The following is a 71,537-nucleotide window of genomic DNA, read 5'->3' as shown; positions in this document are numbered from 1 at the left end:
TCCTTCCCTTGCGCGCCACCTGGGTTCGGGATTTAGGCCACCCAGCAGTTATCTATGGAGTGAGTTTCTCTCTCCAAGCACAGTTAAACGTTCTTTACCTCTTCCCCAGAGACAGTACTATGAGCATGTTCAGTCTCTCTGTCTCTTCCCTTTGTCTCTCGGGCTCCGCGCGCCTGCCCTGCGTTGGGCTGGGGCTCCCACCTCCCCTGCCCGTCCTGGGCTGGCCCATTTTCCAGTCTCCCCAGTTCGCACTCACTCACTCAGGTATCCTTCAGGTTCTCTTCCTTCTGGAGTCCGTATTTTCTCCTACCGCTCTTACAGATGAGAGCAATGTCCTTCTCAGTTCGATCGATGGGACAGACGAAGTTTACAGAGCTCCCTTCCTCTCTGCCATCTTGGCTCCTCCCCCTCCAGGAGTTATTTTAATTTTTAGTTTTTTGTAGCTTCTTTTAGCTTTTCTAGACAATCATGTCACCTGTGAATAAAGACAGTCTTATTTCTTCTCTCAATCTTTATACTTTTTAATTACTTTTTTTTGTATTATTGCCTTAGCTAGGACTTCCAGGATGATGTTGAAAAGAGTGGTGAGAGGAGCGCTTGGGTGTCTCAGTCGGTTAAGCGTCCAGCTTCAGCTCAGGTCATGATCTCAGAGTTCGTGGGTTTGAGCCCTGTGTCGGGCTCTGTGCTGACAGCTAGCTCAGAGCCTGGAGCCTGCTTCAGATTCTGTGTCTCCCTCTCTCTCTGACCCTCCCCTGCTCACACTCTGTCTCTCTGTCTCTCAAAAATAAATAAAAAGCATTTTTAAAAAAATTTTAAAAAGAAAAGAGTGGTGAGAGAAGACATCCTTGGCTTGTTCTTGATGTTAGCAGGAAAGCTAATTTCTCACCATTAAGTGTGATGTCAGCTGTAGGTTTTTTGTTGATCATCAAGTGGGGAAATTTCCCTTCCATTCTTAGTTAACTGAGTGTTTTTTTTTTAAAGTAAACTCCACACCACACATGAGACTCGAACTCACGAAGAGTCACATGCTCCTCTGACTGAGCCAGACACCCTTAATTTATTGTTTTTATCATGAATGGGTGCTGGATTTTGTCAAATGCTTTTTTTTGCATCTATTTAAATGATTATGTGATTTTTCTTCTATGCCCAATTGATGTGATAGATTACATTAATTGATGTTTGAATGTGGAGCCAGTCTTGCAACTGGGATAAATCTCACTTGATGATGGTATAAAATTCTTTGTAAACATTGTTGGATTTGATTTGCTATTATTTTTGTATGTATGTTCATGAGGTATTGGTCTGTAGTTTTCTTGTAATGTTTTTGTCGCGTTTTGGTTTTAGGGTAATATTGTCCTCCTAGAATGAGTTAGAAAGTACTCCCTCTGCTTCTATTAAGAGACTGAAGAGGATTAGCATAATTTCTTCATTAAATGTTTGATAGAGTTCACCCAATCTTTCTGAGTTCGGTGCAGTTTTGGATGGTTTTGGATGGCTTAATTTCCTTAATAGATATAGGGTCATTCAGATTGTCTTTCTTCTTGAATAGAGTTTTGGTAGATTGTGTCTTTCAAGAAATCGAGTCCACTTCATCTAGGCTATCAAATTTATGGGCATAGAATTTTTAATCACATTTCTTGATTGTCATTTAAATGTCCAAGGGATATGAGGCAGTTGATCCTTTTTTCATTTCTTATATTAGTAATTTGTGTCCTTTTTTCTTAGCCTCACTAGAGGTTTATCAATATTATTGATTTTTTTTCAATTGTGGGGAGAGCATGAGTAGGGGAGAGGGGCAGAAGGAAAGAGAGTCTTAAGCAGGCTCCATGCTATGCATGTGGGGCTTAATCCCATGACCCTGGGATTATGACTTGAGCCAAAATCAAGAGTTGGATGCTAAACTAACTGAGACACCCAGGCACCCGTTATTGATCTTTTCAAAGAATGACTTTGTTTTCAATTGTTTCTTTTGAATTCCATTTCATTGATTTTTGCTCTAATTTTTCTTTTCTGTTTATACTTTGCATTTAATTTGCTCTTCTTTTCCTAATTTCCTAAAGTGGAAGCTTAGATGATTGATTTTAGACCTTTCTTTTCTAATAGATATAGTCAATACTACAAAGTTCCCTTTATACACTGCTTTCACTGAATTACAAAAATTTTCATAAGTTGTGTTTTCATTTTCAATTACTTAAAAAATATTTTAAGATTTCTCTTGAAATTTCTTCTTTCACATTTGTTTAGAGATGTGTTTGTCTAATCTCCCAATTATTTGGGGATTTTCCAGCTGTCTTTCTGTTACTGATTTCTAGTTTAATTCTGTTGTATTCTGAGCAGGCATTGTATGACTTCTATTTTTTTAATTTGTTTAGGTTTGTTTTATGTCTCAGATGTCCATCTAGGTGAATATTCCATGTGAGCTTAAAAATATGTTTTCTGCTGTTGTTGGATGAATTAGTCTACAGATGTTCATTATGTCATCTATTGATAGTATTGAGTTCAACTTAGACCTTACTGATTTTCTGCCTACTTGATCTGTCCATTTCTGATAGAGGGGAATTGAAGTCTCCATTTCAAGTATTAGACCCATCAATTTCTCCTTGAAGTTCTATCACTTTTTGATTCATAGATTTTGATGCTCTTGTTAGTTGCATACATTTAAGATTGTTTTATCTTCTTGAAGAATTGGCCCCTTTATGATTATGTAATGCATTTTTACTCCTGATAATATTCCTTGCTCTGAAATCAGCTGTCTGAAAGTAATAAAACTACTCCTGCTTTCTTTTGACTAGTATTATCATGGTATATTTTTCTTAACCTACCAACTTTTAATGTAGATGTGTCTTTGTCTTTAAATTTTTTAAAAAACTTATTTTTTAGAGACAGATGTGAACAGGGCAGAGAGAGAGAGAGAAAAAGACGCAGAATCTGAAGCAGGTTCCAGGCTCCAAGGTGTCAGCAGAGAGCCTGACGTAGGGCATGAACCGATGAACCATGAGATCATGACCTGAGCTGAAGTCAAAGGCTGAGCCGACTGAGCCACCAGATGCCCCAATATCTTTATATGTCGAGTGGGTTTGTTGTAGTTGGTTTTTTTTTTTAATCTGCTCTGGCAATCCCTTTTGTGTATTTGTATCATCAATAGTCAAGGTGATTATTGATATAGTTGGATTAATCTCTAACATTTTTTTTAATATGCCCTGTTCTTTGTCCCTGTTTTTGTCTTCCATTATGTTTCTCTCTTGTGCTTTTGAGCACTTTATATTCCATTGTGTCCTTAATTAGAGTATCAGCTATACTTTAAAAAAAAAACCCTAAAATATTTTTAGTGGTTGTCCTGGAGCTTGCAGTATATACATTTACAACTAATCCAAATCCACTTTCAAATAACACTACACTGCTTCGCCAGTAGTGGGAGTACTTTTTAATAACAAAGTAATTCAAATTCCTCTCTTTCATCTCTTATATCATTGCTATCATTCATTTCGCTTATACAGAAGCATATGTGAAAAGCAGACATCCCCAAATAATCAAATAACGTTGGTATTATTATTTTCAACAAACTGTTAGATCAGTTGTCAGTTAATAAGAGAGGTGCCTGGGCGAACCAGTTTGTTGAGTGTTTCTGTATCTTGATTTCTGCTCAGGTCATGATCCCAGGCTCATGGAATTGAGACCTGTGTCGTGATCCATGCTGAGTGTGCAGCCTGTTTAAGATTCTCTCTCCCTTTGCCCCTTTCCCCCACTCACACACTGTCTCTCTCTAAAACAAAACAAAAATTAAAAAACTGTTTTTTATCTTCACTTAATCCTTCTTTGATACTCTTCCTTTATGTGTATATGAGTTTCTGATCTATATTACTTTCCTTTTTCCCACCTTCATTCTAAAGAACTTCTTTTAACATTTCTTGGAAGGCAGCAAGTACCCTCAAAAATTTTTTTAATCTGAGAAAGTATTTCGTTCACTATTGAAGGACATTTTCATGAGGTATAGAATTCGAAGTTGATGGGTTTTATCCTTTCAGTGTTTTAAATATTTCATATTCCTCTCATGGTTTCTGAGGAGTGAGATATAATCTTATCTTTGCTACTCTATAGGTAAGGTTTCTCCTGTGGTTTCTTTCAGGACTTATTTTTCTCTCTGATTATTTGTAGTTAGAAAATGATATGCCTAGGTATAGTTTTGTTTTTTGGGGGTTTGGCATTTATCCCATTTGGTGTAATCTGAGTTTCCTGTTTCTGTGGTTTGGTGTCATAGTCTGTTCAGGTGCCTAGAACGGAATACATAAACTAGGTGTCTTATTAACTACAGAAATCTGTTTCTCAGCTCTCAAGGCTGGGCAGTCTTAGGTCAAGACATTGGCAGATCCAGTGTCTGATGAGGATCCACTCCCTGATTCATTGTCATCTTGTTTTTCTGCTGTGCACTAACATGGCGCAAAGAGCAAGGGGAGCTTTCTAAGATCTGTTTTACATGGGAACCAATTTCATTCACCAGGGCCCCATCCTTATGACCTAATTATCTCTCAAAGGCCCAACCTTTAACATGAATTTGGGGGAAACAATGTACCGCAGTATGATATGAACTTGGGGGAAATTCTCAGTTACTTTTGTTTTAGAAGTATTTCTTCTGTTCCTTCCTTTCTTCTCTTTCTAGTATTACCATTAAGTTATACCTTTTGTACCTCTCATAGCACTTGGATATTTTGTTCTATTGGGGGTTTTGTTTTTCTCTTTGCATTTGTTTTGGCAGCTTCTATTTGAGCATTCTTAAGCTCAGAGACTCTTTCCTCAGCTATGTCCTATGAATAAGTTCATTAAAGATATTCATTTCTGTTGTTTTTGATCTCTAGCATCTTCTTTTATAATTTCTATTTTTATTTTTAAATTTATATCCAAGTTAATTAGCATATAGTACATTAATGATTTCAGGAGTAGAATCCAATGACTCTTCCCTTACACATAACACCCACTGCTCATTCCAAGTGTCTTCCTTAATGCCCTTTGCCCATTTAGCCCATCCCTCCACCTACAACTCTTCTAGCGACGTTTGTTCTCTATATTTAAGTCTTATGTTTTGTACCCCTCCCTGTTTTTATATTATTTTTGCTTCCCTTCCCTATGTTCATGTTTTTTTAATCTTAAATTCCACATGAGTGAAGTCGTGTGATGTCTTTTTCTGACTAATCTTGCTTAGCATAATAGTCTAGTTCCTTTCATGTTGTTGCAAATGGCAAGATTTCATTCCTTTTGATTGCTGAGTAATACTCCACTGTGCATATATATATATGTGTATATATATATATATATATATATATATATACACACACACACACACACACCATATTTTCTTTATCTACTCATCTGTCAATGGACATTTGAGTTCCTTCCATAATTTGGCTATTTATTGCCAATAGCGCTGCTATAAAATTGGGGTGCATGTGCCCCTTTGAAAACAGGACACCCATATCTTCAGTTAAATACCTAGTAGTGCAGTTGCTGGGTCATAGGGTAGTTCTGTCATTTGAGGAACCTCCATACTGTTTTCCAGAGTGGCTGCACTAATTTGCATTCCCACTGGCAGTGCAAAATGTTCCTCTTTCTTTACATCCTTGTCAACATCTGTTGATGCCTGAGTTGTTAGTATTAAGTCATTCTGACTGGTGTAAGGTGGTATCTCACTGTGGTTTTAATTTGTATTTCCCTGATGAGTGACGTTGAGCATATTTTCATGTGTCTGTTAGCCATTTAGAGGTCTTATTTGGAAAAGTGTTCATGTTCCTGCCCATTTCTTTACTAGATTGTTTTTTTTGGGTGTTGAATGTGCTAAGTTCTTTATTTTTTGGATACTATCCCTTTATCTGACATGTCATTTGCAAATATCTTCTCCCATTCTATCAGTTGCTGTTTAGTTTATCTTGCTGTTGTGCTTATCTTGATGAGGTCCCAATAGTTCATTTTTGCTTTTGTTTCCCCTTGCCTCCAGAGGCATGTTGAGTAAGAAGTTGCTGTGGCTGAGGCTAAAGAGGTTACCATCTGATTACTCCTGCAGGATTTTGATGGTTTCCTGTGTTATGTTTAGGCCTTTCATCCATTTTGGGGTGTGTGTGTGTGTGTGTGTGTGTGTGTGTGTGTGTGTGTATCGTGTTAAGAAAGTGGTCCAAGTTCAATCTGCATGTCACTGTCCAGTTTTCCCAACACCATTTGGTCAAGAGACTGTCTTTATTCCATTGGATATTCTTCCCTACTTTGTCAAAGATTAGTTGGCCATACATTTGTGGGTCCATTTCCAGGTTCTCTATTCTGTTCCGTTGATTTACGTGTCTGTTTTTGTGCCAGTACCATACTGTCTTTAAGATTAACGCTTTGTAATACATCTTGACGTCGGGAATTGTGATGTCTCCAGCTTTAGGTTTTTTCAGGCTTGCTTTGGCTATTTGGGGTCTTTTCTGGTTCTAAATTTTAGGATTTATTCTAGCTCTGTGAAGAATCTAACATTCCCCCCCCTCCCCCAGTTTGGCCCTCTGTACCGTTTTTTTTTTTAATAGTTTGTCAAATTGGTTTCCATACAACACCCAGTGCTCTTCCCCCTAAGTGCCCTCCTCCATCACCACCACCTTTCCCCCCAACTCTTTTTCCCTCCCTCTGGTCCTCCATTAGGTTTCTCCTGTTTTCCTGTTAGACCTGTGAGTGCTAACATATGGTATCTGTCCTTCTCTGCCTTATTTCACTTAGCATGACACCCTCAAGGTCCATCCACTTTCCTACAAATGGCCATATTTCATTTTCATTGCCATGTAGTACTCCATCGCATACATATACCACATCTTCTTGATCCACTCATCAGGTGATGGACATTTAGGCTCTTTCCATGTTTTGGCTATTGTTGACATTGCTGCTATGAACATTAGGGTACATGTGCTACTATGCATCAGCATTTCTGTATCTCTTGGGTAAAACCCTAGCAGTGCTATTGCTGGGTCATAAGGGAGTTCTATGGAGTTTTTTGAGGACCCTCCACAGTTTTCCAGAGTGGCTGCACCAGTTGACATTCCCAACAGTGTAGGAGGGTGCCCGTCCCTCCACACTCTCGCCACACTCTCGCCAGCATCTGTAGTCTCTTGATTTGTTCATTTTAGCCACTCTGACTGGCGTGAGGTGGTATCTGTGTGGTTTTTAGCGTTTCTTTTAATTCTAAAAAGTCCTGTCTCTCCTTACATTGCCTATATATGATCTACTTTGTCCATTATAGCCCTTAGCATATTAATCATAGGTGTATTAAATTCAATCTGTTAACTCTAACATACCTATTGTACCTTAATCTGGTTCTAATGCTTACTATCTCTTTAAACTGTTTGACCTAATTTTTTGATAGGTATGAGATACTGGGTATAAGAATTGCTGTCAGCCTTTAGCAAATGGTGGGAAGATGAGGGTGGAGGAAAGTGGTCTCTAGTCCTGTGACTAGGTTTCAGTCTTTTATTATTTTATTTTTTTATTTTTGATAGAGAGACAGAGAATGAGACGGGGAGGGTCAGAGAGGGAGACACAGAATCCCAAGCAGGCCCCAGGCTCTGAGCTAGCTGTCAGCACAGAGCCTGACACAGGGCTTGAACCCACGAACCGCGAGATCATAACCTGAGCTGAAGTCAGAGGCTTAACTGATTGAGCCACCCAGGCGCCCCGGTTTCAGTCTTTAAGTGTCTGTGCCTCTGCACCATAAAGTTCACAAATGCTTCTGAGTTCCCCTGTCCTCGTCCAGTTCCTCCCTGACTACCTGTGACCCTTTAGGGTGTGACAGGATGGCTAGAGGGGACTGGAGTTGGGTTATTCCCCTTACCCACATCATTAGGCTCTAATAAAACCCCAGCAGCTTAAGGTCTGGTTAAAGTTTTTCCTGGGGACAAACCTTGTTAGGTACAGAATGCTCTGGCAAACTTCGTGGTTCCTTTTCCCCTCCCCACTGACAGAAGCACAAAGGGACTTCTCTCCAACATTCACTGCTAGTTGAGCCTCTTAAGGTAAAACTCTGGGAAACTGCTGTTATTGAGTTACTTGATTGGGTCTTGAACCTCTAATAGTCTGATTCTGGCAGATGTTGGCATTGAGGGTAGAGAGCCACCTATAAACCAGGCTCAGGATGGGGAGGTACCTGTGGGCTAAAATTAATGATCAGCAAGGTTTTCTTAGAAGATCAGTTAATTATTTGCAAATTTTGTGGGTCATATGGTCTGTCACCACTACTTGATGCTGCCAGTAAAATATGAAGGCAGTCCTATAGAAGGAGTAAATGCTCAAGGCTGTAAAAACTAGAAATAGGAAACTAGCCAGATTCAGTCCAGAGGTAGTGGAGCTTGCCTACCTTCAGGAATTCAAATATTCTTAATATGGAAAAGCAAGCTGCTTTCCTCCCCACATAGATGCATATTGCTTCTATAATAGTAAAAACAAACCAACCTTTTTAAATTTCAGGTGCATACAAAACGCCTTAGTTGTCCCAGTAAGGAAAGTTCAGCTGAATTAGCATGCATGTTTAAAACCACCACTTAACATAATCCTATTCCTCACCTAGTTACAAGCCCCAGTTTTGACTTTTGATCATGATAGGGTCTAGCCTTGGTTCCCAAGCAGTAGTTTTAACTGCAAACCAGTAGCCACTATTTCTGGTTAAGTTTGGTTATTTCTTTTTCTAGTACTAAGGTTAAGTATGCAGGTGATTGTACAGCCCCTTGGCCAAACTGAGAAGGTTCATATGCACAGGTAATTCTTATTTCAGATTTCTGGTCTTTTCTTCAGAGTTCAGCATCTTACCTAAGACCTCAGTCTGTTGTCTGAAGCAAAACTGCTTGTGTGCATGCTCTTTGCAATAAATCTCTGTAAAATTTATCAAATTCTGATCCTGTAAAAATCCTTCAGGGGAAAACTTCTTTTCCTAGTCTAATTCATTTTCTCCCCCTGAGCCTTTACAGAGTTGAAATAATGATTAGCAGGAAATGAGGGCTGAAAATTGTTTTATCCTGAGACCTACTTTAAAGTTTTTTGATACATTTTTTAAAGAGAGGTGAACAGAGGAGGGGCAGAGAGGGGAAAGAGACACAAAATCCAAAACAGGCTCATAACTGTCAGCAGAGGCCAGTGCAGGGCTTGAACTCACACATGGTGAGATCCTGACCTGAGCCAAAGCTGGGAGGCTTAACCAAGACACCCAGGCACCCCGAGGCATACTTTCCTAATGCAAGGGAAGCAACTTAAGAGCACTTGGAGGGCTTCAACTGAACAAAACCCAAAAACTTATGCCAATTGTTGGGATCGGACTTATTTCTGAGTAATGTGTGCTTTCACAAGACCCTAGCAGGATTATGATTTTTAACTATTTTAATTCAGCAATCCTCCAAATTGACTTTACATTTGGTTTCAATCATCTCAGGCCTACAACTGTAAATAATATATTATTAGTAGTGGCATATAAAAACCTGGAGTATTTTGCCTTGAGACAAGAATTAATTTGAACTAGCCTATCCCTAAGTTACCCAATGTCTCCATGGTTTTGGGATTTGTGTCTTTAAATTGGTATACGGCAACAGCTAACCCAGGAGACTCACCAGATGACCACTATTCACAGCACATGATGAACAGACTACATGTTTCCTATCCCAGAATAGGAAAGGAGTCTCTACTCTTCAGCCCATCAAACCTGTTAAGTTCTAAATTTTATTCAAGGTCTGCTGCCTGCTGCTACTTCTGGTAGCAATTTATAGTGGTCGAAATGCTTCCAGATCCAAAGGTACAACTGATCACTAGCTTTAAACAACTTTACTGGAAGGATAATGAGTGGCTTACATGAATTAAGTCAACACCTTCTGGGATGCATCAATTAGGCCTGGTTGCTTTCCAAAGGTGCTCTAGAGCTGGGGCCAATTAGAGAGCTGCAAAATCTTTGGATTTCTTACCCCACATACTGGAACAAGAGTAAGAGTTTGAGTAGGGCAGCTCAGTCAGTGAGACCTGCACCAGTTACCCACTGTTCTGGTGATGGCCTACCTGCCCTTTCACTTAGCAAGACAGTGAGAAGTGGTACCATGCATATTCCTTCATATACATCTATCCCTATAAAACTATGTAATCCAACTTTTTGGGACCACATTGTAAAACTGAGGGGCCAATTCTTACTCTGAAACTAGTTAATAGATATGAAATACTGTAGGAGGTACAAAGTCAGTGCCAGATGCTTATTAGAAACATAAGCATGCAAGGTGTCTCGGTAGTGTCTGACTTCAGGTCAGGGTCATGAGCTTGTGGGGTTCCTGAGTTTAAGCCTGGCATTGGGCTCTGTCCCTTCCCTGCTCATACTCTGTCGTCCTCTCTCAAAAACAAACAAAACAACACACACAAAAAAAACCCCACAAACATGCAGAAGTAGTATTTTATGCATCCGACAGTTTCCAAAGTTATGAGAGGAATGTGAGACAGCACCCTATGTAACAAATTAAGGCCTGCAAATATTCCCTGCGTACTATTACATAGTTTTTAAGTAGGCTCCATGCCCAACACTGAGCTTGAATTCAGGACCCTGAGATCGAGTCCTATGTTTTACCAACTGAGGCAGCCAAGCACCCTTATCACCATTACCAGTAGTTTGTATCATCTGGTTACTGAAACTAGCAGCAAAATGGCATGATTGAGAGTAAAGACTGAGGACTCAGATCTGCCCACATTCAGATCTTGACATTTTCATTTTAATAGCTGTTTAAGTTATAGCTCAGGACTGCGACAGACTAAAGGAATGTGTGTAAAGTGCTTTACAAAGTACCTGGGACAGACTAAATAATTTTGATTACCAATTTCCCCTGAATTCACCACCCTCAGGGTAAGTGTGGAGACAAGATTTAATATTAACACCATCCATATGAATATGACCATTGGTGTACCTACTCCTCTCTTAAATAGGTTTTTCAGGAATGTACAACCATTATAACCAAAAACAAAACAAAAGCAAAAAACCACCCAGCGGAAATACATTTCAGCCCAAGGAATACTGTGTAACAAAAAACAAACTATTTTTTAAAAAACCCTCTAGTGGTTAAGTAATGTTAAAACAAAATCTTTTCTGTAAACTGAGTTTGTACCAGTCTTTTACTCTTTTCATTTGCATTTATTTAAACACAGTTCTCAAAACATTTGAGTGAAATTGGGCTTCCTTTGGTAAGCAAAGGACCTGAAAATAATATTTAAAAAATGAACAGGCAAGTCTTCAGTTCATCCACAACACAGGTGTAGTGTTCCCTTCTCTTTTCCAGAACTCTGAAGCACTCAAGTTTTTTCCATAGTCTAAAAGCTAGAAGAACAGGAGTACATTTGTGGTGGAATGTATTGTCACTTGCTGATAACTAGTTGAAATACCATTATCCCCTTGTAACAGCTTTAAGAAATAGCCTTTTAAAGGCATACATTGTGTACCTCTTTCTTATTCCCTGCTTTATATAATACAGATTACATAAAGGCTGACAAATCCACATTTATATAAGCATTAAGCATTTGCTGTATTGAAAGTTCTTTAGTTCTAATACTAGCAGTACAGGGTTACAGAGCATAATTTTTAACACTTAGTTGCAGGTATATTAAGTATAGTATGTTTCATGGATTGGAGGAAAATGGGTATTTTTGTCTTGAAATTTACTACTGACAACCTAATCTGAACAGTTCTGCTAAGCATTGATGTTAGAAAGAAAAGTAAAAACCAAAGTTTATTGTTGCTTTTTACCATATGGTAGCATTTTACACACAGGCTTCGATCTTCAGAATACCCTGGATTCAGTAGAAAAACCTTTTAAATGAACTTTTGTACAATAGAAACTTCTCAGCAGTCAAAATTTAGACTGTAAAAAAATACATGCAAAACATACTTTTCTGAAAACACTTAACTTTGAACAAAGCACCGAACTACACAAATGCAGAATGAAAACAGCATTTCAACTCCACCAAAAGTAGTCATCATAAAAGGTGTAAAAGTCACCTAACTTCACTAGGCACTGTTCACTTTTTAAACAGGAGACAATAAAAAATATTGTCCACAAACAAGATCCCAACTCTAGGGCAGACTTCGAAAGTCTTCAACTTCATGCTTTAATAGCGACCTAGGAAGAAAATAATCAGTGTCTCAGTAATGAAGTATACTTTTAATGTCACGACTTTTTTAGACTACTGTACCATTAGAAATTTCTATGTACCAGATTGTCTTCAGGGAAACTAGAGAAACACTCTTTCATACAAGAATTACATTAGAAATAAAAAAACCCAATGTTAACATTATAGCTGGGAAGTCAAACAACCCAACAGCTACTTAAAGTTACTCAAATGTTTCCTCATGATACAAAACTTGCAAGTATACCTAAAAAGAAAAACTACAAATGGTGACTATACATTTACTTTTTAAATTAGTAACAATAATGAGATTCCAAGGATTGTTTGCATATGCCTTTTTGAACCCTTCCACAAAAACTGAGGGGCAGAAGAGATTATAAACATAGATAAGACTACTTGAATTAACCCATTATCTGTGGTTTAAGAAATCAAGCCATACTAAAAATAAATAATCAAGTTAAGAACTTACGAGGTGAGTATGATCGAGACCTAGAACGTGATCTGTATCCTCCACGACTATAGTAAGGAGAAGGTGACCGCCTTCTGTAAACAAATGTCAAGACCATCTAAGACTCCACAGATTAAAGTTAGACTAGAGGAAATATACAAATTTCAAGTCATCATATTTCAAAGTCTGCTTTAGTCCTAAAAATAAAACCACTATTGGTAACCACACCTTCATGAACTAACACCCAAAACAAATTTTACTAGTGTTTCAAAGTGGTTTTGTTGTCTAAGACTGCCATGAACATTCATTACTTGCTTACCCTGAGATGGTCATTAAAACCTAACAAAAACGCAATAGTACAAGAAGATATAGGAATAAAGAGAAATGAAAAATACTATGAACCTTATCAGTGACCTTAATTTAACCTATCATCTCATTAAGGTACAAAAATGGTGCCACAGAGTCATTACCTAGGACAAGCCAAACTCACTTCTGTAAAAACACAAATGAAGCCATATAGATACCATCACTGGTTTAAACCAATATTTAAATTTGGGGCGCCTGGGTGGCTCAGTTGAGCAACCAGCTTCGGCTCAGGTCATGATCTCATGTTTTGTGGGTTCGAGCTCCGCATCAGGCTCTGTGCGGACAGCTCAGACCCTAAAGCCTGCTTCAGATTCTGTCTCTCCCTCTCTCTGACCCTCCCCCACTCATGCTGCCTGTCTCAAAAATAAAAACATCAGAAAAAAAATTTTTAATATTTAAATTCAAATATAAATATAATACTTCATGTAATCTATTTTGTGAGGCATCCTACTGTTGTGTAGATTTAAAACCCTCTACCATACCTGTAAATCTGGTCCCTGTCTTGAGCAGCTCTCCATCCTCCTCCTCCTCCACCTCCTCCTCTGTGAAGACAGAAGAAAAGCAACACACATTCATTTTTTAAGTTTTTAAAAACGGCATACTAATGTAGTAAAGTTAGAATTCCCATGGAGAAGTGAAAGCTAATTTTCTGAAAGTAAGGTTATTAACTACATTTGACATACAAATCTAGCTCTATTTGACATAGAGCTCTCTCTGGTGGCTAAACTGAGTATCAGAACAAATAACGTATTTAAAGTAAATGCTCATCTGACTTAAAAACAAAACAAAAAACAAACAAACCTAAAACCTTAAACTTCCCAGCCTCTGTAATCAACCCCTTAAAGTGTCACTGGGTCCCTAGGTGGCTCAGTCGGATAAGTGTCACGATCTTAGTGTGTGGGTTCAAGTGTGTCTGCCAATGCACTGGCAATGCGGAGCAAGCATGCTTGAAACTCTAAGACTCTCTCTGCCCCTCCCTGACTTGTGCACTCTCACAAACTAAAAATAAATAGAAGTGCCATTTAACATAAAAACGTTCTTTCAAAAAAAGTTTGTCAGGGATAAAATGCTGGACAATTGCACACTTAAGGACTCACTTCCACACTCAACTTCTTTAAACATGACAAAAAACAAAAACAAACCCAAAACACAACACCACACACCAAAATAAGGTTAAGGTGTCATTGCACAATTTCCATTTTCACAAGCAATACAGGGTCTATTACCTGCCAATAAATTGAATTTCATTTTTATCCTCAAAATAATTTTCAATATGACTATTTCCTTAACCACCCCCAAAGTCATCAATTTTTGATAATGAACTCCTGTGTGATTCAAGTCAACTAAACATCTCTTATCTTGGCTTGGGTTGTGATTTCATGGTTCCTGGAATCATGCCCTGCATTGGACTCTGGGCTGACAGTGCGGACGGACCCTGCTTGGGATTCTCTTTTTTGCCTCTCCCCTGCTCATGCTTGCTCACTCTCAAAATAAACTTTAAAACAACAACAAAAAAACAAAATATACCACCACCACTCCAGGGGTGCCTTGGTGGCTCAGTCAGTTTTAAGTGTCTGACTCTTGGTTTCAGCTAAGGTCATAATCTCAGTTTTTGAGCCTGAGCTCTGCATTAGGCTGCACATGATCAGAAAATCCGGAGATTCTCCCTTCTCTGCCTCTCCACAGTTTATGAAGGCTCTCTCAAATAAAACTTAGACACATACACACAACCCCAGCCACTGTTACACTAAATTATTGTCCTTCATTACTTGGATTCTTGTAAGACTTAGTTTTGCAACTCTCATATATTAGAGACCCCCCCCCAGCTTTCTAAAGCAAGGACTTTAAAACATTAAAAAATTAAAAAAAAATAAAAACAAGCACAAAAAAGTGAAGAGGAAACAAAGAATCTGAAGTATGATCCAGAATTCTGATTCTATTTGTCATGTTCAAACCAGGGGTTTCAGTTGGTTTACAACTTGATGTTTAAAAAGAAACACACATATTAAGTTAAATGAACAAGACAACCTTAAAATCTAGTTTAAACTCTAATACTAGATTTCTTAGTACAAAAAATGATTTTATCAAAGTAAAATTTAGGTATAGCACTGCCTTAAATTTTGTTACAACTGATTCAGAAGAGAGGTATTTCCTTCAAAACTTTAACCTCATATTATGGTGAACTTACCTGTATGATCTGCTGTAGTAGTCTCGGTCATCATAGCCCCGATCATATCCTCTGTCATAGTAATCCCGACGGCGTGAGCTGCCACTATGAATAAATGATACAGTGTCATAAAAACACATGGTCTTCCCCATCTTCCTACATAGGACTTTTATTGTTTTAAACTTCAGACAATAGCAGCAGCATGACTTATTTGGGTCTTGGGAGCCACAAGCTGAGCTCTAAGAATATAACTGGGCAATGCTTCAAGTATAACCTCTTTACGCTCTTCTATTGGGCAAAAATGAAGATAGTTACTAATTCCCTAATTATGAATTCACAGACCTTTTCTATTAAAAAAGTTAACTAGAATAATATTCCTATTTAAATTTTCAATGGTACTGGATAAACACTGTCCTTTCTCTGCCCTTATAACACTGTATATATTTTAAAAATCTTTTGGTTAAGGGACATTCTGCTAGCTTACTTTTAACTAAGTATCATTTGTTAATAAGCTCATATATTTCCCTAGAGGAAGGGAAAATAAAATCATTATTTGGAGAATATGGTTTCAGGAGGAGAAATTTAAAATAAATAATTTTTTTAAAGGGGGGGGAAAAGACTAAGAGATCTTATCAATTTAAACACTGATGAGAATGATTACAAAGGACAGAAGCAGCCTAGCATAGTCCAATGCAAAAACTGAAGTCTTGTTTTCCACTGTTTAACGAAACAAAAATAAATGCACTTGAATCGATTTGTTACAATCCTGACTTTACATAGAATAATTAAGATTTCCTTATGGGGAAAATGATCTAGTCAAGAACATTACCAAGCAAAGTCAGATATATGGCATTACTTTATTGAACATGCTCTATTGAATACAGTTTTAGCTAGTTAAAACACATAGGATGGGGTGCCAGTGACTCAGAGTATGACTCTTGATTTTGGCTCAGGTCATGATCTCACCATTTGTGAGGTAGGCTGTGCTGATAGCATGGAGCCTGTTTGGAATTCTCTCTCCTCCCACTCTCAAAAATCAATAAACAAACTTAAGAACACAGGAAAAATGATCACACTGTGGCAGGATTGGGTAAAATGCCAAAGATCTCCTCCAGTAAATGTAGTTGTTAAGAGAAAATGCACCCAGCCATCAATCTTAAACTTACTAGGTAGGTCTTCCCATGTAAATTCCTGGTGTTGGGGTATGTGGTCTTTTTGTTATTGAGAAATCAACTCTGATCCTACGTCCATCAAGCTCCATTCCATTGGCACGTTCCTTCGCCTTTGAAAGGTACACCGGAAGTTATTATATACATACTGGGCTAAGCCACAAACTATCCAACATAAGACATTTTTATAATTATTTACAATGTAAAAATCATCCAATTTCATTAGTAGTTGGCAGTTTAACTTGTACTTACTTCCTTGGCATCATCTACATTTTCAAAATATACAAAGGCAAATCCTCTTGATCGCCTAGACTGCTGGTCATATACAATAGACACATCTGCAATGGGGCCATATTTAGAGAACACTTCTCTTAGATCTCTTTCTGTAGTGTACAAGCTCAATCCAAACACTCCAAGACAACAGTTGGGATCAGGATTTGCCTAGAAATGGAAAAATGAATTTAAAAATTTTAAACATATCATAAACTGAAGCTAAAAATGTCAACAATGTAAGTTAGGGAATAACTACAATTTAAAAGTAGTATATTATAGCAATAGCCATAAACATTAAGAATGGGCAGAAAGACTACAAAAACAACTTTAACCTCAGAACTAAACAAGGTGGGGGAAATGGGGGGTGAGGGAGGGAAACAGGGACTTCTACTAGTGAATACCATACTGGCAATTTTTGTGAGGGGAGATAAAGGGCAATTTGCCCAAGGGATTCATCTCCTGAGATTTATGCTACACATAAGAATAATTAGAACAGCATTATATCTGTAAGCCAGAGGAAAAGAAGTCAGGGAAGATAAGCCTTAGTACCTGAATAAACTCACTTAAAATTAAATGGGTAAACCAGGAGAGTGTTTTAAAATTAAAAAGAGTATTAAAACTAAGCCAGAAAACTTCAGGAACATTAGTATGCTACACAGACATGTTATAAAACTCAATATATTTTAATAGTAATACACAATGGGGATTTTATATTTGATGAGCTGAGGTACACAATAATACCTTGCTTACATGTGACAGCCCAAACACAGAAAATACCTTTTAAAGAGACATCTCTCAGAACACTAACAGACCTCTAAAGAACTGCTAAAAGTCCAGTAACAAATACAATCAGTTCTAATTTCAAAACAAAAGAGACAAAGCCCATTGCTTTAACAATTTTTTCATCTTACCCGATTCCCAACATGACGCCTGCGAGTAGACATGGGAGAATGACTGTGGCTATGCCGTCTTCGATAATCTCGACTGTAAGACCTGCTACGGGATCGTCTATGAGAGCGGGACCGGGATCTTGATCTAGTATAATGCCTTCGGGAGCTTCTTCTGGATCTAGACCTGTTAAGACAAAGGTTTCAAGATTATAACTAATTAGCTGACAATAAGATAATAGCCTTCAATTCTTCTAAAATCTACTTTAGGGTTAAAGTCCAAAAGGCGGAACATAAACCAGACATGGAATCAAGACTTTCCTGCTGTGTCTACAGTCATCTCAACTCTACTAGGAAGAGCTTCAAAACCACTACTAGCTCTCTTCCACTTCTTAAAATAATTAAGGAGATCAAAATTACATTCTCAAGATCAATTAACATACTCAAAAAAACCTTGATGATGATAAAGCATGCAGCACTTCATACTAGCTTAATTTGTGCCCACCTTCCCCCTCAGAATACCACCCTGTATTTTTCACCTTCTCCCATTATGCCCACCATTCACTTAAGATAAAATCACCATCACCATAAGTTTTCTCCAGCAGTGTTTTAAAACCAATCAATTGCTCCTAACTGGAGTGATCATATGAACTGTCATCTAAACCAGACAGGACACATTGTAAGAGAGAAAAGAGGTGCAGTTAATTATGCCTGACAATAGGCATAAACTGGGGCCGTCCTGGGCACACAAGGACGTATAGCCTACTCTTGACCAACATTAAAAAAAAAAAAAAAAAAAAAGGTGCGCTGTGTTAAGTAAGGTATTATTTTCGTTTTATGCACATGTATATATTAGACTATACCTACTATTCAAGAATTGCAGTTATGAAAGCCAATGTCCTACAGTCTGTCCTACTTAAACTCCTAGTGAATCCTCACAATTCTCAAGAACTGGTACTATTACTAACTGGCCTTTTAAAGATAAGGAAGCTAAGGTAGAAAAAGGTTAAGTAATCTGCCCAAGCCAGAAAAAATAGAGGTAAGAGTTGAACCCTAACGCCAAAAGCCCAGGCTCTTAACCACTTAGTCTTCTATCCCAGAACTTATGATTATGTTCATTACTAATACCAATATTAAATAAGCCAACAAATGATCTAACCCTCTCTATCTTCCTAGTTTACAAAGCACACACCAATTTCAAAGCTAAGAGTAACAGAAGAAAATCCCAAGACAGTCTTTCTTACCTAGATTCAGATCTGGACCTGGACTTTGATCTGGAACGCCTGGAATCTTCCTTGGAGCGAGACCTTGCAGGGGTATGCCTTGCAGATTTCCCAGATCCATGAGCACTTCCACTTCTGGAAGCAGAACGGGATTCCTACACGTAGATGTCAAAAGTTTAATTTGTATACTTTCTGGGCAACTTTAAAAACAAATAAGCTGCTGTGAGATAAATGGCGAGGGAAAGCAATCCCCTTCCAAGATAAGAAAACATAGGTAAGGGCAGGAACTGAATACACCTGGTATATTTACATTGCTCCAACGGACATAAGCCAATTAACTTGAACTTCCACCTTTCCTGGAGCAGGGATAAGTAAGACTTAACTGACCCCACTCTCTTCAGAAAGGGGTACCAAAGCCAAGCAGTTAAGGGAACTGTCAAAGAATTGTGTTTTGGGATTGTTACTCCATAAAGACTGGGGTGAGAAAGAATCTTATTAACTATGACACCTATACCTTATACCTATTTCAATCCAGTTGTCATCAATAAAACAAAACTCTATGAAGTTCATAAAACTTACTTTTAAAATGCTTTTGGTATTTTTGTTAAGACCTCAACTTCTCAAGTTGTATTTACTGAGTGGGAAAAGAGACAAGGACGATCAATTTCAAGTCCTAGCAAAAAGTAGAAACCTAGTAGAAAGGACCAGCTTGAAGGACACTAGACCCTAATTCCACCTAATCATGGTGGGAGGCCCATAAGAATTTCAAATAAAGCAACCAGACAGATCCACAGTAGAAAAGGCAGTGAACTGTGCACAAGAGTAGAGAGTGCCACAGATCTAGAGCCTCCTTGGCTACATGGAGATGAACCAGGGCAAACTGATGGGGATCAGGGAGTAAGCAGCTAGCAAAGTTACACAAAAGACACAGTAAAACCAGAACAAATTACATCAGGGGCTCCTATCTAGGCCCAGGAAAGGAGAGTTCAGAATTATATGTGAAAACACCAAAGTCTAAGTATATACTATATAGCCATAGTGTTCCCAATCAAAACTAGACTAGCTGGTAGTTAAGTGGCACAGTAAGGAAGATCTATCTCTAAAGAAACCAGCAAAAGAATGGATAAACAAGGCAACTAGTTCATCCATGAGCAAAAGCATAGTCAACTCATCAGAGAAGGCAAACATTTAAAGTAATTGAACTAAGGAAATGTTCTGCCAAAGCACCAAAACAAAAAACAGTGGATTCAGAAGAGAGAGAACAAAGCCACTCACTCTAATAGCTAACTAAGGTTAGCAGCAGCAAGCAAGACAACCCTTACTTTATTTAGGTTATCCAACTTAATGCAAATTAAAAGGCATCAAGTCTGGTGAGGCTTTCCACCCAGGAGAGAGCAGAAATGGCCAGACAAGAGGAACCAACATTACTGTAGGGAGTAATAATCAATATCGAAGCTATGGATAAAATAGGATTATTTTAATTTACAGTCCAAAACTTTCTGGAATAAGTTGTAATCTACAGCATAATGAGAAAAAATTATATGCAATACAGAAGTAACTGAGTTTGAAGTTTAGAACAGGAAAGAAAGAATAACTCTGCCAGTAAAAGTTCTGGTCGTTAGTCCTGAAAAAACTCTAGTAAACATCCCAGTAGGATTTTGGCCATTATAAAACATGGAAGGCACACAGAATGTGACAGCCTCCTCTCCTTCCCCCTAGGGGTGACTGTAAAGAGAGTCAAGGAAAAAGATGATACTCTTATTAAATGAGAACACCCTTTAACAAGGAATAATTAAAGGGTGTACTGCAGCTTAGGGGACCCCTTAACAATCTCTTGGTGTTCTCTGGCAAATACTCTGCACACTGAAACATTTAAAAGCATGCTCCACATCCCTCCTCTCCTTGGACAAAGAAGTTCTCAAAAATTGTGGTGTGGTTTCTGTTATCTTTACCACATGCAAAAACTAAAAACTAATCTAGAAGAAAGAAATTGAGGCCCCTGAATAAACTTTTTGTTTATCCCAATGCTAGAAAAATTACTTCATGGAATTATATAGCTTTTAGTGGAAACCAAAAGAAAACAATTTACCCTGGAAAGGAGAGCAGAATATGCTCAAAAAATTCACAGTAAGAGTTAAAAGATTACTAATCAAGTAGTTAACAAATCCATCAGCCTAGGAATCAAAATATAAAGGAAGAAAGGATAGAAAGTCAAGATCCCTTCTTAAGCCTCTTGCTTCATTAAACAGAAAAGCCTTATTCTAACCTGCTTTACCAGTCTGTCCACTCAGAGAAGAGAGTACTTTTAGCCTAGGTCATAAGCCTTAATGAAGCTTCCCCATGAAATTCTAGCAGATCTAGGGTCAGATACGGTATCTACAAAATTATGAGTTTTCTCTCAGCCTCTAAAATTAACTGGCTATCTGCAGACATTTTGTAAGCAACCACTTCTTAGACCAGAATAGGGGAAACACTAGCCAGAATGCAAAGATTTTCACCCCTCTACACTGACATTTGATTAGGCTAACACCTAAAAATTGCCTCCTCCTCCTTTTCTGGTTAGGGATATTTCTTAAAGAATTCAAACCCCTTTAGTTATGTTAGCCATTAACTATTTTGGGAATACACATTCAAGGAAATTTAGCTTGTCGAGAGAAAAAAAAAAAGAGACCTAAAATTATTAGCCAAATCTAAAAAAAGTTAATTTTAAATCTCAATCCACAGGCAAATCTGCAAACCCAGCTGGGAAAGCCTCCACACAAGGAAAACTTGGAAGTCCACTCTTAGGGCTAAAAAACTTTAAATGTCAACACATTAAAATCCTACCAAAAACACTAGCCCGGACATCAATACCTTAAGAAAAAGGATCATGAACTTAAAATCAGAATAGCAATAAAGCCAAAAAACTCCCCTAATTTTTGCTCAGGGAATCCTTCCTACAGACTGGATCTTAGTTCTAGTCCAACAAAAAAAACTTAATGGAAACATGCCAGAAAAACTAACTGAGCCTTTCAACAAAGTACTTTAATCTACATCTTCCTATTCTGAGCATAGCAGTATCTTCAGGAAAAAAACAAAAAACAAAAACCTTTTGAAAGAGATGAAGGAAGTAGAAACCATCTGGAACCATCAAATCATTAGGTTTCTCCTGTATTATTTTAGAAATTGGGTGCAGTAAATTAGATTTTGAACAGTGGCTCTCAAACAGAGGTATACAGTAAACCTACACAGCATTTTAAAAACACAAGTCCCTAAACCAGAACTTACTCTAATAACTCTGGAGTTCAACTTCTACATTTCTTAAAAGCCCCATACAGGTTTATAATGCTAACTAAGTCTCATTGATTTACTCAATTTCAGAAGTTTCAGGCTTCCCACCTTTTTCTTGGCAAAATCATCTTCCTGGAACCTTGTTTCTCTCATTTTCTCTGCTCCACCTGCCCCAGGAGAAGAGGCCTGTCTCCCTCTACTTCCCCGTTAGAGCAGGGTCAGACTCAAAGATGCCTTGGTCAAGGGGGAGGGGAGGGGTGGAAAGAGAAGAAAACCCTGAATGGATGTGATGGTCTACAAGCATCAGCACTTATTTTTGCCATACATCTATTCAGCTTAGGCCATATAATCAAATTCCAAACTGCTTTCTTTCCATTTAGAGGATTAATAAGTTTTCCTTCTTTTAGATCCCAAGGACCTTTCAGGAATTCATGGACTTGAACAGAAAGAAAATATCAAGTCACATCTCTTTTACCTCAGCTCTGCCTAATCTGTAAGTAATTCAGAGTGCAAAATTAACATTAACGGTATTAGTTGATACACGGCAAAATTTTTTTTTATAAATAATAATTGGGGCAAAGCAAATGCTGGAAACCAATGTAAATTGGGAATAATTTTCTTTTCCTTGTAAAGCAGATATAATTATAAAAAGCACAAATTCCATAGTCAATTGGCCCTAAAATCCTAGAAGATATATCCTTCTAGAAACGTCGTTAAAACCACTTTTTCCAAGAGCTAAAAGATCTGAAAACCCTCAAAAATGTTTTTAGGTTGTCTTTGTTTCAGGAAGTGATAACCTTGGGCTTCCCAGCAGAGAACAACTATGGGTTAGCTATTACTGGGTATCTTTTTGACACCTTTACTTGTCCAGTCCAACTTAAAAGTACATTATGCTAATCATCTGATTCTTCTTTTATTCAACTAAAACACACAGAAGAGAAAATGACAGACCTTTAGGATTTATTTTTCTAAGTAGGGGGAGTGAGGAACCAAAATTGAAGTTACTTCATAATTTATACCTCTCACATCGTTATGAGTTAAATTTTAATAGCAGAAAATGAGAAAAGGGAATAGAATTTTCTGAACAAAGAACCTGCCACAATTGCTACTTTGAGTCAGATTCTGTTCACTGTGTGACCCACTTCATTCTAAGGGAAGCTAATAGACTTTCGGCACTAATCCCAGTCATTCAACTGGAATAAGCATTAAACAGAAAAGAACTAAGAATCATCCTCATGAATGTACTACCTGCATTTTAAAGTTAGGGCCTAATTGGTCCTAGCTTTCTCCTAAGCCATCTGGAAAAAATGTATATTTTCATAAATGTCAAAAGAAAACTATCCTCTTCATTGGCTTGCTTCTATAACCATCCTGGTGATGTTCGTTGGGAAAACTATAACAAACTGAGAAAACATTCTACTATATATTGCTCAGTCTACAAGATAGGGGTCAGTGAATTTTAAGAGTCCATGGAGGTGGCACAGACCACCAATCCCAACTCTGGAGGTATTCACTCATGGCCCAGGACCAGCAGTGTTACATAAAAAATCTACAAGGGACAACACGAAGCCAACTGTTACCCATGCTGGAGAGCTCATTCCTGCCTCATATTTGACTACATAGGGTTATTTTTTTAAATTGCATTTCAATCATTTGACTAAGAAGTTAAAATTAGAATTACCTAATTTAAACGTTTCCCCTGGAAGGCACTTCTTTGCCCTGTATATATTTTCTTCTATTAAACAAATAATGCATGCATGTTTAGCAAAATATACAGGGACACATAAACAGACTAGTAATTACTTAGCGTAGTGCTTTCTGATTCCAGATTACTTCTTATCTTAACTTCATTTTTATTTCTTTTCTTCATTCTTCCGTTTCAAATTCTGACTTCTTTCATCTTCCCCACTTCACACAAATTGCTCAATATTCTACAAGTGGGACTTCTGGTCTGATAATTAGCATGCATTCTTTCTTTTACTTTTTCAAATTTCAGCTTCACTTATTCCTGAGCTTCAAATACTCATTTATAAAACTTGTCAAATGACGACTTCCGCATTTTCCTTCTTCAACATTAACCTTAATAGAAAAAGAACAGGATGAAGAATATTTTAAAACTCCAGGATAAAATCCAGTGCCAAAACTGAAACTAGAAAAAAAAAAATCCCTTTTTGGATAAAAAAACAAAAAAACGTAGAATATGCAGCTCAAAAAACTGAAACTAGCTTCCTGTTGGTTCTAAAATATATAAGGTAACCAACCTCAATTGTCAACTTCAAATAGATTTATCATGCTTAAGTTGAATGCGAAGTGCGCAACTGAACATTTGCTGTTCATCTAACATTTAAAAACTTTAATTACATTTCACACTTCTTATTGTATTCAAGAGAATATGTTAAGTGTCAAAAGCATAACTAGTCAAAAAAATGACACATTAATACAAAGGTGCAGGAAAGGAAAGCACGGACAATTCATTTGTACAATGATGATAAAGCTCAGGGTTGGACAAGTTTACAAATTGTGACTTGTTTAGATAATAGAGAAGGTAAGGAAATGTAATGTCACACATTGTTGTACTGCATATTTAAAGAGCTCAGCAGAAGACAATGTCAGGGAATCAGAAAATGTGGACTACATTGCTCAAAACCCACCCCTAGAAAGCTGCTCTAGTAAGAATATGAATGGTCTGACTACTAAATTTAGCACTAGAACCATAAAAAGACAAAATCAGGTCAACCAACTACTATATCCAAGTAGCTATGAAGGAAAGCAAACAAATTGAATCCAACAGTGAGGTTCTCAAAGAATTTTTGTAAATTCCCCCTCAATGAACAAAGTATTAAAATCTGCAGTCCAAAGGAGAAACACTACTTTTAAAGGTGGCAGTATTGGGAAAAATTGTAGCTCACCTCCTGAAATTATTAAAAAACAAAACAAAAAAACCCCTCAACATCACTTAACAGATCAATAAAGTATTAACAGTGTCTGTTCAACACCCTAAACAAAATAAATACTGCCTCACAAAACACTCTAGTTGTCCCTGTTCTCCTGTACTTCACCTGATGATCTTTCACTTGTCAACAATTTACTAGTTTTATTTTCTTTTGGGGTGAGTGGGGCTAAAGCTTTCTTAAAGGGGGGGGAGGGAGAGAGGGAGGGATAGCAAAGCCTTTATATTATATGGGCATGAAGACAACCATGGCTATAGTGGGAAGTGTTGTGATAACTTTCCTGAGAAAGCAATCATATTTTTGGGTCTAGACTTTTGTTGTTGAAAGTCAATTATTTGTTTAACCCAGGAAAAATTTTTGAACAGCTCTTATTTAAGGGAATCACAGTAATTGATTTCCTTTTAATATCCATCACTAAAATGTAATGGGATATGTTTGCTGGCAGCACAAATGTAATCGTGGAATCAGAATGCCCAAGCAGGTTTCCTCTTAAAGCCTCCTAGAGATAACAAACTGAAACAAAGCTTAGATGCAGGAGATACTGGAATGGAGGCCAAAGCTCTAGGTATCAGAATTTTTCAATATGGACCCCTTCCTGCTTTTATTACCCCTTCCAAACCATCTTCCTCCTTTTATATTCAAAGATCAAAACATGTGCTAGATAATGTAAATATTAGGTTTATTGTAACTCAACTACTAGGCTCAAGTGGCCACTTTAATAAAACCAGACGACCAACTATTGGGCTAATGTTATTGCCCATTTGGTAAAGCGATCCCACTTAGAAATAAGCAGAAACTTCCATCATCAACATAACTTTTTGTTAAAATGACTCTAGGGACTACACTGGAATTCAAATAACATTAAAAACATACAAATTCCAGACTGCTAACAAGGCAATTTTAAAAAAATTGGGATGAGACAGAAAAATTGGTTGATCCTGCCATATAAAGATTATTGCTCATACTAGTATACTACTTATTTTCCTGCTGACTCTACCAGAAGGTTGGGTGGAGAAAAATCCTCAAAAAACAGAATATTCTCTGGGGGAAAAAAAATCTGATTTGCCTAAATCAGTTTTAAGCCCCTCTCTTGCATCAATAATACAGACTCTAAAAAGAGGCCTCATACATGCTGCAGTATTGAGCAGTCTACGTTAGTCAAAGTAGCAATCTGAAAATAACCTCCACACTCAATCCAAAAAAATTTGGGGGAATATGAAAACTAAAATTGCTGTAGTAAGCAACTTTTGGCTTGCTTACAAACAAGACTATATAACAATATCTAAAATTCAATGTAACCTGTATCCCAAAACTTAACTGGATAAAACACTTAAAATTCCTAAACACTCATCACCAGGTTTTCAAAAAAAATAAAAAATAAAAAAATAAAATTACCTATGAAAACTGAACATAACACAATACGAAGGCTCAACTGCAGTTCTGTCCTTTTGGGCAAAATGTGAACTATGAAAATGTATTTATCGATTAGGTTTGGGCTTTATTTGAGATAAAGGGAAAATGTGAAGGCTATTCATTGTTAACATCTCACCATCTGAATTCCTCTTTAATCTTTTGACAAAACCACAGTACTTACCTTGTTATCACTTGTAATTTGTTTGAAAATGCCACCTTCTAGTTCCAAACACACACAACATTAAAACATTCTTCGTTAAAACCAAGAAAAATATTCAACCCCTAACCAGACTCACAGTCAAACAATGCAAACTATTTCCTTCCACTCGACATTAATTCAGTCCTTTATTAAAGGAATGTGGTGCAATGGCTGCAATTCTTAGAAAGAAATAGATTCAGATGATTCAGTTTTTGAAAATCAGAATTCAGAGTTAGGGGCTAAAAACAAAGAATACAGAAAGACGACCCAAGATTAAGCAGAAGAGGAAAACTGCAGAAAGCTGAAAGGCAGTTCGATGGGATGGTATCCAGATGCTATTCATCTCCATAAAGAATAAGACTAAAGATAATGTACCTACATTGCAAACATTATTTCTACAAAAACTATAGCCAATTTTCTACCAGAATATGTTCTTGAAATGCGTGCTTATTGTATCCTTGACAAGACAGAAATTTGTAAAACCATCTGTCCATACAATGGTGTTTCCTTAGTTTCTGGATTCTCCTAAGTATAGACTTATTTGTAGAAACTAAAGAAATTACAATCATTAGGAAGACAGAGCATTAAACCAATGCCAAGACCAAACACACAACCATCGCATACTCTAAAATACAGTCCTTAAAGATTACCCTCCCCCAATATTACTAGGCACCTACAAACTTGCCACCAACTCTTTTATCGTGTTCTTAACTTGTCCATACTGTGACATAACTGCTATGAAGACTTTTTGCAAAGGTGCTGGTCAACCCTTTTCCCAAAAATGTTTGCCAGCAACTTTTGTAAAGTACTGGAAAAGAATCGAATTTGGAGATGAAAAGTATTTTATTTTCACAGGTTTGGGTACAACAAGTCAGTTCTAGAAACAGATTTTAAGTTAAATCAATCACATGAAAAATCTCATGAAACAGGTAAAGTCTACTCTGCTGATAGTAGTAATATGAACCACTCTACGGGTGACCAAACGGAGAACAGTTTATCGCACACCTACAGTCTGTCTAGGAAAGGAACTTCTTAAGTATAAAGGAATGGGGGGGAAATACTTCCAGAATTATGCTGGGGTATGGGAGTGTCTGGATTTTGGACAGCCAAATGAAGGGGCGGGCTTGGGGTGGGCGGGGTTCCAGCCAAACTAAAGAGATTTGTATTTTTAAGTGATTACATTAACAGATTAGGCTTGTATTAATGATTTACACTAACAGTTTGAAATGCTTGAGGGCCTAGAGTGGATTAGTTTTTCAGGCTTCAGAAAAGCTATTCATATCAGGAATGTCCAAGATAATTACCCAGAATGTAACTTTTTCACTGCTGTCAAACACGGTCAAAGTTTTTTTTAGCCAGTCAGACCTATTATCTATACCTCATCATTTTTATGGGATCGTTATCTACTCTGTTCCATTAAGCTATAGGGTTTTGCCAGGTCTTCTTTAGTAGGAGTCCAAACTTTTATTTTTTAGGTCTAATCTCTTCAGTTTCCAATTCACCAATCGCAAAACAATCCACACACGAATGCCAAATAAAACAATGGGGAAGTATTCCACAACTTCAAAGTTTAGAAGCCCTTCCAGGATCCAAGACTCTTATATAAGAAACATCAATTTCTAATATGTACGTTAAAATTATTTTGTAACTTCGCTTCTGTAAGAATTTAGTGAACAATCTATGTAAACAAGATTGTGGAAAAACCAGGATGTATGTGTTTCACTACTGCGGAAAAAAATCCTCATCTACCAATTCAAAAGTGTCAAGTTATTTGGATGAGAACCTCTCTTGAACGGTCTCAGGCCTAGTACCTACTTCCAACAATTGTTTCCTCCCATAAGTAAAATTTGACAGTTTATTATTTTGGGGTAATTTTCGTATTCACAAGCACACGATTACAAGTAACTTATTCAGGTATGTTCAACTGAGAGCTCTTCTCAGATACCAGCCATTTTGTATTCTCTCAAGAGCGCAAATAGTACCAACAATTGTTTAGAAAACCAAAGACTTAAAAATCATCACTTGCTTTCCAGTCCAAATACAGAGGACTAGTTTCAACAGCTATACTGTTGACTATATCACCTGGTAGAAATCAGAAATCACAGCTTTAACCATTTGTGCGCTCAATCCAAATTTTCTTACTACAAGAAAATAAGAGTTTAGAAATAATCGTACACGCACTGGTGACGTTGGGGATCAAAAGCCTTAGGGGAAAAATGTAAAAAGCGAACACTCCTCTGAATAGGTGGTCAAACCTGTATTTCAGACCAAATTTATCAGATTTAGCTCCCAAATTAAATAGTAATTCTGACAACGTTCCAGGAGCTAGAAGTTTCCACAAATACCCGTCTAATGAAGGCCCCCAAATCTTTTTATAGGAGATTGCTAAGATGCTTGAGTAGATTTACCTGACGACCTCGGAGATCTTACGATGGCACTAGAAAAGGAAACCTAACAGATAAACTGTAAAAGCACCCCCACGTATTTCTATCAAGTTAAAAAAAAATCAAGTTCCTTCTTCTAAGAAGTTCTCCATAACCTCGAATGCGAAGATTCTGGCAAGCTTTCTATTTTTGCATTATTAGTACCCACAGCCCTGCAACCAAGCTTTACAACACGCTTTTTAAGCCCGGAAACGGGACTTTTTCCTGCAGTTAACCTTCACCCAAGTCCACACTCGAAAGGTGGAGGCTTTAAAAAAAAAAAAAAAAGCACCAACAGAAATTAGTGGCTCACAGAATTAGAATGCCTCAAAACAAAGGAAATAACGGCGCCACAAGTTGTTGCCCGCCTGTTTCTTCTACACGACCCGTCAAAGGTATCTACTCCATAAAACAAGAAAATCTCACTGGCCTCGGGGTCTAGTCTATTTGGATACTCTGATAACGACTTTTCGTTTGAAAGCGCTTTCGGTATCGAAGAGAAACACTCCATTTAGACCAAACACAAAGCGCGCGCGAAACCGCCTCCAACAGGCCCAGAACTTGACTACCTCGGATTAGTTTGCCCCACCCTGAGAGGTCCCAAGAGGTCTCGATTCCATCATTTCAGGGTCCATAAGACGATCCCTTCTTAACCTAAACGCCGGGCGAAAACCCACCCCCTAAGAACGCTGCCTTCTCTTTCTCCAGCCCCACGCGGCCCAGCGAGGCGCGGGCCCGCTTTGGACGCGCGGCTTCTCCGCCATTTTGTGCCTCTGGCAGCGCGCCCGGCCCGCCAGCCCAAGATGGCGGTAGCGAGGCTTCGCGGGAGAGCAACGGCGAAATGAGACACCGCTCCCCTCCCCCCACACCGAGGGGACGCAGCGGCCATTTTTAAGCTTTCCCCCTCTTGTAACGGAAAAAAACCGCCGTCTAGGACAGGGAACTGCACAATACCCGCCCGCTGGCCTCCTTCACGATTAAAGACTCTCCGCATGGGCTTTTTAGACTCAACTCCCTTTCTTCCCAGCTTCAGACTTCGGAGCCTAAATCGCCTGTCTCCAGGGCTGAGGCCGACGGGCCTGGAAGAAAAGCAAGCTGGGACCACACAGCCGCCCCCTGCACCACCTCTACGTACCCGCTCGCCGTAATTCTGCTCTCCGCTGTCGCTCATGACTCCTAGCTGCTATCACCGCTCGACGTGGTTCAATCCAAGCTGCCAACCTCTTGCGCCTTCTATATAGAGGCTCCGCCGCAGCCTCGTAGAACGTACAAGTTCCCGAGCCGCTGAGTAACGAAGCGCTCCGCACCGCCTCCGCACGGGCTCTAAGTCTGCCGGACGTGACGCGACGCTCCTTAACCTGGCCCCTCCCCCTTTCAGAACGCGCGCTTTCTTGGCTCCGCCCCTACACGTTCAGGCTCCCCTTTCTAACCGCCGCGTCCGGAGCCGGAAGTGACGTAAGTCCCTCACCTCGCGTGGCTCTACGCCTATCTCAGGGTCTCAACGAGGCGGGAAAGTAAGCGCGTTGGATGGTCTGACCAAGAGGTGGTCGCCAAGAGACGTAGTGGTGACACCAGCCATTCCTGAATATCCTGGGACCTATCAAGGAAACTGTCGTGGCGGTGGGAGGGAGGAGATGCCCTCCTTTTCTTTCATCCTTAATTCCTTTCTTCTGCTTTATGAGTTTTTGTCTTTTATTCTGCCTTCCTTTGGTTGGAGAAGGCGAATATCCATATGCTAGGTTCTTGCTTTACTTTGCATTTATTTAGCTTCCATTGTAGATGTTTCCTTCCTGAATAACCCTTCATTTGAGCACCTATTAAATGCCAACAGACTTTATCAGATCTTGATGTGCTGAAATCAGACACAATCTCTATTCTGCAGAAGTTAATGTTCTAGTGAGGGAGAACCGTTAAACACATTTGTACACTGTGGTTTTAAGTGCTAGAAGCGTGTACTGCTATAATGATGTTACAGGAGGGAAGATTAATTATGCTATCACCCAACAACGTGACATACAGTAGATTTTTTTTTTAAGTTTTTTTATTTTGGGTTGCCTGGGTGGCTCCGTGCGTCTAACTCTTGGTTTCCACTCAGGTCATGATCTCACCTTTCCTGAGTTCAAGCCCGGCGTCCAGTTCCATGCTGACAGTGCAGAGCCTGTTTGGGATTCACTCTCTCCCTCTCTCTCTGCCCCTCTCCTGCGCACTGTTTGTCTCAAAATAAACAAATAAGCTTAAACAAATACCCTTAAGTTTATTTATTTTGAGAGAGAGAGCACGTGCAGAGGAGGGGCAGAGAGAGAATTCCCAGCAGACTACATGCTGTCAGTGAAGAGTCAGATGTGGGTCTCCAACTCACAAACCAAGAGACTGAAGATAAACTGACTTAGCCACCCAGGTGCCCTCCAGTTAATTCTTGAGCAACATGAGTTTGGATTTCTCTGGTGCACTTATACTGGGATTTAAAAATTTTTTTTGACGTTTATTCATTTTTGAGAGAGACAGAGACAGAGCTTGAGCAGGGGAGGGGCAGAGATAGAGAGAGAGAGAATCCAAACAGGCTCCAGGCTCTGAGCTGTCAGCACAGAGTCCCAAGTAGGACTCCAACCCATGAACCATGAGATCATCACCTGAGCCAAGGTCCGAAGCTTAACCAACTGAGCCACATAGGTAAATATAAATATAAATATAAATATAAAATAAATGTAAATATAAGTACAAGTATAAATAAACAGCACTGTACTGTCCAGATCTTACCCACTGCACCTGTTCTTTCCACACCCATTACAAAAGAAGTAAGGTACCTGACTGGTGATACACTTTGATACCTGTAAGACTTGTGCACAATTCAAATGGTTTTGATTGTATTTACAGAACTGTGCAATCATCCCCACAATTTTAGAATAATTTCATCCCCCCTGAAAAGAAACCTGTACTCATTAATAGTCACTGCACATTTTCCTCTCCACCCTCCTTCTGCATCCCTCCCAGCTCTAAGGAACCTGAAATCTACTTTGTCTCTATACTTCTGCTTACTCTGGACATTTCATATAAATGGCACCATATAATATGAAGTCCTTTGTGACTGACTCCCTTAATTTAGTGTAATGTTTTCAAGGTTCATCCACATAGTAGCATATTGGTATTTCATTACTTTTTATTAGTGAATAATATTTTATTGTATAGACATAATCACATTTTTATCCATTTATCATTTGATAGATTTTTGCACTCAAAAGTGCCCTTTTCTACTTTTTTGCTGTTATGAATAATAATTGCTGCTATGAATATTCCTGTATAAGGTTTTGTCTGAACATACTTTTCAATTACTTTGGGAATATATGTAGGGTGGAATTGCTGAGTTGTGTGTAACTCTGTGTCTAACTTTTGGAGGAACTGCCATTTAATTCTAGCCACCCTAATGAGTGTGATATAGTATCCCAATATGATTTTGATTTGCATTTCCTAAATAAAGACGTTGAACATCTTTTCATGTGTTTATTGATCATGTGTAAATCTTCTCTGAAGAAATGTCTATTCAGATTCCTTGCCCATTTTTTAAGTTGGATTATTAATATTTTTATTATTGAGTTGTAAGAATAGGTAAATTTATTCTTGCTTGGTACAGCATCAGTATTTAAGGCACCTGAGACCCAGGGGTTTGGTGATGACTCAAGGTGATAATTGTCCTCTTTTTACATAGTCACCGGAGCCATCCTCATCTGCTTTCGTGGTTTCAATTGGCCACCTACATGCTGATGGTTTCCAATTTTAAATTTATACCTTTGAACACCCTACTCAGTTTTGTGCTTAAATTCTTATTGCCTGCTTGAATTTTTACATGGCTATTTCAGAAGCTCATAAAAATTAACATGCCCAAAATTAATCATTTTAATAATCTGTTCTTCCTCTGCCATCTAGTTGTCCCTGCTAAAATTTTCTTCTCTCTTCCCCTCCTTATTTAGTTAAATAGCTCATCAATTCTACTTCCTGTATAATTTAAAAAAAAATTTCTTTTCTTCTAAAGGCCCCTTGCCACCATTTATCAAGGCCTCATCAACTTAGTTACCTGGAGAATTGCCAATTATCTTAAAACTGAAATAGTGTTTGGGAGTTTTTACAGCTTTAAGCACTTTATTTCAAGTCCCAATAAGAGAAAATAGTGTTACAAAAAGATTCAAACCATTACCTTGGAGTTGGAGTCCTAGTTCGCAAAGGTGAAATGGTATAAGGTATACCTGAAAAAAACAAGTCTAGTACATTTTCCCCCAATAATTGTTTTGAATTTTGCAGCTATCCCTTGTGTTTTTATGCATTTATTAATTTCCAGTAATTTTTTTGGCTGGGCTATACCATTTCTAAACTTCCTTGTATCCTTCCTGGGAAGAAAAGATTAAATTTCTTTCTCTATTTTTATCACCTAGATACTTGTCACCATGATGTAATTTAAAAATTATGTCAGGAGCAAAATGTTGTAAGTGTTCATTGTACAATTGTCTCCACTGTGTTGAACATTTTCATGATAAAATGTTGAAGGAAAAACAGTAAGTGAGGTCATGGTAACCACATACTCTGGAACCATCAATGGATTCATATAACTTTTAGGACAAAGTCCAGAAACCTTAATACAAGCTGCAATCCTCTCATGATCTGCTCCTTACCTACCACTCTCCCCCTTGTTTGCTATGCTGTAGGTACAGTTTCGCACACTCTTTGTATTCTCAATCTTAGTCCTGTGCATGTCCTCCCTGGGACATTCAACAACAGCTCTTTCTCCCAACACTTACCTAAAGCTGGACTCCTACTCAGATCTCGGACCTTTCCTTGCTTCCTGGTTAGATTAGATTAGATCTCTTGTTTACATACCCTTATAAGCATCCCTCATATCATTCACAGCAGTTGTAATTAAACAATAATAATTATATAATTATTTTTGTGATTTTGGCTTTTACATCTCTTCCTCACTAGACTAGATTCCTTGAGGACAAGGCCTGTGCCTATCTATCCACTGCTTTATACCTAGTACGAATGCTTGGCATGTAGTAAGCCTTCAGTAACCCTTGCTGAGTAAATGAAAGACAGCAAAATATGAACTTAGAAATGATTGGGAGGGCAACTGATAGCTTTTTAAGCCCCTGAGCAGGGGACTGACTTGCTGAAAGGAGGGAATATTGTCCTGGCAAAGACACTGAGTTCACTCTGGAGGGCTTAACTGCCATTCATGTCTATATCGCCAGCACCTAGTATAGGGCCAGGCTGTCAAATGAGGGGCCATGTGGGATGTGGTTCCTATACTGTAAATACAAGGTGGAGCAGACTGGACTTCAGTGGTAGAAAAAATAGAGAGGAAATAGTGGGTAGACTGAAAGGGTAGACCCGACTGGTCTTAATAATGGGAATTTGTGGATAAAAGGCAAAGAGATGGGGGAAATGACCATAAAAACTTTGTCTTCATAGAGGAGGTATATGCAAGAGGAAATAATGTGCCTGCTTGGGAGTATCCTCTTAAATGAGGCTTATTCCCATAGCTTAGAGAAAAGCCAGAGACTAGACCCTCTTCTCCAACATTTTTTTTTTTTATGTTCAACTTCTGTCCTGGACTTCATGCATTCGTTCTTTCTTTGATTTATTGTTTTGTTTTTGTTCATTTAGTCATTCAATAAACTAGAGAAAAAAAGCAAGAGGCAGATTACAGAAGACCTTGTATGCCTTTTTAAAGAATTTAGATTTTATTTAATAGGGAATAGGGAAGTATTGAGGGGTTTAAAAGAGGAGTTATATCATCATGTTTAGGGTCTAGAAAAATGGTGGCAGTTTGGAGCATGGATTTGAGGAGTGATGTGGCCAAGAAAGACTGGGGTCTAGGGACAGATGAGGAACAAGATTCTGTTGTCAGCTGTGCAGGGCATACCTAGCAAGGGTCCGTAAAGCTGACACCCAGGCAGTGTGCTCTGTACACCCAAAGGAAGGCCCTACTTTTGCAAATTCACACATCATCATCATTTTGGCCAGTGGCAGCCCAGCCAGGAAACCAGTTTCTAGACTCTTTCAATGTTCCAGATAAGGGATAAAAAGAGAGTGAGCAAGTGAGTAAGGCTTAACTAAAGCAGTGGCAATGTTGTTAGAGAATGAACGGACATGACATCCTGTACCAGTTGCTCCAAAGTCACCCTTTTTGCCTGCTCCATGAAAATAGATATGAGCCGTTTAAATATATACATATACTTTTTGCCAGCTGGCCCTGAGGCTTTGTCAGTATAAGGCATTATGCAGGTATTAGAGGAGGAAAGGGTTTACTTCTAAGTTATGGAGTGTTCCGCAGGCTCCTGCAGCACATGAAGCTTCCCCGGTGACCTGCTCCCACAGAGATTACAGCTCTCTTCAGCCCTGAGTTTATGTAGAGTGTTGGCATCTCCCAGTTCCTGCAGTGAATGACTACAACCAGATCCTAGCAGCCAGCAGTTTCCTTTAGAGCACCCACTCCTACCCCTAACCAGGTCTTGTAGCAGAGGCTCCTGGCTCCTGCAGCATTTGCAGCTTCTCCAGTGCCCTGCTCCCATAGTGCACAGCACATAGCAGCACCCAGCAGCATCCAACAGCTGGTGGCTTGCCCTGGCACCTCAGTCAGGTGCGTTTGTAGGTGAGACACTGCCCCATGAACAGCTTTCCCAGCATCATAGAAAATTTCTGAAAAATTCTAGAGGGCAGATTTCTATTAAGTTCTGCCAGGATGGCACCTCAGCAACTTCTCTACCATCCAGTGAGCCACAGCTATGCTTTCTGTGAAAAGTTTGGACTTCAGCTCTTGAGAAGAAGGTCTTTTGAGGAGACTCTGTGACAGACCTAGGGGTAAGGCTTCTCCTTGCTCTTCAGATATCCCTTTATTTCTTACTAGTTAATTTCTCATCATCTCTATCCCCAGTTATAGTTAATAATTATTTATATTAAAAGTTTGAGGCCAGAGTGAAATGGTGTCAGAAGATCTCATCCTGCTGGTTTTGCAGATGGAGGAAGGGGTCATGAGCCAAGGAATATGAGTGGTCTCTAGAACTGGAAAAGAATCTTCCAGAACAAATAGGAAGGTCAAATAGGAAGTAGCTGCTGGGGAATTCAGTGCTGAGTAGAATGGTGCAGCCAGGCTCACTGCTTTCCTACCTCAAACTCCAAGGTTTCAAGGCTCAGTATGACTCAGGGGTGCAAACTCTGGAAAGTCTGCCCTGGAGTGTGACTCAGGAATTCTGACTGGTCTTGCTTGCTTGTATCTGAAACTGGGATGTTTATAAAACCCAAAAGCTTTTATAATCAGAAAAGGTAAATTCCCTATAAAGAAAAGCACAACAGAAAATTCCATTGGAAATATTTGAAATTGCCTTATTCTTGTGTCAGGAGGAAGGTCAGATGTGGCTAGATGGATATCTTGGCTGTATAGCTGGACAAAGCCTGTTCTTCTAGGAAATGAACACCTAGAGAGTGTGTCTGGTCATTAAAAGTTGCTTGAGAACCACATACAAACAGAAAAGTTCTCTGTTCATGTTACCATGTGTTTATCTCTCCTGATTGGACCGTAATTGACTTAGAATTGCTCCCAGGGTGATCCCCTAAAATTCTGCTGGGGTGTGGAAGTGAATACAAGAGAAAAGCTATGCCAACTTCTAGGTTTAGCGTGGGTGACAAGGTGGAAGGGCAATGGTCATTAGGAAGGAAAATAAGGTCAAGTGGACAGAATGATGAGTTCAGTTTGAGACATGTAAAAAAGGAGGTATTGCTGGGGCATCCAAACAAAGATGTCCAGTGAGTACTGGTTATAGCAGTCTGGGACTCAGGGGAGATCTGGATAGCATATACAGAACTGGAATTACCAGTATAGAGATGGTCAAGGAAACCTTACATTGAATGAGCAAGATCCTTAAAGGAGTAATGTGCGGATGTCCTCAGAGAACGAATAGTAGATAAAATGACTCAACACCTGTCCATTGCTTGGAAACATGAATGTACAAGTCAAAACTTGGAGACTTAGTTAAGGCAGATTTTCCTGAACCAGTTTAGAACTGTGAGGAAATAACGAAAACATTTAGTTACTATGATGACTATGGCTATATAATATAAATAATAGTAGTGAAGTAACCAGTCACTTTGGAGTGTCCTGAGCACTAAAGAAAAACTCAGCTTAAAAAAAAAATAGAGACCCTCTCCAGCTACCTAGAGAAATCTGGGAAAGAAATAAAGGTAGCAAAAAGTAGAATACCAAAATAACAAAATTTAGAACTCAGACATTTAACATACAAAGAAAATGTTTGTCTCAGAATTCTTTTCTTATGTTTATTTTTTTATTTTGAGACAGAGAGAGCATACCTGCATGAACAGTGGAGGGGCAGAGAGAGAGAGAGAGAGAGAGGAAGAGAGCGAGCCCCAAGCTTGAACTCATAAACTGTGAGACCGTGACCGGACCTAAAGTTGAACGCTAAACTGACTTGACCACGCAGGCACCCCATCTTAGAATTCTTACTATATCAATAATATAGGCTGAGGATTAAAGAAAAGCCTCAAATCGGAAGTTTGCAATGTAAAAAGTGAAAATTCCTGGTTCCCCATCCCCTTTCTTTCCCAGTTTCACTCCTCAGTTAAAAATTAAGTGTATAAACATTTAGACCTTTGATAAACAAAAAAAAATTTTTTTACAAAACACATGAATCATGCTATCCATATTCTTTTAATACAATATTCTGCAACTTGCTTTTTTCACTTAGCAATCTAAAATACACAATTTTTCCATATTAGTAAATATAGATTTAGCTCATATTTTAAAAACAATTGCATGGTATTCCATTGTAAATCCATGCTATGTGCTTTTCTTATATAGATAAGAAGCCAGCTGTTTATTTTTATTTTTTAGGTATTTTATTTGAGAGAGAGACAGAGAGAAAGAGAGCACACAGGGGATGGAGGGAGATGGAGGGAGAGAGAATCTCAAGCTGACTCCATGCTCAGCACGGAGCTAGAAGTGGGGGTCAATTCCACAGGCATGAGATCATGACCTGAGCAGAAATCAAGAGCTGGCTGGATGTCTAACTGACTGAGCCACCATGGGACCCCGAGAAGCCAGCTGTTTAAAGGGCAAGAAAGTTGGTTAAGCATCCAATTTTTGATTTTGGCTCAGGCTTGTGATCTCATTTGGTGAGATTGAGCCCCACATCCACACCAGGCTCTGCACTGGCAGCACAGAACATAATTGGGATTCTCTCTCCCTCTGTCTCTCCCTCTGTCTCTCCCTCTGTCTGTCTCTCTCTCTCTCTCAAAATAAATACACAAACTTAAAAAAAGGGGGAGAGCAAAAAAGCAGCGTTCCTAGAAAGCAATCAGCGAGAACACAGAGGCATTGAGGTGAGGATGTTTGTCAAGTTCTAGGAGCCTAGAGACCATGGGATGTACGAGGGCTTAGTGCCCAGAGCAGATCTACCACATGAAGTAGAATCCTGTCTCCTCCATGACTAACTGAGAGACCATGGACAAGTTTAACCTCTGTGCCTCATTTGCCTCATCTGTAAATTAGGAATTATAAGGATACCTACCTCACAGACTTGTTGTTAGGATTCCATGAGTTAGTACATATAAAACATTTAGAACAACTGTCTAGTTAGATATTATGTAGGTCATAGAAAGGATGTCAGGTGTTACTTATATGCAGTGTGAAACCCTTCAGGGGAATGGCTTGACTCAGTTTTTATTTTTATAAGATCACATTCTCCATTGGGCAGAGAATGGGATAGAAGAGGATAAAAACTAGACCAGTTAGGGAGCTTCAGGCTGGTCCAGGAAAGAGACCATTGTAATAGGGCAGTGACAAAGGAGATGGAGAGAAATGGACAGATTTTAGATCGATTTTGGAGACAGAAGTGAGTTGCCTTGGAGGGTACAGGGATGGAGATTCAAGAAGGCCTCACGAAGGGTGGCAGTCCTCCAGACAGAGTTTCAAGGGGATAGAGAGAAGGGATAGGGTTGAATTAACTCAGTATGTTTGAGATGCTATGAAACATCAGAGTGGAAGCTGTCAAGTAGGCAGTTGCATATACAGGTACAAATTGGATACACATTAAAATCTTATAATCATCTGGTATTTATAAATCATATTAGGTTTTCAATCAGGAACTTTTACTCAGCAAGTAGTAAGTAAATAACAAAGTATGCACTGAATACTAAAATATCCTGTTGGCAGTTGGAACATTTTAATTGGAGTCTCTTCTCTGATTACAAAAGTAATGTTATACCTTGCATGTATACTACTGGCTGTACAATATTCTACCATATGGCTGTGTATGATTAATTTAACAATTTTCTATATTTTTTCCTAATTTTTCAACATTTCAAATAATTCTTCAGTGAATAGTTTTGTAAATACATCTACATCTGAGTTTTAAATTTTTTTCTTTTGCTTAAGATAGATTCCTAGGAGGAGAAATACTTTGTCAAATAGTTATGAGCTTTTTTAGGACTTAGCTTAGTTAGAAAGCCACAGGTTTTTGTTTCCACCCAGTATAAATGTTTACAGGCTGGTATCCGCCCATTTTAGCTTGTCCTGTTCAGTCACGTTAAACTTATTTTTCCTTAAAAAGTATTTTTAAAGTAAACTTTCTTATGAGGTATAAGATATACACAGAAAGATACACGACACACAAATCTTAACTGTACAGCTTGATAAATTTTCACAAAATGAACATTATTATCCCTGCAGAAGCCCCTTTTAACCTTCTTTCAATCACTATCCCAGAAAGTAACCACTATTCTGATGTCTATCACCATAGATTAGTTTTATCTTTCATGTTTTATGTAAACAGAATCATATGCTAGGTATTCCTTTTCTCTCTCTTTAAAAAAATTTTTTTTAATGTTTATTTATTTTGAGACAGAGTGTACAAGCAGGAGAGGGACAGAGAGAGCGGGGGACACAGAATCTGAAGCAGGTCCAACATGGAGCTCAAACTCATTGACCATGAGATCATGACTTGAGCCAAAGTCAGTTGCTTACCTACCTGAGCCATCCAGGTGTCCCTCTCTTTTTTAAAATGTTAGTTTATTTTTGAGAGAGAGAGAGAGAGAGAGAGAGAGAGAGAGAGAGAGAGAGAGAGAGAGAGAGAGAGAGAGGGAGGGAGGGAGCGGGAGACACAGAATCCAAAGCAAACTCTAAGCTCTCAGCTGTCAGCACAGAGCCCGACGTGGGGCTCTACCCGACAAGTGTGATGATCATGACTTGAGCCAAAGTCAGAGGCTCAACCAACTGAGTCACCCAGCACCCCATTCCTTTTCTCTTTTGCTCAAAAGAGATTAATTGTGAGATTCTGCCAGATTGTTGCACACTAGAATAGTTTGTTCATGCTTGTTGCTGGACAGCATGCCAGGATGTGGATCTGCGGTGCTGCACCCATTCTACTCTTGATGGACAGCCATCTGGGTTGTTGCCAACTTTTGGCTATCATGAACAGTGCTGCTGTGTCCTCGCAGACTTAGAATTTTTTTCAGTCAAGCCTTAGAATGTGCGTGTGACAGTACCACACTGTAACAAAAGTGTGTGGTGCTGTCATGTCATGCCCAGTCCTCAGGCTCTCAACCAACGTATTGCATAAAATCCTTCAATTACTCTTAGATTGTGTGTCTGTGTGTAATTATAATTTTTTACAACTTGGAATCATACTATATATGCAGTTCTCTATTCTAATGATACCATATAACTTTTTATATATGTTATATATGGTTGTATGTTGTACTTATATATATGTTGTATTTTCCCATATTATGAAACTTCTTTAAAAATGTATTTTTTTATGGAGATCTACCATTCTGTCCCATGGTTCTGCCATAATTTATTTAACTGGTCCCCTAGTGGCAAACATTTAGATTGCACCCAGCTCTTTACAATTCGAGTAATGCTACAGATAAGCTGCCTTGAACATAAATCTTTGTCTCCTTTGCATGTTTGCTTAGAATGGGACTGAGAATTCTCCATAGGGCTAGGGGAAGGTTGTGCGTAGGTTAGAGTGGCGGAGGCACTGCATACCTTTCTTAGGATATACCTGACTATCTTCTATTAGTATCTTTATCTTAGGAAAGAGAACATACTAGGGACTGTTTTTTGAAAATAAAATTGTATGAAGAACCTCAAAATAAAATCTTTAGCCCACTAACAGTATGGTTGCTCAGGTGAATCTGGGGTACAGGGCCTGGCACCCTGATTATTTGGCCATCTTTTGCCTCAAACCTCTCCCATTCTTCCTCTCCCCCATGGTGTCTGCAAAGGTGCCTCTGAGGACGCTGTGGGAAACATCATTTGAAAACCACTATAAACCAGAGGGGCGCCTTCTGAAGGAGTTACTGCAGCAGCTCGACTCTAAATAGTGGAACTCAGCTTCTTTTAGTGAACATTCCTCCTGAGCCTTTCTGTGTTTCTTCTCTCCCTGGTCCTGCAGGAGCGTAACTCTGGGACCAGGGCCATTTTGGAGCAAACCATTTGTTGTGAGAGCACTGACCAGGGTTACTCCACCAAATGCACTGGGGCCATGGGACCTTGGTGCCCACATGGTAAAAGGAGACCTGAATGAGAAAGTGTCAGTTGACACAGCTGTCTTCAGTAGGTAGGTAGGTAGGTCTTCAGTCTGGGCAAAAATATAGACCTTACTCCACAACATCCCTTAAGCATTTATGAAATATATGGGTACTTGTTAGTGGTGTCTTTGATTGTGAAATCAGTGTTACATGCACTTGTCCAATTCTCCAGACCTTGGAAAATTGAGAGGGACAAGTACTAGAGCCAGTCATTAGAAAATCTGGTTCTCGCTTGTTTGTAGATGGCACGTGATGGGCAGCAGGAAGGACACCCTTCATATTAAGGTCACCCTGAGAGTGGAATGAGAAGAACAAAAACACAAGGAGCATATGTACACTTGTGCAGAGAATTTGGGGATGGGTTAGTAATGGACACATAGAAAAAGAAATAAACAAGCAAATAAAGCCACAATGATTAACTCCTCGGAAAACAAAAGTTTGGAGAAAAAGCAAATGCAAGCATAGAATGTCACATGGTTAAGCTTCAGCTGTGTGTAAGCCCTGCCTATCGATCTAACCCACAGTTATGGTGTTGGAACAAACAAGAGGGAATTTTGTATATATGTGGTGGTGATGGTGGTGGTGGGCTGTTTACGTGAGACAGAGAGAGAGAGAGAGAGAGAGAGAAATTGAGAGAGAGTGCTAAAGTTGAGAGCTCATCTTTCATAGTAGGAATTTGGGAGAGGATATCTTAAACTGCAAAAACAAAGAATTCGAGTAAATATGTTATTTAGAAATAATGAAACAGCTAAAGGTGAAGAAAATGGTTACTCTGGAGAGCAGTTATCAGCTTTGGGGCTCAGGGAACTGTTCTGTCATTATAAGATCTAATTATTCCCCTGTGACAGTACTATTTGAAAATTACATAAATGTATAAGTTAGAAAACTATGAAAATTAGATTTTAAAATTGTAATGGGTAGGACCAGCCTATTACAAAAGTGGCACAATTCAAAAAATTAAGAGCAGGGTTGAACCATTTAAGAAATCTATTATATTAATTATACCATCTGCAGCTTTTCTTTTTGTGATAAACTTTGGGAGGGCTTATTTTAGGACCTCTGGGTTTTAATTCTGATCTTCACTCAGTGTAGAGCCTAAGGATACAAGTCCCTTCTCTGTTTTACTTTCTGCATCTGCTAAACCAGATTAATTTGTCTTCTTTGCCTGCTACATGGGTTTTGTAAATGGAAGAGAGAAAGAACAGTGAAAATAAAGAAGAAAGAAAAAGGAGAGAGATAGATGAAAGTACTTTGGAAAATTTGGAACTAAAAATGCAAAAAAGAGAATATGTATGTATTTGTGTAAGTATATATTTTATACATATAAATTTTATATATTTTATATATTGTGTAAATAAACTATAAAGTATATAATATATATCTCCCTCTTACACCCTCAGTATCCAAGTGATATGCAGATAGAATCTATTGGCAGAAAACAGTATTTTATTTATTTAAGAAATTAAAAAATTTTTTAACATTTATTTTTGAGAGACAGAGAGAGACAGATCATGAGCAGGGAAGGGGCAGAGAGAGAGAGGGACATACAGAATCGGAAGCAGGCTCCAGGCTCAGAGCCTGACGTGGGGCTCGAACCCATGAACTGTGAGACCATGACCTGAGCCAAAGTCGGATGCTTAACCACCTGAGCCACCCAGGCGCCCCTATTTAAAAGAAAATTTTAATGTTTGTTTATTTTTTTGAGAAAGAGACACAGAGTGCAAGTGGGAGAGGGGCAGAGAGAGAGGGAGACACAGAATCTGAAGCAGAGCCTGAAGAAGGGCTCGAACTCACAAACAGTGAGATCATGACCTAAGCCGAAATCAAGAGTCAGACGCTTAACAAACTGAGCCACCCAGGACAGAGCCCTGTTCTCCAGAGCCATAGTCTTTACCACTGCCCCATAGCTGCTTTTAAACTCAGCCCAAGAACATCAACCCTGAAGTAAAAACAAAGCTCAAAGTCAGAACAGACCTGACTCTGAGTGGCTCAAAAAGCTCCAACTGCTTTACAAATAGAAAATATAATTTAATCTAAGGAAAAAGCAGACATTTTGCCTATAAGATATTCAATCAGGAAACTAATTTTGTTGCAAAAGACAAAATATGCTCTTGATTTGATTCCCTGGCTGCTAAGCCTGAAGTCACTTTTACACTGGAATGACATTCAGAGGCCCTGATTCTTGTCTTAGCCAGCTGCCTTCTAGCTATGAGGCACTGGGCAAGTTAATAGATTTAGTTTCTTTATTTTAAAAATAAGCTTATGTCATGTCTACACTGGGTTCTGGTCTGGGAGTCTGGGAATCTGTGAGAAGCCATATCACCCAGTAAGCAGGGCACAGGCTTTGGAGTGACAGATGAGGGTTTGGACCTACTTCTGCTGCTTGCTGGCTGAGGAGCCTCAGCCTAGTACCTAATATTTCTGTGTTTCAAGGTTGTCTTGAGGATTAAGAGAGCCAATATGTTTGTTACTAGTTCATTCATTCATTCATAAATATTTGAGGGCCTATTTGCTAGTCATTTTGGGGGGAATCAGTAAAAAACAGTTCAAAATGGACAAAGCGTTGCCCTCTTGAAGCTCATATTCTGGTGCAGGAGACAGATAATAAACATAAAACAGATAAGTAAAATACATTGTATGTTAGAAGGTGATAGTGCTATAGAAAAACCAAGGCAGGGGAAGTATGTGGAGAGATTGCAGTAAGGATGGTATGTGAGATTTCAACAAGTGACTGGCATGCCTTTTCGAGAAGGTGACATCTTAGCACCTTCTGATAAAGGTAAATCATGGGCTGTGTGCATATTCAGAGCAAGGAGAACAGTCAATGTGGTTGGGACAGAGCAAGCGTGGGAGGAAGTAGGAGGTAAGGACGGAGCTAACAGAGAGTCTCATCCTGTAAGCCACTGGCTTTTCTTCTGAGAGACAAGAGAACTATTACAGGTATGGACAGATAAGATATGAGCTGACTTCAGTTTTTACAGAATTATTCTGACTTTTGTGTGGAAAAGAGACTATGGAAGGCAAGAGTAGAAACAAGGAGACAACTTTGTAATAATCCAAGTCAGAGAAGTATTGGTGGCTGGGACCAAGGTGGTAGCAATAAAGATGGTGGGAAGTGTTTGGCATGCAGTAAATACGTGTCAGGTCCCCATTGTGTCCTGGTGGTATCTTTGAGGAGTTTACGGCAGAAATGGGATAAAAATGCTAATGCAGATCAAGTCACCATGATCAATATAAAACAGGATGCCACACTATCTGTGCTACAGGTGACCAGAGAAAGGTAGGAGAAGGCGTCTTGGAGAAGTGGCCTTAAGGTGGTCCTTTATGATGGGCAAGACTTTGTATGGGTGATGGAGTGATATGCTGGTCTGGCTAAAATCTAGAATCAACATGAATGAAACAAACTCTTTGGGGGAAGTAAGGAAATCCTGGCTCTCCGCTTATCTATCTGTGGAATCTTGGCAAGTTATGTAACCTCTCCAGCCTCCGTTTATTCATACATTTAAAAAGGTTGTCACGTCCCTCTCCGGAGACTGTTGCACGGATGAAATGAGGCATGCATGGAGGTGCCTGGCACTAAGTGTGGCATTTAGTGCCAGGCTGAGCAGGCTGGAATGGCCTGGACTAGGGCGTGGCTAGCACAGACATTTTACAGAAAAGCAAGAGGAGCTGGTAACATTAAGCACCACCAGCCATTTCTCCAAGGACGGGGAAAGAGAACATGGTTTCTGAGAAGGAAGTGTGTGTCTGTGAGTGCCTCACACAGCGTGTCAGAGCCGAAAGGAGAGCCCATGACTTCTCTCAAGCTGGCAGGCGTTAACTAATGCGCTTTGCCTCTTTTGGCTACAGTTCTCCCAGCTGTGAAATGAGAGTCTTGTCTCATGATTTCTAAGGTCTTTTCCAGCACTAACATCTCTCCAGAGGGGGGTCCCTTCTTCCTTACAGAGTTCAAAGCTGCTTTTGTAAATACCGATTTACTGGAACACAGGCACACCATTGTTTATGTATTGCCTGTGGTGTGTTCATGATACAATGCCAGAGCTGAATAGAGACCATATGGCCCACAAAGACTAAAATATTTATATCTAGCCCTTTAAGAAAAAGCTTGGTGATCCCTGTGGTAGAATTGCCTAGAGTTAGGGATAGAAGGTTGGTTTTGTTTTTATCTGTAACTCTTGGTCCAAGTGAATCTTGAGGGATCATCTAGATTCCTAATTCTGCCTCAGGTACTGGAACTGCCAGGAGACCAAGAGATTTTTTTTTGAGGCGGGGAGTAATTGCAGCTGTCCACCCAGCTACAAATCCACATCTGGGGATCTCACTAAAAAGCACACACAATTTCGTGGAGAAAATATGTTACTCCAGACCTATGCAAAAAAAATGGACGTCTGAGAAGATCTACCATGTCCCTTGTACCCGGGTACAAATTTGCTTCTCAGTGACTGACCCCATTCCAGGGCATTTGCATTAGGGAATTATGCTCGTTTTGTCTTGTGGGGTTTGAATTTCCCAAGGAAGAAGTGGGGAAAATTGAAGGAGTGTGAGTATATGGTGTGTGTGTCAGTGTGCGTTTTCCTTCTCAGAGGACTGGATAAACATTATTTTGAATGGCTCAGGATCTTCTAAGCATCTTTCAATGTATACCTGGTTCCTGACTATTCTTAGTACCTCAGGTTATTTCGTAATGCAGTAGAAATTTCTCTGGTATCAAAAGTTCTAGGGCATTAGAGGCTGGGCGTTCTACAGCGTGTTTAATGCTGCTCTTAGTTTATTCGTCTGACTTGAAGATGCTCTCCACCTTCTAGCTGAGAGTGGGGAAGCCCTTCCACAGGATGCTCCTCTGGGAAAGGATGCATGTGGCCACAAGGTGGCGCTCCAGCCCTGGAAGTCTGCCTTTCTTTGCCCCAGTCCGGTCAGAAGGAGGCTGTTTGCTTAATTATTTCAGTGAATGCACACCCCAAAACAAACTCCTGTCAGTCTGGCTGAAATGGTCTGTCTAATCCCAAAAGGAACATTGTTTTCTCAAAAAGTGAGACAATAGAACAAATCTCTTTCCTTCAAAAATCTGCAGAAAAGAATCTCTTATTTGACTGAGGGATATTAATAATCAAAATTGCAGAATGGGAGGGTGACCCAAGGAGACAGAAGTCACCTTTCATGCTTCTCCTCTACTGTTCTATTTCCAAACTCACTAAAAAAAATTTTTTTTTCAGATTTCAAAAATAACAAGTGCTTGCTGCAGACAACTCAGAAAATACAGAAAATTATGAGGAAGAAAATAACAATCACATAATGCAATTTATCAGAGATAGTAACTGTTAAGATTTGGTACATTTTCTTATAATCTTTTTTTAGTGTATTTATGTAGTGAAATTAAAATAAAACTATATGTACCATTTTGTACCTGGCTTTTCACTTAACATTATGTATTTCTGTTTTGTTCTTCAAACACATTAATTGTGATACCTGCACAATATTCTTAGAGTTAATGTATCAACATGTATTTTACCATTCCTTTGTTTTTGGACACATAATTTGTTATTGATTTTTCATTATTATAGATGGCACATGACAATCACTGTTTCATAGTTGTTTTTGTTGGTCACATTTTTTAAAGCCAAGAGGAACTGCAAGGTTAGTTTATCTTTGGGGACTGAAGGCAGATTGCATTGGATGCAATAGTTAGAAATGGTCTCTGGTGATTTAGACGGGGCAGCTATGGATCTAGTTAGTGTCAGAAGGGACTCAGGGGGTGGGTTTTGTGGGAGGTGTCAGTAGATGGTGATCAGCAGCATTTCTGTTTGGGCCTGGCCCTGGCACAGGCTGGGATGGTCAACATGCTCGTTTGTAACCAAGGAGGGGAGTGATGACGGAAGGAAAGGCAGAGAGCTCAGTGCCAGAGGGAGAGAGCCTAGATGGGGCTTGAAGGGACGGGTGGGTGGGATCCGCAGAGGGAGGCCCGATGAAGGCCATGAGGAAGCGTGGATGGAAGGTGGGAGGTGGGCTACAGACCCACAGGACCTTATCCAAAACACTCAGGGCCAGAAAAGATTTAGCTTTCAGAATCTCCCAGCTTTTAGATGGGTTCTGGTCTGCATGTATTACATAACATCGGCAGCATGGGCTGGGGCAGGAACCTGTAATCAACACATCAATATCTTCGCAGAGAAATAGGTGACTATTTCCATTACATGGGATAATTGAACACCATAAATAGCTTCACATAAGTTCAGATCAGGTTTTGCCACCAAATTAGCTCAGAGAAGTCAGTGTGCTGCAAAGTTGCTTATAAAAAAGTGTTCTGACTTTCCTGAGTTTTTGAGTGAGGCTGAAGAATTGTGGACCTGTATCATCACGAAGGTGAATGCTTTCTTTCCAAACTGTTTTAAATGTGGCCTATAGCATTCCCTGTCTTTTAACTTGTTCTTAAAAGATCACCCCAGAAGCTTGAGGGAAGCTGGGATTTCCTGAAGCTGAGGAAATGGCCAACATGTGTCGTTTCTATCAAAGGAAGCCAGGCTCGCTGACCGATTAAACCCCAAAGTCCAAAGCTTCAGCCAGTTTATCTCAAAGAACCAGGGAGCCTTGAAGAGCATTTAAACTCTTCAGAGAGGCCCCTGACCACACAAGCCCCTTCCTCCCCGATCCTGGTTCTCTTTACTGCACAACATCTACATTTACAGAACAGATATGTTGGAACCAATTACTGGAAGGCCAAAGGTCCTCCCGAAGCCCCCTTCTCCCTAGGAACACTGCAGTGGTGACCTGACATAGTGATTCGACTCGCACACAACCTTCCTGCCAGCGTCCAGGTTTGGTTAAGCGAGAAGCCCCAAACCTACGCCCTTTGTAGCTCTCCCTCCCTCACAATCAAATCTGCCTCAAAAGGCACTAGCCTGAGGAATTTGTAGCTTCTTCCCTAACACAAGTTGGGGGGCCATTCAGCACTCTTGTTCTCCTGCATAAGTGACATTGAACCCTGGTTTTGAAACTCCTTCACGCAGCTCCAGTGTTTCCAAGTGTATTGTCACATTCTCAATGGACTTTTAATTTTAATTGTTTTTTAATTTTTTAAATGTTGGTTTATTTTTGAAAGACAGAGAGACAGAGCATAAGTGGGGGTGGGACAGAGATAGAGTGAGACACAGAATCTGAAGTAGGCTCCAGGCTCTGAGCAGTCAGCACAGAACTCAATGTAGGGCTCAAACTCATGACCCATGAGATCATGACCTGAGCCAAAGTCAGACGTTTAATTGACTGAGCCACCCAGGGGCCCCAGTAATTTTAATTTCTTAAATTAAAAATCTATGTAGAGGATTTTCTCGGGAACATGGTGTTCAATGAGCAGATACAAGTGTTGGGAACTCTAAAATTCAGGTTTGCTTCAAGGATGGAAGTGTATTCTCTGATTCATTCATCAAATCATCTATTGAATCATCATTCAAGTATTTACCTATTCACTCATCTATCCTTTACTTATGCAGTCCACAAGCTTTACTTTTTAGCACCAGCACTGATGATACATTTGTGGACTTCTCTCATCTGTGTATTTTCTTATCGGGGTGGTCCACACTCCAAAGGCTGCCATCGCTACTTCCCATTTCGTGGTTGGGTTTGTGTCATGCCAGTGTAACCATTTAGTGACCTTCAGAGACTCTGCAGTAGGTGAAGGCAAGGAGCTGAAGGTGGGGCCTGTGCAAAGGTAGGAAAGTGAAGAGAGAAGATGACGGAATGGACTCCATAATATATTTGTATATTTCTGGCTTCGCCTATCTTATATCTTGCTGTAATTGTCTTACTTACTAGTTCCCTCTTGGCTGTGAGAGACTTGCACTCATTTTTGTCCCAGTGTCTGACACATGTTAGGTGGTCAATAAGTAGGGATTAACTAAATGAGTGAATAAAGGTAACTGATGATATCATTATAAGAAAAGGGAAATAAACATGTGCATAGGTTGGAGAGTGATAAGAACCAGCAACTGGTACTTAGTGGATGAGAGGTTGTCCACTTCTGGGAGAGAAGGTGAGGCAGGCAGTGGAATGTGCTGGGAGCAGCTGAGCCAGGACAGGATGAGTGCCTGTGTCAGAGGAGGCAGTGGCCTAGGATCTGACCCGGAGAAAAAGCCAGGGCAGTGCCAAACATCAGCCATTTCTGTCTCTTAAGGCATCAAGTGGCAAGTATTTATTGATGAATGATATTGAAGTTACTGTAGACTTATCTCTTGGGAGGAAGCCACAGTCACAGTGCTTCTGAGGGCCACTTGACTTTTCAAAGGTCACTTTCCTTATCTTCTGAGCAATAAACTCAATGTGGCTCAAGCTCTGAACCCTGGGAAATAGGTCTGGATAAATTTCTAAAAAGGGAAAAGAAAAACAAAACCTTAAACTAAAAATAGGCAGTTTGTTACTCATCTGGGTAGGCAAGGCAGGAAAAATGGCTGCTTTTTCCTAAGTAAACCTCAACATCCCCTAAATGGGGAGTATCTGAAGAATGGTGGGTTCCCTCGCGTACTCACTGGCATGGTAGGTTGGTGCTTTCAGGCACTGGGACAGGGCAGCCCTCGGCCAGCCCTGCCATTGTTCTTAGAAGGCACATGAAGCCCTTTCTGGGCTTCGAAGCAAACCTCACAGTGGCTCATCTGAAATGAGACTGTGCTTTTAAGGGCTAGTTTTTGTCTTCATCTCCCATAACTAGTCAGGGAAAAGGACTATGACAGAAAGTCTACCGTATTTTAATATTCTTAGGCTTAGGGAGCGGAAAGCTTCCCTTTGGAGTTTCTCAGAGTAGAGACACGGGGACCCGAGAGAGGCGTGGAAGGTGGGAACGGGGCCGTGCACCACAGTGAGCAAAACTGCCCTCGCTTGTCCAGGGAGTGGGGTGGGCGTGATGAAACAGAAGGGAGGCAGGACATCTCTCTGTGACTCTCTCTCCTTCTCTGTGATTTTAGAAAGGTCCCTAGAAACCAAAACTATCAAGTCCGATAATGGTGAATTTAATTCCTGCCTGTGGCACTGACTAATGTGGGAAGTTGGGCAAGTCACTTTACTTTTCTGGGCTTTAGTTCCCATCCTCACAAGAGCCCACTGGGAGAACCACAGGACTGAAAGCACAAAGAGCCCTGTGGACAGTCTTTGGCAGACAGTAAGTGCTCAATAAACAGTAGCTGTAAATATTTTTGGGAATAATTCCTGCCCTTGCCTCCTTCCTATGGCGCCCCCCAGTTCCGTGGTGCCCACAGGGTGCTCTGGGTCTCCCCACTCACTGGTAGGCTGCTTCCGGATTGCAGGTTCATTGTCCCCAATTGCCCTCTACGGGGGTCTTGTCCCTGCCCACCTCCCTCTGCCCACCACTAGATGGCAGGATGAGTCCTCTGTTTAGAAAGGGTGACACAGCCTTGCCCCACAATTCCTCCAGGGGCTTGCTTTGAGGACAAGGCTCCAGCAGACAGTTCTATGGCGTGTATTATAGCCCTTCGGTCGGTCTCTCTCTGTAAGGCCCTTTCAGGCCCCTCCAAGGTCATTTCAACGAACATGTGCTGGACACTGTCTCTGCACCTGGCACTGTGGGATCAAGTGCCTTCTCCGTGCCTAGTTTGGGATTAAGGAAAGGAAGAGCCAGGGTATTATCCAGAGGCTCCAGCACTGGCTTGCCCCGCCACGGAGTGGGCTCTCCGGAGGAGGGGGAACCTCCCCCAGATGGAGGACCCTGAGGCTCCTGCCCCAGGAGCACAGAACACTGCTCTCCAGCCCATTAGTGAGGGGGAAGAGTTTGGGTGTGGGTGCTCCCGGAGTGGGCTTCAGTGTCATTCTGTCTCCTGCCCACAGGACACTTCCAACTCTGGGGTCCTACCAAAATGGTTCAGGGGGCAGAGACAGTTCCCCCAAAGGAATTCAGGGCATTGTTTGGAAAAGGAACAGGCAGACCCCAAACAAACCCCATGTACTCTCCAAAGTAACTGTCCCCGGGCAACAGAGTTGGCCTGCGGGCTCGGGGCAGAAGTGAGCGGACAGCCAACAGCATGGCTTTTAAACTCCCGAGAATAGTTGTAATAGAATTTCTGAAGGAAATGCTAGCTAGCTCTGGCAAGAGGATTAGAAATGTGCAATCCTTTGACTTGGCAGTATTACTGCTATGAAGCTGTTTTAAATAAATAAACAGCGATATAGATAAAAATAAAGTTTGCAAGATTTTATAGGGAGGTGTTGTTCATGTGGGTAAAAAAAAAAGTGGAAATCATCTAAATGTTCAGCATGAAAGGAATGGATAAATAAATTTTTGAATAGTTTTAAAATGTCTTTGAATTTAGAATTCTTTAAAAGTAGCCTTTGTAAGGAATTTTTACTGACAAAAAGTTTATTATGTGTTAAGTGAAAATTTTTGGGATGTGAAATAACATTATAGTTAGCTGAATTCCAATGGTGTAAAGTATACGCGGACATAGTAAAATACTGAGAGGAAAATCACCAAGATGTTAATAGTGGTTTTCATTGAATCATGCAATTTTGGTTGATTTCTATTTTCTCGCCTTCAAGTTTCTCCTTCCCCCTAGTTTTCTATGGTAAAAATATGTTAATTATATGTTGAGATTTTATGTAAAAAAAGATTACTTTAAAATTTTAAATAATCTAAAAAACAGAACAAATGAACAAACAAAACAAAACAGAAACAGACTCATAAATACACAGAACTGCTGGTTGCTGGGGTGGGGATTGGGGAAACAGGTGAAAGGGACTGAGAGGTACACACTTCTAGTTATAAAATAAGTAAGTCACAGGGATGCAAAGTACAACACAGGGAACATAGTCAATAACATCGTAATGACTAAGTACGATGACATAGTAATTACACTTATCGTGGGGGAATATTTCATAATATATATAAATGTCAGATCACTATGTTGTACACCTAAAACTCATAGAACATTGTAGGTCAATTATATTTAATAAAAATAAGTAAAAAATAAAATTTAATGAAAAGCATAGACCAACCTAATTCTTCCTTACTTTATGGCACACTGTAATAAATTGTTATTTATTAGCGTTACTAGGTGTTGTCACTATGCTCTGAGCCATATATACATGTTTTCATTACATGTTTGTACCAACACTCTAAACAAGACTATCTCCTAACCGCTTCGCCCAGGTGCACATCCAGGAGAATAATGAACCAAGCCTCAGCAGGACAAGGCAGTACTTGGGGAGTCACCAGGAGGGCATCCTCAGAGCCATGCATGTGTACAGGAAGAGAGAGCGGAGCCAAGGAGTGACTCAGGGTACAGGCAAAACCCACGAGGTCTGCATGGCTGGCTGGGAATGCTTCTAAGAGAAGGGTGCCGGGGTTGAGAGTGAAAGCCCCACACAGAGACCTAGGGAGCCCCCAGCAGGTCTTGGGGGTTATCAAATCCAAACGTTTCCAAAAGCCAGGGAGTTAAATGCCCGAAGCTGGCCAGTGGTAGTCCAGAGGAAATGATGGAGACCACGGCAGGGAGACACTGCACGACTTACCTACAGGCACTAATAACATCTAACAGAAACCCGTAACACTAAACATAACTTACCTCAACTGTTCCTTAAAAGATGGCTTTCTGACCCTGAGTTTAACTGCTGAAACTTCAGATTTTGTGGCAGGGTTGGGACCCGCTGGAGCTGTAAGGACAGGGGAGAGGGCTTGAAGATGAAGGGAAGGAGCAAGAACAAGACTTCAGTGTCCTTTGCTTTGGGAATGGAGAGCGCTGGGCAGGGGCGGCTGGTCCGGAGCCTGTTGACAGCAGCTGCCCCTATTTGTGCGTCATTACAAATTGAGCATTCTCTCAATGCTTCCAGCAAAAGTTCTGTGGTGGGGAAAGAGAAAGAGGGAAGGAAACAACATGTGTTGAAAGCTGCACTATTTCATACTCATTATTTCACTTAATTCTATTATCGCCCTGAAAAGTTGGTGTGTGTGGCAAAGACTGCGTAGATGTTTCCCAACCCTGTTTCCTCGTCTTCCTGGGCACACAGCTGGACCTCAGTTCTACGTGTCTTTGCAATTAATTGCAGATGCACACCTGTGATATAGACCCTAGCCTGTGAGTGGAAGTGCCGTGTGGTGTTTCTAGGCTCAGTAGACAACTCTCCCACTTGCCACAGTCCTCCATCACCTTCCTCCTCCTGTTGGACTGACACCTACAAGCCCGATGACCTTGGGAGGCATGTTTAGAAAATGGTGAAGCCAGAGAAAGGACCCAGCACATTACTCCCCTCTTGGAGGATAGCAGCCAGCAGATTAGAAATACTTGTTCTGGACTTTATGTGAATTAGAAATGAACTTTTACAATGTTAGAGCCAATTAATGCTTTTGGTGTGTGTTTGTTACAGAATCTAGCATTGTTTTAACCAATATGGTGTTTTTATATGCATGTTATTGAGAAGGAAACTGAGGCTCAGAGAGGTCAAGTAATTTTCCCCAGGTCACACAACTGAAAAGAAATGAATTTGAACCCAGATGTATCCAGCTTCCAAGCTCAGGCTCTTTCTGTAACAACATATTGCTTCCAAGGTAACCAGTAAATTCTGCAGTGTGATTTCTCATTCTATTGTAACCCACCCGCCCACCCCCAAATTTGGTGGGTGCCTCCAAAATGCAAGCAAGTGGGAAAAAAAATAGGGGCTGGGGGAGGGCTGAATCACCATCTCCCTCTATTATCTAGTTGCAGAGGGGGAAATGCTCAGGCAGCCCCCAGGTCTTTCTCATGAGAGCCAAGAGAGGCCGCTGACAGAGGCCTGATAATCCTGCGGAAGGTTTTTGATTCCCAGTGACACTCTTGCCTGGTCCCCTTGTTCATTAACATCTGTGTCCCTCCAATCTGGGCTCTCGCTTGAACTCTGTGAACTGCTCAAAGAGGCTCTTGCTACCTCTTTGTTCATTCAGACAATGGTTGCAATAACAAGAGGAAAATCAGATGCAGGTGAAAGTTTATTTTTAACATTTCCAAGGCCAAATGGGGATTTAACATGAAAATCAGAGCCCTCACTTCCGCCTGCCCTCTCCAAAAGTGGCTTGGGTGCTTTTGGCTGGCCAGGACTCCAACACGCTTGGACTCCTTCCAAGCAAGTGCACCACTTGATGAAGTTGATAGTCCAAGCTTTCTAGGGCCTTCTTTAGGCCAGAAATAGATGTTTTATTTGAAGGTGGTGTCAGACTTGGGCCCACAGAGTGTGGTAAGCTTAGGAAGGCATGCTTCTCTAGCTACCCCAAATTTGTGAGGTCTCTTAATATTTTAGTCAAATTAGAAGGAAGTCTGAAAAAAATGTGTAATAAAGTGAAAATTCTTGGAAACCACCAGATAGAAGAGTGTGCCCCTAAGCTTGTGCCTCCTATGTGGCTCCGCTGGTGGCCCTCAGATAGCGGAGCCCAGGAGGTTCATGTGAGAATCAGCAGGGACCATGGGGCCGTGTCCAGGGAGCCCCTGCACTGGGCAAAGTACCTGACCACGTTATGCCATGATCTTATCATCTCCAGAGTGCAGAGTCACTCTCGCTGTGTTTGATCAGTGAGGAACCAGCAGCTCGAAAGACAAGGAGTCAGCCCACTGTGACAGAGCACACCTGAGAATATTTGATTCCAGAGGCCGTTTGTTCCCGATTGTCCCATAGTGTGGATAAGCATTAGCTTTCTTTCCACGGATATTCCACCCCTCACGGGGAGGCAGAAACGTGCAGAAATGGCTCTGTGCTTTCTCTCTCCTGAGACCCCAGCAGTTGCAGTTTTCTTGCAGAAATGAAGAAATGAGAAGTTGTGGGTTCACAGAAGTCACAATTCGAATAAAATGTTTCAAGGAAACAGAACAAAAATGAAATGGCCTGTTCCTCTTTTTGTGCTTACTTGAAGCTAAGTTGGTTTTCTGATAGAGGTGACTTTCCTTTCCCATTCTGTTCTTCCATCAGCAGGTCTTGGGTGAGTATGGATGGAGGAGAAAAGGAAGAGAGGACTAAGTGGTTGCAAGAGCTAAATGCTGCCTTTATTTAGGACACTTGGTGAATGTGCCTTCTTCTTGTATTTTATGTTTTTCTTAGAATCAGAGAAAAGATGAGGTGACTGCTGGAGGGAAGGGAAGAGTGGAGAAAGGCAGGTGAGGAGGTAGAGTGCAATAGGATGTTTGGGCAGGGCAAAGGGTTGGCTTTAAAGCCAGCTCCACCAGATGGATTGGGGTGCCTGAGGCAAAAATGAGGCAATACAGGCTGGAAATGATGGTTCTGTTGTTCCATCCAATTCTCCTTGTCATCCACTGGCTTCCTCTCTGCTCTAAGCCTCCTTAGACTGGGAAGTCCCTACCCACTCGCTGCTGTCCCTTCCCTAGAAGAAGAGGCACTCATTGAAAATGACTTAACAGGTTCTTCCAAACTCCCATCTCCAGCCAGTGCCTCTTACCCCACACTGCCCTGTATTACTCCATCTGCATCACCAGCAACTTCTATAAAGCTCAACAAAGGCAAAGTTACGGCCAGATCTTCTCTCACAAACTAATGCCTCCATCTTCCTTCCCATTTTCGAAGGGTCATCGTCAGTGTTCAGGACCTTGGGGATGGAGTCAACTTTGACCTTCCTTTCCCATGAACTCCCATAGTCCATCATTCACAAAGACCTATCTGTCCTTTCTTCCGCATGCCTCTCACATTTCTTATTTTTTGCTAACTCCCTCTCCCATCCTAACCCAGAGTCTTGCATCTGCCTCTTGAACCTGCTTCTTGGCTGGTCTCCATATAGACTCTTTCCTCTCCAAAATGTCATCCTGCTCCATCCATTTATTATTTGTTCATCAGAAGAGTATTCACTGAGTACCCACTTGGTGCCAGACAATGGACTAGACACCAGATGCACCCCTGAGGAAGGCAAGCATGGTCCTGTTGGGGAGACAGGCAATGATCAGGCACGTACAGTGCCATAGGGTGAGTGTGGGTGATGGAGGAACATAGGCAGCTAGGGAAGCCTGCAGGTGGGATCCTGGTCCAGATGGGGAAAGTGATGGGGGAGGCCTGTGTACGTTAGCCAGACTCATCATCATCCAACAATGCTTTTATCCCGTTTTAACTAAGATCACCCTCCTATTACTTTTGCTTCTTCAGGTTTGCAATGAGCTGAATGTGTCCCACTGAAAGTCATATGTTGTTGAAACCCTAAACCCCAATGTGATGTTATTAGATGTAGGGGATTTTTAGAGGTGATGAGGTCATGGAGGTGGAGTCCTCAGGCATGGAATTAGTGCCCTTGAAGAAGGGACTCCAGATAGCTCCCTCGCCCTCATTTAGTCATGTGAGGACACAATGAGAAGTCAGCAGTCTGCAGCCCAGAAGAGGATCCTCACCAGAACCTGACTGTGCCAGCACCCTGACCCCAGACTTCTAGTCTCCAGAACTGTGAGGAGCACATTTCTGTTGTCTATAAGCCACTCAGTCTGGGCTGCTGTGTTATAGCTGCCTGAACAGGCTGAGATGAGGTTCAAACTTTGCAACCTGAAATTCCACCCTTTCTCTCTTCAGGCCGGGCTCATCCCCAGGACTCACTGATGGTAGTAGTAGTGATAGTAATGATAACAGCGGCAATAATAGCAAAACTGCATTGAGATTATCCACACCCCAGGCCCTCTGCTCAGTGCTTCTCCCCTGCTCACTCTTCACCACATTCTCTATGAAGGATGGACTGTTACTATCAGCACCGACAGATGAGGAAACTGAAGCGGGGGAGCGGGGGAGTTTTAAATGGCAGAATCTGTGTTCAAATCCTGATGGTGTGAGTCCAGGCCTGACACATAGACCGCAACACCATTGCACATCAGTGTAATCTGGCTGTGTGGACCATAGACTCTCTATCATACACCATAAAGGCTCCCTGAGGGCCTGCCCCCCCACCCCCCCAGTTCTCTCTCTCAGGAATACTCTTCTCTTTCTTATCGCACCCTGGGTCTTTCACAGAGCCTCCCTCTTTGGAAGACGAACTGGGTCTGGACTCAGTTCTATGTTCAACCCCATTGGAATATCACTGTCCACTCACAGGGTCTTCTTGAGCATGACATGAGAATAATGCATGTGCGTGTGCTCTGCTAACCCTGGAGTCTTATACAAAGGTAAGGGAATCAACATCGGTTTTTTTCCTTTTGTTTCCCAAAGTCAGAATATTTCTCTACAGTCTGTACTTCACCATGATGAAGTTTACTTACACATTCCCTTGGGCACACAACTCTATCTTTCTAAGCCTCAGCTCTGTCATCTGTGAAATGGGCATAATACCCTCTGCCATATAGAGCGATCTGTGGGGATTAAACATAATAGTATTTTTAAAGGATTATGTGCACAACATATACACAGGAATGTGCATGGCACGCCTCCCAAACCTTGACATTTTTCTCAAGCTGCCGGGGATAGATCTTTTGTGTTTTCCATTAGAAGGTTATCTAGAATCATACCTTCTCTCTGCCTCCATTCTTTTAATAAATGAATCACATCTGTCTCCTTAGGTCCTCTGCCGTAACTCAGCATCCACAGTGGACTATCTACTTACCAAAGAAAACTACTTTTCATGCTCCTTTGGGCCGTGTGACACCATGCACCCCACCACCGGCCGCCCGGGGCCAGCCCCCCAGCCACAGGACATTGTGTGGGCACAGCAGCTCCCTGCGGCGCTCTGAGGGCTTGTTCAGCTGCACTCACTTGCGTCTGGCACAGGCCTTCTCTTTTGATTTTGGCAGAACTTCAGGGAGTGAAAAAGCTGGGTTAGTGTGAGGGCTGGGATTAGAATTTGAGACTCAACAGATCATACTGTTAACACTTCTTCTCTTTGCTAACTTTATGAAGTTCAAGAAAAGCTTTCTGGGGAACGGCACCAATTTATTTGCCAAAAGTTGAGACGGGCCAAGGAAGATGTAGTCAGCATTTGGAATCTCCTCGCCTTAGAATGTAACAGCCAAGGAGGCAAGAAGGGTATGCTAGGGAGCTGGGGCTCCAGGGGGCTGGGGGGTAGGGGTGTAAAAGGGATTTGGAAGGATTCACAAGGCTGAACAGGCTTGGCTCCTCGGGATTCCACCCCCGCAACATCTCTCAAGCCGTCCCTTCCTGTCCTTCCCTAGTACAACCCCCTGTCCTTGTCCTCATCATCCTCACCAATGACGGCGCTGCTTTCTAATATGCCTTCCTGTCCCTCTTGTTCTTCCTAAATGCTGCTGTCAGTTTTTATATCTCTGCCTAAAAACACCAAAGTCTCCCCAGTACTTGCTGGGTAAAAGCCTCCCCTTTAGCACAGTGTTCCGGTGACCCTAAACTACCATCTGTCCTCACCTCCTCCCGGCCCACCTCACACACCTCACACACCCACCTCACACACCTCCAGGTAGCGATGTGCTGTCGCACAGGTGGGCTGGTTTCCCGGTCTGTGAGCCTTTGCTGGGCTGCTCCTTCCACCTGGATTGCTCTCACCTGGTTCCTAACTTTGCTGGCGGATTCTTCCTCATCCTCAAGAATCCAGTTCAAATATGGTTCATTCTGAGAAGCCTTTCTCTCCTCCTCCAGGCAAAGCTGATGCTCCCTCATTTCTGTTCCATGGGACTGTGTCCTGCGTTTGTTTGTGAGTGCCACTGGTGACTTTGGGGACAGGACTAAGCTTTGCCTTCCTCATTCCCACCTCATGCCTTGTTCAGAGTATGTTACTTTATTTGAACCTTTAAAAGCTGATGGGACAAAACCCCATGATGCTAGGGAAGAGCCACAGCAGTAGACTGAGATGTTGCCCGTGTCAGGCTCTGTGATTCTGCCTTTCTAATCTCCAGAGAAGTACAGCCCACGGGGTGCACGCCTGCTCGTTTACCACGGGCGACTGCTCCCTGAGAGAGAATGTCTGTCTCTGAAACGGTGTTCCAAATGGCAGACGTTCTCTGGGTGGGGCAGGATCCGACTGTGTCTGCATCAGCTCCCACAATGGTTTTCAGAATGTGGTCTCCAGACTGGCAGTATATGCACCCTATGGAAATGGCTAGAAATGCACATTTTTAGACCCCACCTCAGATCTCCTGACTCAGAAACTCTGGGGGTGAGACCAGTAATGACCACCAGGTTTTCTGATGCACATTGAAGTTTGAGAGCTATTGGGCCATATTCATACAAGAATGAAAATGATACACCATGGTGGTTCAAAAAAGAAGCAATAATCATTGATCAGAAGATGAGGAAAGCCCTAAGAGAAGAGGTCTTTCAAGAAATAACAAATGTTGATGAAAATATGGAGAAAAGGAAACCCTTGTGCTCTATTGGTGGAAATGCAGTTTTTGGGGGGCACTTGCGTGGCTGTCAGTTAAGCTTCAACTTCAGCTCAGGTCATGATCTTGCAGTTCATGAGTTTGAGCCCCACATCGGGCTCTGTGCTGACATCTCAGAGCCTGGAGCCTGCTTTGTCTCCTTCTCTCTCTTCCCTTTCCCCACTTGCACTCTACCTCTCTCTCTCTCTCAAAAATAAGTAAACATTAAAAAAATAAAATAAAAACACTAACTCAAAAAGATAAATGTACCCCTAAGTTTATTATAGCATTATTTATATTAGTCAAGATATGGAAGCAACTTAATTGTCCATCAATAGATAAATGAATAAAGAAGAGGTGGTATATATCTACAATGGACTATTACTCAGCCATAGAAAATAAGGAAATCTGACTATCTGTGACAGCATGGATGGACCAAGAGTGTATTATGCTAAGTGAAATATAGTAGGCGGAGAAAGAGAATATCGTGATTTCACTTATATGTGGAATTTAAAAAACATAAAGGAAGCAAAAAAGGCAGAAACAGACTAATAAATAGAGAGAACAAATTGGTGGTTGCCAAAGGGATAGTGGGTAGGTGGATGGGCAATTTAGATGAAGAGGATTAAGAGGTACAAACTTCCAGTTATAAAATAAATAAGTCACAGAGGTGAAATCGGGAATAGGAAATATAGTTAATATATGGTCAGTGGAGCATAGGGAATATAGTCAATAATATTGTTAATAACATTGTGTGGTAACAGATGGTGACCATACTTATTGTGGTGAGCACTGTGTAATGTCCAGAATCGCCAAATCACTATGCTGTACACCCAACACTAATATAGCACTGCATGCCAACAATACTTCAATAATAAAAAAAAAGGACAGGGGTGCTTGGGTGGCTCAGTTGGTTAAGCATCTGACTCTTGATTTCTGCTCAGGTCATGATCTCATGGTTCATGAGATGAAGCCCCACGTGGAGCTCTGGGCTGACAGCCCAGAGCCTACTTGGGGTTCTCTCTCTCCCTCACTGCCCCTCCCCTGCTCATGTTTGCACGTGCGCTCTCTCTCTCTCTCTCTCTCTCTCAAAATAAATAAACTTTAAAAAAGAACACTTTAGAAATGATCTACAGACTCATCACTGTAACCCAATCATCACGACCATTTCCTTCTAGTCTTTTTCCCATGGCCACTGCTTACACAGGCAGGATGAAAGCAGAGACGTGTTCTCCACAGATACTTTACACTCCAGCACAAGCCTTCTTCATTCCTGAGCAGCTCCCTTCTGCACAAGAGGCCAGCAAATCAATGTCTCATGACTTATTCAACCCATCTCCTACTTGAACGTTCTGATTGTTTCCAGCTTCTGCTGTGATAAACATCTTTGTGTATGAAATGCTTCCTTCCACATTTTGAGTTATTTCCTTAGAATAGATTTCCAGAAGTGGAATTACAGGGTCACAGGAACAAACTCTTTTATGGCTCTTGGTGTGTGTTGCCAAACTTCTTCCAAAAGATTTGTACCAATTTACACTGCCACCAGCAATGTGTGACAGTGCCAGTTTTCCCATATCCTTGGCAGTTTTGGGCATTTTAATTAAAAAAAATTTTTTTGCCAATTTAACAGGGAAAGAGCTTTACCTTGTTTTAATTTGCATTTTTATTACTTAACCTAACATTACTTAATAAATGTTTTTCCATGTTGTTTCTTGGTTCTTAATATGTGCTTTTATGGTTGCAATGTCTTTTTTATGGCTTAGATTTGATGAGTGGTGGGCCTTCCAGTTTAGAGACCACCATGACCCATAATGCAGAGTCAGGAAGTTCAAATATGGCCTGTCAGGAATCGGGCTTGTTATTTTCAGCACCATCCTCCTTCTGAGCTCCCCGTCTTAGTAACTGGTACCACTAGCCATGTAGTCATTCAAGCCAAAGCCTGGGTGTCATTGGTGACTTCTCCTTGCTCTTCATCACCTACATTCCATCAATAGTCAAATGCTCTAAATTTCTCTGAAACCCTTCTGCTACTACTTGAGTTCAGACTATATCATCTCTTTCCAAAATTATTGCAGAAGCCTCCCAGTGAGTCTTGTTCCCTTCATAGCCATACTCCACATTGCAGGCAAACATATTGTTCTCATATCCAAATAGCACTCAAGTCAATTTTAACAACTTCCCATTACTTTCAGGGATGAAGTTCCAACATTTCTTAGTTCATTTGCATGGCTTCCATGATCTGGACCCCGCCCTACTCTTTTCCAAGCCTTCCAGTTGGAAGGCTGTCTATGTCTCTTTCATGCTGAGCTCTGCAGAGACCATGCCTCAGACCTTGAAGGACCACAATCACATTCCCAAAATGGCTGATTGGACTGGCAATCAAAGGTGGGAAGCATTACCTGGTTCATATAAGCAGACCCACCGTCATACCCTATATCTAGAGCAACCACTGGGACAGTGCTGTATCTGGAGCTACTCCAAGTAGCTCCAAATTTGTTCATGAAGTGTGTTGCCAGTTCACAATGGGGTGAGGACAGGCATAGAAAACATGTAGTTAAAAACTATTATAGTAATTTGATAGAGTAACTTTATGTTTAGAATCTAATAATAACAAAATAGGTTTTTTTGAGTCTTTTAAAAATTCAACTTGTCTATTAATTGGATTTTATTGTATTTTACAAATTATTGGTCTCTCATAAGATTAGTTCAAAATTTTAATTTTTTTAAATGTTTATATTTGAGAGAGTGAGAGTAGGGGTAGGGGCATACAGAGAGGGGGACAGAAGATCCCAAGTGAGCTCTGTGCTGACAGCAGAGAGCCCAATGTGAGGCTCACACTCACGAACAGTGAGATCATGACCTGAGCTGAAATCGGATGCTTAACAGACTGAGCCACCCAGGCACCCCTGTTAGAAATTTTAAAATAAAAGCTCTTGACCACAGATGGTTTGACTCGAATTCTCCTGCAAAGTTTAGTCTGAAACAATCTTCCCACAAGTGTGGAAATGCACTTTCTGGAGTAAAGCGATGTGTGAATGTCCAACTGAGAGCGTGTGTTTCAAAGATTGAAGAAAATCACAAAGAGAAAGAAATCACAACTTTAATTTATATCTTAACTTTGCAAGTTTCTTTTTTTTAAAAAACTTTATTTGTTTTGAGAGAGAGAGGGGGGGGGGAGAGAGAATGTGTGTGTACCTGAGCATGAGAGGGGGTAGAGAGAGAGGGAGAGAGAGAATCCCAAGCAAGCCTCATGCTGTCAGCATGGAGTCTGGCTTAGGGATGGAACTCAAGAGCCATGAGATCATAACCTGAGCCAAAATCAAGAGTTGGGTATTTAATCTACTGAGCCACCCAAGTGCCCCAACTTGATGATTTTCAGAGAGAAACTGGTTAAAATAGAAAGCTCTGGCTTCTGACTGTCAAGGCAAGATGTAACAGTACTTGATAAATTGAATGGGACAGTAATGGGGAACATCTAAGAAGAGGATCTGGTTAAGTTATTCCTAGTTTTCTTGGCCTGTTAAAATGAGGGGGTGGGATGAAAAAACTTCCAATATTCCTTTCTGATCTAAGACCATGTGATTTGATAATTCTATGTTGACTAGTGCAATAAAATTTAAAACCTTTCTAATAATGGTATATAACATGGAGTAATGAGTGCTTGAGAAAAGACACAAATAGAGAATCATTATTCTTACTCAAAGATTTTCATTTCCGTTCTACAAATTCAACAACTTTTTATGAAGAAGCTGCCAAACACTGAATCATTTACCAGAGACCTGGGTTCTCCACCACTAACCAGCTGTGTGATTGAGGACAGATGCCTTCTGCTGTGTAATCAGGAGGTTGGACTTTCACCAGGACCCCTAAAGTGTTGAGGGATCTCACAGAGGGGTAAGGGAGAAGGATAGGGAGTAGAAGGTTGAGTACTTCTTAGGGTTTTCCCCACTCTCAGCCAGATCAGCTTCTCTTTGTATTTAGAGATCAGGCCTTGTGTAAGATTTCATTAGAAGAAATAAATACTCCACTGCTACAAAAAGTTGGGAAAAAAATATCTGTCTACATGATTGCCAATGTTCGTTTTAGATTTAGGTCTACCTATTGGCATCGTACCACTTAGTGGCAGATGCCTGACTTTCAGTCACGATTCTAGGTGGAGGGGTTGAAAACTCAACTGTATAGGAGACAAGCAAGCTATGGAAGAAGGTTGGATGTAAGTCCAATAGGGATCAGAGAGGATTGTGGGAAAGCAGGAAATGCGTGCCTTATATAAAGAAAATCAGTTCCTGCTCATGGTTGTCAAGTGGTGATGGGGAGTCTGCTCTAGGGCCTGTGACTGGGAGGAGCAAAATGTGACTCATCTGCCTTCAGACTGGCCACCTGAAATTCTTATTATTTTTTATGCTAAATAATTAGCACGCATGAACTGTCAGTCTAGTAGGTAGAGGGCCTGAGAATCTTCCAAACTGTTTAGCACTGTATCTGGCGCATGGTAAACAGACCATGGATGTTAGCTATCATTATTATCATCATCTTTTATTACCTAATAATGATGAAGAAGACTTGGATCTGTTAATAATTGCCACTGAATTGTAACATAATTATACAATTTTGTGCTATTCAAGTTCAATTCCTTTAAAAGCCATATCATAAAATGAGCATTTTGGAGAACTACTGACAAGAGGAGAAAGGAAATAAAGGATGCCTCACTCCAAACTTGAGTCATGTCCAAGGTAGGCCCTGTGCTGTTCTGCCAAGTGTGGTCCTTCAGATGCATCATGGCTCACAATGAAAAATGTGTGGGAGTCCAGCATTATTAAATACTTGGATGTACTTGCTCTGTGTGTGTTTTAAAGCCAGACCTATTCCAGTAATAATAGAACAACACAGTCACACTCAGTTAAGTGTCTGGATTGTTGGCTTCTCTCTCACTCACATATAGATTTAAAAGAAGTTGTTATAATATCTAGAGAATAAGGCCTTTTTCCTTAGTTTTTCCAAAAATATCTTGGCTTGTTTTTCAAGTTTATCAATTTATTTTTCCAGACAAACTTGCTTACTCATATGGGACATAAACACGCAAGCCTGATTTCAGATAGCACAGTGAAATCCGGTCTGGGCATTTGAGAATCAACCTTAAAAAAATTGTAGAACAAAACATAAAAGAAAAATATTTTTAAAGCTGTACTCTCAGTTTCAGCAGCCTGCCACAATTATTGTCATTTTGCTGTATTCCCTCTCAGTGCATACTTGTACATTGTTAGGTAAATCAAAGAATCATGACTTTATCGGATTTGTGAGCAGCTGGTAAAGAAGGTAGGTGGTTACAAAAATGAGTAGGACATAGTTTCTACCTCAAAGGAAGGGAGATAAAGAGGTAAAAATATCTTAAAAGAGAATAAATAAAGCAGAGGATGGCAAGGTTGGGAGGTGGCTAGGGAGAAGGAATCATGAAAGAGAAGAGCTGATTAACTCTGCCTATGGAATTATCTAGCCTAATGTTTGCCAAATGACTTAGAAATCTGTTCTAGCTGAAGGTTTCTGATGCTGGAGTCCCACCTGGATCCAGGGCCTGGAGTTGTATTTATTATTATGTACAGTTTACTCTTTTCCTCTTATTAAATTTTATATTAAGAAGTAAATCATTTCTCATGCTGCTATGGAAACTTTCTAATTATATTTTGTAATCTACTGAAACATCCCTTTGTATTAGGTATGTGTGTCACAATTGGTTTGTCACTAATATAGATAACAGTGACAGCTATATATAATAATATAAATAACAGTGACAAATGTCTTCATACATACAGTCTTTTTTCTTCATTACAATTATTTCCTTAGGATAAATTCTGTAGAATTGGGATCTTGGGTTTAGAAAGACAACTATTGTTTTGAATTTTGTCATATTGCCCAATTGTCTTCCTAGTAGCTTGTATAAATTTACATTGTTAATAGATTAAATGGAGTTTTAAATTTTTCTGTAGACTTCTGGGAATTTTATTTTATAAATTTTTGTTTCATCGTTTTAACTTTTGTGTCTTTGAAGACTAATAAAATATAGGATCTTCGAAAACTTCTTGTTTGTTATTCTTTCTTCTTGTATTCATACTCCACGTCCCTCATCATTTGTCTAATGGGGTTGAGGTGATGTTCTTATATATATATTACCCACTTTCTCTCTCTCTCTCTCTCTCTCTCTCTCTCTCTCTCTCTCTCTCTCTCTCTCACTCTCTCTCTTTTAAAGTAGGCTTCATGGCCAGCATGGAGTCCAGCTCAGGGCCTGAACTCAAGACTTGAGCTGAGATCAAGAGGACGCTCAGCTGACTGAGCCACTCAGGCTCCTTCACTCACTTGTACATGGATAAAGAATAGCTCTTTGATCATTGTTTTTACAAATAGTTATACTTCTTAAATCTTAGTTTGATTGATTTTGTGCCCAGGCTTCCATGTACTTTGTCCCTGTCTCATCCGGTTGTGCTACAATCATTGGTTTGTATCTCTCTCTCCTAGTGAACCACAGCTTCTTTCTATATGCCCACCGTACATAGAATCTGGCCCATAATAAATAGTTGCTCAAAATTACTTGTTGGGTTTGGAAGAAAAAGAACACTTGACTGAAAGAAGTAAATGGGGAATGCTTTGCAGTGATACTACCATTTTGAATTTCTAGAACTACAGGGAGACATAGGTTTTCTTCCTTCTGTCAGGAAGACTAAAGGAAAACCCGCTGGCTGACCCTGTGGGGAGGGGTAGCGGGTGGAGAGCAGGTCTTCCTCTCTCCCCTGGGGCCTCACCCAAGACTCAGGTCTTGCTTGGAGAGCCCCTGGGGGGTCTGGGTGGGCAGCTGCTTTCCTTTGGTGCCACATTCTGGGAAAAAGGTTCCAGTGTTTGGATTTTATTAGCCAGTAAAATTAAGGGGGAAATGCTGGAAAAAAATCACAGCACACTGTTGTTACTCTTGTGAATGAATAACATAACTCTCAACTAGACTATTAATGTCTAAATGGATTTTCTGTGCTCCAAGCCAAAATACATTTCATAAAGTTGCACAGAGATGGACGGTATCCCAGTTAATAAAAACACTTGTGGGTGAAGGATGCGTGGTCTGACGGAAGGGAAGCTGATTGATGCTAGGTTGCAGGGATTGTTGCATTTCACTGGGATTTTATTTATTTTTAAATAAAAAATACTTTATTAAATAGTTGAACTTAAACACTATTATCAAACCTTAACTCAGAAATGTGAATTTACTGAGCAAGTGTTTGGGGATATAAATACATAGATGGGATTTTATGAGGCATCTTGAATAATTTTCAATATTGTATTATCAACTACTTTAATCCAATCCTAGTTTGTTTCTTTTATATTTACATTTAATACATTTATGGAATAATATCCCTCCCAGAATTGATGTACAGCTCCAGAATTTTACTCCATATTTATAAATTAAAATAAACAGGGGCATCTGGGTGGATCAGTCAGTTAAACATCCAACTTTGGCTCAGGTCATCATCTCTTGGTTCTTGAGCTGGAACCCCGCCTCGGGCTCTGTGCTGACAGCTCAGAGCCTGGAACCTGATTTGGATTCTGTATCTCCTTCTCTCTCTGCCCCTCCCCCACTCACACTCTGTCTCTGTCTCTCTCAAAAATAAACACCAAAAAAAAAAAAGCTACAGATTCTGACATCTACAGATATCTTAGCTCAAAGAATTATGTTTGTGATTATCTTTCTTTACAGTCTAGTGTGATAACATATTTCAGTGTGATTTCTTTATAGCCTCCTTTAGACAGCTAAAGAAGAAAAGAAAGAATGCAAGTCACTGTACAGAAAGCCTAAAAACCCCAGGACTTTCATCTGAAAAGGTAATTTTTATTCTAAGAAAACTTCCCCATTCCAGTGTAAGGACGCAGGTTTGAGCCAATAGAAGGGCACACATTGCCCAAGGCAAGAGGGACCACCCTTGTAATACCCTTAACATTCCTAAGGGCAGGCCTATTGCTTAAGGCTAGTTACACCCTGTGTGAGGGTCCTGGGTCCTGGGTCTACTCTGTGATTGGTTAACACTCTAAATGTTGTAATTGGATAAACCTGTCAATAATAATTGGATTCCTGTAACTCCCCCTTCCCAAACTCATAAAAGCCCTGCCCCACCTTTGTTCGGGGCTCTCAGCAGGGATCCACCACGCCGGTAAAGTCTGTGAGCCCGAGTTTAGGCCCCGACAAGCCTAAACCGGTATAAAGCCCTTTGCTTTTGCACGCGTGACTCGGTCTCCCTGGCGGTTTCTGGTTTTTGGGGACAATAAAGAAATCTTGGGTATTACACCAGTGGATCTCCATGGTAATTGGTGGCTGGCAGCTGGCTATCACTTCAAATTGCAATGGCTTCATCCAACATAGATATTTGTAATATGGCTAAGAAATATGTGGCGTGAAAGACTGCGTAGACAAAGTAGTTAGAATTATATATATATATATATATATATATATGTTATTTTCCTTTTTTATATTTATAATATAAGATTAATGTAACAAAGTGATAAAATATGAAAAATAAAATGAGGTATATGTGGATATGCACCAAATGAGAACCGTGAGTTACTTCTATGTCAAGGAATTAGGAGTGATATTTATTTATCGTTTGGTTCATATTTTTTCTGCATTAAGCCTACAGTTCTTGTATTATGGAAAAGGAAGCTATCTTCCTTTTCTTTAATTTTGGAAATATTTAAGTAAATATAAAAATAGCAAGACTAGACAAATAAAGCTAGACTATCACCTAGATTTGTGCACTGGATTTCAGACTTGCTTGGAACCCAGAGCCCCTTTTTGGCTTCTTTTTCCCTTTGGGACTGGGAATATCTACCTCATGCGTGTCCTACTATTGTATTTTGGAAACGGAGAAGTTGTTTACCAGTTTCACAGGTCCATAGATAGAGCAGAACTGTGTCAGGATGTACCGTATCTCAGGTCTCACCCATAAATTACATAGATGACAAAATTTGGGCCTCTTGGAGTTGATGATATTTAATTATTTTATTTTTTATTTGAGAGAGGGAGAGAGGGAGAATGTGTAGAAGGGGAGGCCAGAGAGAGGAGAGAGAATTCCAAGCAGACTCTGCACTGTCAGCAGAGCCCAATGTGAAGCTTGATTCTACAGCCCTGGGATCATGACCTGAGCTGAAATCAAGAGTCAAACACTCAACCGCTCAACCCTCAACTGACTGAGTCACCCAGGCAACCCTGGAGTTGATGATATTTAGATGAGATTTCAGACGTAGAGCTGATGCTGGAATGACTAAACTTTTGGGGATTTGCACTCAGGTGAATTTTGTATGAGACAGATGTGAATTTTCAGGGGCCAGAGGGCAGACTAGGTTGGCTTGTGTCCCCCCAAATACATGTCTTCCCTGGAACCACAGAATTTGACCTTATTGGTAAATAGGGTCATTGCAGATGTAGTTAAGATGTAAGTTAAGATAAGGTTATGGTGGGGCAGGGTGGGCCCATAATCTAATATGTTTGGTGTCCTTAAAGAAGGAAATATACATATAGAGAGACATAGGGAGAAGGTCACGTGACAAGGGGCAGAGAAAGTAACCGCAAGGACTGCCATTAATTCCAAAAGCAAAGACAAAGGCGTGGAACAGGTTCTCCTCTAGAGCCTTTAGAGAGAGATCTTGCCCACACCTTACCTTCAGACTTCCAACCTTCAGAACCGTGAGACAATACCATGTAGTAAGTGGTACTTTGTTACCCTAAGGAACTAATGTAATTTGTTCATAGACTCCTGTATTGGTATATTATGCTCATTACAAAACATACACAGAAATAGACACTGAAGAATGTATAAAGGTGAAAAAACTAACATTTAAAAAATAATTCAGACTTATTTATTGTATGCAGAGTTTTGCGTAAGAGAGCAATGGTACTCAGTATTTGTTGTTTTTAAATAAACTGACCTTGGAATAATTTTACATGTACAGAAAAATTGCAAAGACAATGCAGAGAGTTCATCAGAGACTTTTCTGGTGTGGATGGGGGTGGGGGCAGCACACAGTGCCTGGCAAAGACAGTGCCAGATAACAGACAGCTGTGATACCTAGGAAGAGCCCTGACCTTGGCATAGACCACCATGAAAGCCTCACTCTACCACCCACCATCTTCCTGCCTGCCTCAGTTTCCTCATCGGAAAACAAGGACGATAAAGCTACTTCACAGAGTTGTTGTGAAGGTGAAGTAAATCCTTGCTCTGCCCTGTGCGACCTAAATGAGCCTAGAGAAGATATTTGACCCTAAGCTCCTTAAAGTGGGGAGGGTCCTGTCTTCTCTCTCAGGCTAGAAGGGGGTGAGGGGTCGTTCAACTCTAGGCCACCAGGTCATCTGTTCTCTTTTGTTTTGGCCCTCGGCCACGTTTTCTAGGCTTTTCCTCAAACGGAGTTCTTGGTTGTGTTTGCAAAAATGCCAAAAGGCAGCACAAATATCTGCATGGAATGTTCAGACGCACCATGAAAACTTGCTCTGAAACACACAGCTTGTGGCACTAACATGATTAAAATGGGGGTGGGGGAGAGGGGGTGGACCTTCCAGTCTTAGGATTCTTTGTATCAAGAGAAGCAGAATCTAGGCTTGATGCTTTTATGCGGGGAGTATTCCTCATCTCTGTCTGGAAAATTCCAGGAGGAGGCTTCTTCAGTACATATGTCGGAGAAGAGCTGATTTGTTCTAAAACTAGCAAGTGCGTGGGCTGCTACGCACCACTGCTCCTCAGCACCCGCCCCTCGCCCCCACTTCTGCGACGCCAGCCTTGCCCTCAGCTGAAGAACCTGTACCACCCCCGCTCTTTTCTCCCCAGACTCCCTCAGGGAGAGGGGGCACTCTCCAGGGTCTGGACTTCAGCCCTTTTCTCCTCTTTCCCCTTGATGACAAAGATCACGGAACAGGGATTTTAGAGAGGGTGTTCTTAGATCATCATGTAGTCTCTGTTTTTCAATCCTGGCTCCACTTTAGAATCTCTTGGTGGAAATTTTAAAGCATACGGATTCCTGGGTCCCACCCTCAGAAATTCTGAGGAGAAGCCCAGACACTGGTGGTTTTTTTTTTTTTTTTTTTTTTTTTTTTTTTTTAACAAAACTTAGGTGATGGGGCACCTGGCTGGCTCTGCTGGTGAAGCGTGTGACTCGATCTTGGGGTTGTGGTTTCCAGCCCTACTTTGGGTGTAGTGATTACTTGAAAGTAAAATCTTTCAAAAAATAATAAAATGCTTTTCAGGTGATTCTAAAGTCCGGCCAGGATTGAGAGAGCCAGCACAGGGTTTTCTAACCCCCGTTTCTGAAGGCAGAGCTTTGTCTCTCTTGTGTACCACTGTATCCACTACCAGTAACAAGGATTTGTTGAATGAGGGAATGAATGAATGAATGAAACATATTCCTCAGAACTGTGGGCAGTTTCTTGGATGCCCCTGAGTGTTGGGAAGAGGAAGGCCAGTCTATGGGGCTCCAGGCTCCCATCCTTACTTCAAGTGGACCACTCACATTTATCTGTTAATTTTTTGATATATACTTCCAGGTAAGACATGGAGACCCCTTATTTACTGATAAAGTCTGGTTGTTCTAGGTAAAAGAACAGGGGAAATTCCTCCTGATGAAACAAAATGGACTAAGAACAAGTGTTCTCATGATAAAACCCCAATACATTTCATTAACAAGTTTTGTAATTTAGGAATAATTTAGGAACACATTTGGGGAGTTCA

The 71,537-nt window shown here is 40.5% G+C and overlaps 1 protein-coding gene across 4 annotated transcripts; it reads right to left on the bottom strand.

Annotated features, from left to right (window-relative positions):
• Nucleotides 1-11,101: 11,101 nt before the first annotated feature.
• Nucleotides 11,102-30,279, bottom strand: TRA2B (transformer 2 beta homolog). 4 transcript variants are annotated; one of them, XM_029939696.1, is made up of 9 exons: nt 30,066-30,279; nt 18,696-18,829; nt 17,476-17,638; nt 16,544-16,732; nt 16,289-16,404; nt 15,144-15,227; nt 13,438-13,497; nt 12,611-12,684; nt 11,102-12,134 (listed from the first exon to the last, which is right to left on the bottom strand). In XM_029939696.1, the coding sequence occupies exons 1-9, from the start codon at nt 30,099-30,101 to the stop codon at nt 12,124-12,126; spliced, it is 867 nt and encodes a 288-aa protein (XP_029795556.1). In that variant the 5' UTR covers nt 30,102-30,279; the 3' UTR covers nt 11,102-12,123. The 4 variants fall into 4 exon arrangements, with proteins under 4 accessions (XP_029795556.1, XP_029795554.1, XP_029795555.1 ...); XM_029939694.1 differs by lacking the exon at nt 30,066-30,279 and adding an exon at nt 22,053-23,734; XM_029939695.1 differs by lacking the exon at nt 30,066-30,279 and adding an exon at nt 22,053-22,178 and having other exon boundaries at nt 12,611-12,681.
• Between the last annotated feature and the right edge of the window lie 41,258 nt (nt 30,280-71,537).

The sequence above is a fragment of the Suricata suricatta genome, chromosome 5 (genome assembly GCF_006229205.1).
Source record: "Suricata suricatta isolate VVHF042 chromosome 5, meerkat_22Aug2017_6uvM2_HiC, whole genome shotgun sequence".
NCBI lineage: Eukaryota > Metazoa > Chordata > Mammalia > Carnivora > Herpestidae > Suricata > Suricata suricatta.
This window is presented reverse-complemented; position numbering and strand designations above follow the sequence as displayed.

Bases quoted from the DNA above. Each gene is read 5' to 3' on its own strand.
- TRA2B (XM_029939694.1), bottom strand. From the start codon at position 22,097: ATGAGAGAAACAAGGTTCCAGGAAGATGATTTTGCCAAGAAAAAG. The intron at 15,228-16,288 runs GTAAGTTTAAGA...ATTTATTCATAG, and splicing joins TACATGGGAAGACCTACCTA to TGGCAGCTCACGCCGTCGGG. The intron at 12,685-13,437 runs GTATGGTAGAGG...ATTTGTTTACAG, and splicing joins GACAGGGACCAGATTTACAG to AAGGCGGTCACCTTCTCCTT.